Source organism: Lepidochelys olivacea (genome assembly GCF_965140295.1).
Source record: "Lepidochelys olivacea isolate rLepOli2 genome assembly, chromosome: 7".
Taxonomy (NCBI): domain Eukaryota; kingdom Metazoa; phylum Chordata; order Testudines; family Cheloniidae; genus Lepidochelys; species Lepidochelys olivacea.
In genome coordinates, this window is record NC_140417.1 from 78,206,404 (window position 1) to 78,278,492 (window position 72,089).

General features: G+C 44.6%; 1 protein-coding gene across 3 annotated transcripts; it reads left to right on the forward strand.

Annotated features, from left to right (window-relative positions):
• Positions 1–3,943: 3,943 nt before the first annotated feature.
• On the forward strand, positions 3,944–37,387 carry ZNF365 (zinc finger protein 365). Of its 3 annotated transcripts, XR_014712406.1 has the most exons (6): positions 3,944–4,002; positions 14,442–15,185; positions 27,293–27,473; positions 27,882–28,490; positions 31,449–31,486; positions 37,028–37,063. XR_014712406.1 is itself a non-coding variant. In XM_084633947.1 (5 exons), the coding sequence occupies exons 1-5, from the start codon at positions 3,980–3,982 to the stop codon at positions 37,266–37,268; spliced, it is 1,227 nt and encodes a 408-aa protein (XP_084490073.1). In that variant the 5' UTR covers positions 3,944–3,979; the 3' UTR covers positions 37,269–37,387. The 3 variants fall into 3 exon arrangements, 2 of the variants coding, with proteins under 2 accessions (XP_084490073.1, XP_084490074.1); XM_084633947.1 differs by lacking the exon at positions 27,882–28,490 and having other exon boundaries at positions 37,028–37,387; XM_084633948.1 differs by lacking the exons at positions 3,944–4,002; positions 27,882–28,490 and adding an exon at positions 13,308–13,385 and having other exon boundaries at positions 37,028–37,387.
• The last annotated feature ends 34,702 nt before the right edge of the window (positions 37,388–72,089 follow it).

Here is a 72,089-nt window from a genome sequence, read left to right on the forward strand (position 1 = left end):
TCTTTTGCTGTTGTTTAATTTAACATTAAGGTCAAACCCCAGGAAAAGGATAAGTTTCCACTCTATCCAAGATGTGTATATGCTCTGCTTAGTGCAAAGTGCTAATTATACTATTTTTGCCTCTGAGGAAGAACTATATTATTCACAGTTATTATAAAGCTGAGGTTTAATAGTGTGCACATTTTACCTGTGGTTGGGTTGTCAGCTATTTCTATAGTCCTTCTAACTGTTTCATGATCTGCTATATGAGCAGAGACAACATCCTATTTCATTTTTATTGTTTTCAGTTATAAATAATAGCAATAATAAATAGTATCTTACATTTTTATAGCCCATTTCATCCTGAAGAATAAAAAAGAACCAGTGTCGCACGCGTGTGCGTGAGTGAGAGAGACACACAAGTCTATCCATATTTGGTTGCATAGATTTTCTAGACTTTGAGTATAGTCATCATAATTATGTAAATAAAGTTATTTTAAAAACAAACTAGAATTCTAGAGCACTGTCCCAGCCACTATTTCAACCTGGGGGAAAAAAGCCATTTAACAAATTAAGAAATGTTTTAGGTTCTCCCCCCCCACCCTTGAATAACTATATAATATTTTTTAAGTTTAAAAAATGGGGGAATATTTCACACTCCTAAATATTTTTCCAAAACAGGTAATGTGTGTTCAACAAAACAATTAGTCACTTAATTTGGGGATGGATATGGGAGCAAAGAATATTTTGATGTGGGCAATTTGTTCTTGTTCTGTAGGTTCAAATTATATTGAGCTAACAGGCATCTGCCTGCAACAAAATATGAAAGAAAGACATCAGCATTTTCCTTTGGGTAAGCCACATTCTTTCAATTTTCAGTCTCAAATTTAGCCAGATGTGGCTAATCATACATGCCTTCAAGACTGTATCCAGCATATTGCATGGAAGAAGGAACCTGAGAATGTTTATTTTGCATGTGAAGAATCTTGCTGCACATGGGCTTGATTCTTCAAGATGATGAACTCCCTTGGCTTTCGTTGCACCATCACACCACATGTTTGTTTAGTAATGTCCGGTGATTGATGTCTTTTGTAACTGTCTGCAATAGTGCTTAGCACACAGTTTTTTGAAAAGGTCTTAGATGTTATTTGAAGTCTTCAGTATTTCATTTTAGTCCACCTAAATGAGAACATCTCCAATTCCTGAAACTTCTTTGTGCACAAAATCACTTGCCCATGCCAGTGACTTAAATTGCTGACATTTTTTTGGTACGAGTCTTATAAATAGTAAGTATGTGTCAAGGTTCCTTCCCCACTCTGAACTCTAGGGTATAGATGTGGGGACCTGCATGAAAACCTCCTAAGCTTACTTTTACCAGCTTAGGTTAAAACTTCCCCAAGGTACAAACTATTTTACCCTTTGCCCTTGGACTTCCACTGCCACCACCAAACATTTATCTGGGTTTATTTTTATTAGGAAAGCGTCGTTTGGAAACATCTTTCCCCCCCAAAATCCTCCCAACCCTTGCACCCCACTTCCTGGGGAAGGTTTGGTAAAAATCCTCACCAATTTGCATAGGTGACCACAGACCCAAACCCTTGGATCTTAAGAACAATGAAAAAGCATTCAGTTTTCTTACAAGAAGACTTTTAATAGAAGTAAAAAAGAATCACCTCTGTAAAATCAGGATGGTAGATACCTTACAGGGTAATTAGATTCAAAACATAGAGAATCCCTCTACGCAAAACCTTAAGTTACAAAAAAGACACACAGACAGGAATATTCATTCTATTCAGCACAGCTATTTTCTCAGCCATTTAAAGAAATCATAATCTAACACATACCTAGCTAGATTACTTACTAAGTTCTAAGACTCCATTCCTGTTCTGTCCCCAGCAAAAGCATCACACAGACACACACAGACCCTTTGTTTTTCTCCCTCCTCCCAGCTTTTGAAAGTATCTTGTCTTCTCATTGGTCATTTTGGTCAGGTGCCAGCGAGGTTACCTTTAGCTTCTTAACCCTTTACAGGTGAAAGGATTTTTCCTCTGGTCAGGAGGAATTTTAAAGGTGATTACCCTTCCCTTTATATTTATGACAGTATGAAATAAGATAATACCACCAGCTTGTTTTTACCAAAACATATCTAAGAATTCTAATGGGTAAAATTAATCAAAACCAATACATTAAAATGCATTTAAATTGCAGTGTTAACTTCATCACGCTTGTGTGTAATGTTGTACTATTTGGGCATTATTTTGAGGCAAAAGGCAAAGGTAACCAAAAGGCGCAGTCCTGCAATAAGTTCTGTGCGGGCATACCCTGTCACTCAGATAGGTCTCACTGCAGGATTGGGGCCAATCCAGCAGACATTATTCATGCAAGAAGTTCCACTGAATTTAGTGGGACTGTTTCCCTAAGGATTGCTCACATGGGAAAAGGTTACAGGGACAAGTCCTAGAAACAGCAATGTTTTAAATAGATAACTGGCTGAAATTTACTCCAGTACAGAAGGTCAACACAAGCTCTATGCAGCACTAAGATCAAAATAGGGCTTGCCTTAAATGACGTATAGTCCTCATGCTGTCCCTCTGCACTAAGGTGAATTTCACCCTAAGTGCCTATCAAATTGTTCTTATTCTTCGATACATTATGTCTCCATCATTAATATAAGCAATCTTTTATGGAAGAGGAAAAGAACTTCTAATTGGCTGTATTGCTGTGCTTTATTCTTTCTTGGCTTGACTTGTCACTTGGTTACAGCATGAGTATTGAACACTAATGTCAGTCCAGGCTCTAATACCTGAGAGCACCATGCACTTTCATCTCATGGATGTTTAGGAGCTAATAAGCACTCTATACTTTCCTTTTAAATCCACCCTTTTATTGCCTTCCTTTTCTTCATCCTATAGGAAGCCCATTGGTTTGACTGAGCCTTTTTGAAGATGTTATTGTAAAGAAATGGCCTTTCTCTAGTTAACTTGTAGTTTAAAAGGTTCATTAATGCCATTCATTTAGTGCACTTTTCACGTGCAGCAACTTTGATCTGCAAGCCTTTCTTCTGGTGGAGCAATGTCCTTCACACCAATCCTTCACACCAAATGCAAAATAGAAACTACAAATACCAACAACACAGAAGAGAAGGAAACAAGGAAGGAAATGTGGGGTGAGAGGGTCTGAAGGAGGGGAGATTTGGAAACATCTTACTCCTTATTTCCCCCAGGCAGCCAGTAAAACCACTATTATTTTAGATGGGTTTGAAGACACAGGGCTTGATTGTCTCCAGTGCCAGACTGCTGGTTGGCACAGGTAGTGGGCAGGGGGAAGTGCCTTATAGCTCCCTGAGTCCAAGGGCCATTCCTACTCAGAGCTATTTCCAGGCACCTCTGATGTACATCACTCATGCAGGGTCCTTAATGGACCTTATGTCAGTACAGCAGTGCTCTCTTATACTCTATCCCTGACATGCCCTCTCTCTTCCTCAACATGCCCTGAAACCAGGAAGATAAGGAACAGAAGCAGGGACTTGCTTTGGTGCAGATGTGCCAGTAGGGAATTCCCTTCCAGCAGTGGCTGCTGAGTGTCATATAAACCTGGTTGAGACTCTGGCCCTTTATATTGTCAAGAAGAGGCCTTCCCATGTTCCCTTATAGCCTGTCAAATACTCCCATCTTCTGCAATGACTTCTTCAAGAGCCACAAATTTCTGTGGGGTTGGTGTGGGGCACAAAGTGTGTTCACCATAGATCCTACCCTTGCTTACCCCCTCTTCCTTCCTGTCTGGACCTACAGACAGCCATGTACAGCATCCACAGAAGAGAGCAATGATGCTGTGGAGGCATCTGATTCCCACTTCCCTCTAAGAAGAGATTAACACAAAGAGGAGGATCTCCTCTGCATACAAATCAGATCTCAGGGAGGTGGGATTGGGGGGAACAAGGGAAACAGACTCAGACGGTTTACATCATGGTTAGTGGAGGCTGCGCACCACATTCCCTGATATGGAGGTGGACAGTCACCACAGGTTTGGGGGTTTTTTTTGAGCTGGGGGGGATGGCAGACTTGCTCTTTTTACATTATTCTATTGCATTTCTAATTTTAGAAACTTAGCTTCTGTGATTTAGATACTAACACGAACTAATTAGTTGCAGATGATAACTCTCAGTTCCTTTTTACACAGCCTTCTTCAAAATAAGAAAGCCAGATTTCTTTCACTAGGGAAATCAGTGTGATTTATTTAACATTTAGTTCCTGCATATGCAGAAGACATTTGGTATGAAACCTTTAAAGGGATGTGTTCCTCACCATCCAATCTCAATTAGAAAGGCGTACTATCAGAATGAAACTGCTCAAGATTCTGCTTTGATGGTGTGCTTTGTTCATTTCTTTCTCTTTTGCAGAAAATGTCTATATTTTAATAAGTCCCAATGAGAAAAATGCTTTGCTGTAGGGAGAAATCTTTCTTTAAGATATTGTGATATGCCTTATTGCTTTCTTTCATTCTCTTTTTTCCTTTTCTATGTGGGGCAGCTTTTTTTTTTTTCAAAAACAAGATCCTATTCTGTTAAGCAGATCTCCATCTCATTTTGAAAGAACTCTGGCAGCAATGGCCATTCTTTATGTGAATTATACTCCTCTGCTTTGCTCTTTCATCTTTTGGGGCACGTACTTTTAGCTAGTTGTACCACAGGTAACTGAACTGTTTGTAATTCAACTTGCTGGACCGATTTAAGCAAAAACTGTTCATTGCATACACTCTAGCCGTACTATTTTAGTTTAAGAACAGTTACAGGTTTGTCCTGCATCCATACTACAGCTATTCTAAACCTTTTCAAGTTACAATGCCCTCTAGGTATGTGTCTGTTACATACCAGGGTACAATTCAGACCAGTGGGGGGCTGCGTCACCTCTGCCCTGCAACCTTGGGTGCCTTACAATGCCTTGCTGAAGTAGCTCCCACCTGGGCCACTCACTGCCTTCCAGCATGCAGTGAGTGTTTGTGTGTAACTGCAGCCTGCCAGTTACACCCTGACCCTCACAAGCCTGGGTTATACTTAAGGGTGACCCCAACACACCTCCACTCCCAGATTTAACCCCAGAAATGTATGTCCTGTACTGCCCTCTCCTGGACAGTAGAAATATTTTAAATCCATTACTCCTTTAAGGGAATAATATACCATTTTATTATCTTAAATAGAGTTACCCAGACACTTCAACTTGAACACATTGGATTAGATAAAACAGTGAAACAAGCTTATTAACTACAAAGAGAAATTTTAAGTGAGTACAAGTAATGCGGCATAAAAGTCAGAAATGGTTACAAGAAAAATACACAATGCTTACTAGTGCCTAACTTAACAAACTATATTAAATTCAAGTAAAATTCCTCACCATATGCTTCCAACATGGTTACTAACCTAACTCTTCAGGGCCAAATTCCAATGGCTGTTTCCTTTTGTTTTCTCAGGTGCAGAGAATGCAATGGGCAGGGAGAGAGGGGGGTGTCTTGGGGTGTTTGCTCCTTTTTATAGTCTCCTCTTCCTCTTTGAAAAGGATTTCCAGCTGGGAACTAGGAGATGAAGAGTCTATGTGGAAGGAAGTTCCCTGCGGGAACTTGGCTTTTTTCACCTGTTTTGAGCATTCTTTGTTTTCCCTTCCTGCTTGATAACTCTATTTACTGCTTAAATGCAAATTAAGGCAAGCACACATTCCTTCCTTTATTTAGGACAGACCTGACTTCTGCCTGGGCAGGGCTTTGGGGTTTCAAACGTGTTAATATCATACAGGAAAATCATATAACTTCACAAGCAATGTTGCCACATATATTTTATCAGGACAATACTGACCAGCAAATTATGCATTTTAAAATGATACCTTACAAGGCATTCCTTGTGCAAAGTTTATTAAAATAGTGTGTAGGGTGTGAATACAGGAGTGCATTCTGTCACAATGTCCTACAGTTTCCAAAAGCAGTGTGTTCTGGTAGATTTCAATAGGCCATCAGTGCACTGGAAGACAGCAGTGGGAGGACAAGGTGAACTGTTTTGGCTTTTTCATGTCCACACTGGCACTGAAATGGTTTAGATTGAACCAGTCCCAGGCCTGTTAAATGCACTGTCTATTCGAAACAGTTCTCTAACTGGTTTAGTTCTACACACTTTTGTATGTGGATGAGAAGCACTTCAGAGAGTATCCTAAAGCAGTGGTTCTCAACCAGAGGTCTGGGGCCATCTTGGGGGCCACGAGCAGGTTTCAGGGGGTCCTCCTAGCAGGGTTAGTGTTAGACTCACTGGGACCCAGGGCAGAAAGTCAAAGCCCCACCACATGGGGCTGAAGCCTGGAGCCCTGAGCCCCACCACCCAGGGCTGAAGCCAAAGCCTGAGCAACTTAGCTTCACAGTTCCCCTTGTGGCACAGGGCCCTGGGCAATTGCCCTGCTTGTATCCCCGAATGCTGGCCCTGGCTTTTATATGCAGAAAATCAGTTGTTGTGGCACAGCTGGGCCGTGGCATTTTTATAGCATGGGGGGCGGGGCGCACAGCTCAGTGAGAAAAAAGTTGAGAACCTCTGCCCTAAAGCACTTCATAAAGTAGTTTATGTAAAGCTAATATAGCTTAGTAGATAAGTCACTAGACAAGCTGTTAGACAACCTGGGTTCAAGCCCTGGTTCTTCGTCCTAAGTGAGCTTGGGCAAGTCATTTTCTTCCCTGTGCCTCAGTTTCCCCATCTGTAAAATGGGAAGAATGCTACTAATCACCTCTGTAAAGCACTTTAAGCTCTAATTATGCAAAGAGCTAGGTATTATCATCTCCATTTTACAGGGGAAACTGAGGCACAAATAATTTAAGTAACTTGCTCAAGGTCAGGCAGAGAGTCAGTCACATAGTCTGGAATGGAATCCTGCTCTCCTAGTACTGTACTCGGTCCACTAGGCTACAGGTATTTGCACCATGCTTGCATGCTTAAGGTACTTGCACCCACTTTTTCCCTTAGATTGAGCACAGTGTAAAACAACAAAATTGCACCCTCCCTACTTTTACTTTTAATTCCTGAGCAAGATAGGGGGAAGTATCTCTTCAGCTTTTCTTGAGAAAGTTCTCTCCCAGGGATTTTCTGTGTCCTGGATGAAAGGTGTTCAATGGGAGGGATTTTTTCCACTTGACATATTTGACTATTTTGCCTCAGCACTAGTTCATTTGAGAAAAATCAAGAACCTCAAAATGCAAAGCCCAGTCATTATTGACACCTCTTTTCTCCTTTTTGTTCCTATTTTATCTCTTGTTAGTAATTCTACAGCCTTCTTTCAACATTCGAGCCATTAACATTGTGGCTTCTTGAAAATCATCCACTATGGGACACACTGCTCATAACATCTAGTAAGAAAATGGCTCATTCCTTTTCTTATTCAGAAAAGCATGAAACAATAATTGCTCGGAGGAGGAAAACTAGTCCCAGTCAGCTCCATAAAGGGACTACCTATGAGAGTAGTAATCACTTCTCAGAATCCACAGATGGGCTGGACACTGCTGATGTACTTGACCTGACAAAATGCTACAGCAGGGGTAGGCAACCTCTGGCACACGTGCCAAAGACGGCACACGAGCTGATTTTCAGTGATTTTCAGGTCCTGGCCACTGGTCCAGGGGACTCTGCATTTTAATTTAATTTTAAATGAAGCTTCTTAAACATTTTAAAAACCTTATTTACTTTACATACAACAATAGTTTAGTTATATATTATAGACTTATAGAAAGAGACCTTCTAAAAAACGTTAAAATGTATTACTGGCAAGCGAAACCTTAAATTAGAGTGAATAAAGGAAGACTCGGCACACCACTTCTGAAAGGTTGCCGACCCCTGTGCTACAGGATTCGTAGTATTCTTGCTATCTGCAGCCCCTTTGTTGCCTTGACAACAAAACTCATTTGAAATAGAAAGAGATTTCTTTTATTTTTAGTAAATTGGCTTTAAATGACCAAAACTCAGGTTTTTAATAATTAACTTAAATGCACAACTTATACCTGCCCTAAAAAACAGCCTGCACTTGGCTAAACAGCAACATGGAGCCAGTATGTACAATAATATTGTCTCATCTTCAATTCTTCAGATACAAGGCAACCTTTTCTTCAACTATTGTGGCAGAAAGATACTGGGAAAATTATTTATCCTTTCAAGTCGGTATATTTCATGTAACAAAATGCACAACAGTTCATTTTATTTATCTATAATACAGTGTCTATGCACACAAAGCTAGCATGGGGAACTGATCCTAGGTGCTACTGTAATACAAGTAATTAATAATTGCTAAAAATTCCACGGGTAAAACCCTTAAGTCTTCGCTGGGATTTTAGTTCATCAGTACTCAGGCAAATGCCCATTCCACACACTAAGGATGGACTCAATAATGAACTCAGGATTTGGCCCAGTATCAGTAACAGATAGGGATCAGTACTACAAATTAGCATGTGTATTTGTGACAGTGATTACTTCTCATTAACACTAGAAAGAAAAATACTGCACTTTCCTGTTCATAGTACAGGTGAAAAAAATACACCATTACTGACAAATACAAGCATACACCTATATGTAAATGATATGCAGTAAATACTTGGCCAGATTCTTAGTTCACTTACCCTGGTATTAATCAGGAATAACTACTGAATTCAGTGTAGCTACACTAGTATAAAACTGATTTGAGATCAGTGCTGGGTCCCTTGACCAGGATTTGAGCGTACAGTGAAAATCTATTGCTCAGTTTAAAAAAAAAAATCAATACTGTAGCATAATATTTTAAAAATCACAGCACTAAGTCTACCTGACTGTACCTAGAAAATAACTGGGGCCCTGAGTAGCACAGCGAAGGCCTTGGTAAAAATCTGAAAATTCTGTCATTCAGCCCCACCTTCTGGCCCCTTTTAAAAAAAAAAAAAACCCAGGAAGGGCAACATCCGTGAATGCAAGCTAAAGAGATCATAATGAATCTGAATCTACCACTAGGAAAATAAAATAAAAACAACAACAACAACAAAATTTCACCTTGCAGCTCAAAGACTGTGGCACTGTGAACTTGACAGGGGAAGTGACTATAAACAAAAGTGAAACTGACATGTCCAGACTGAAATAAATTTAAAAAGGAAACAAAAAACATAAACAGAGATAGGTATATTAGATTTGTAAAATTATTTGTTTCAGTAATGTGCAGTAAATGCTGAGCACCCTTAACTTCTAGTTCTCCCCCTCACATACATCTCCCTATGTGTTGGCACTCTAAACCATTGTGTGACTTTCACCTTTTTGGAAATCTTAAAGTGTTTGGAAAGATCCTGACTAAAACCTGTGCATACAAATAACCTGAAAAATACCCTCCCATCTCTTGGCAAGATTTCAAACATGACTCATATACTGTAGCTGTGTGAATTTGGGCTTTGCGTAATTTAGGTGTTAGTGCTAAATTCTGCCAATTTCAGATTTAAATTACAGTAGATTAAACTCAGATGAAGAGAATGAAGTATATTCTCTCTGCAAAAATGCACACAACTCCTACTTGCATATGAAGGGGAGGCTACTCGCCAATACTGTTAACTTTAGGAATAGAAAACTAAACAGATGCATTCTAAGGACATGATCCATCAAAACACTTTTGCACATACTTCACTCTAAGCATGTCAGTAGCCCCTGTGAAGTCAGGGAAGAGGAAAGGAATAGGAGGAGTTGGAGAGCTACAGGACCCTAGATCCAATCTTGCTGTTGCAGGTAAACTGGCAAGTGGCTCCTTGTAAGCCACTCATTTTCCCTTCCTAATTCCATGGTGGTCCCTGTTGTAGCCAACTTTAAGAGCAGCTCCTGTGTACACAGATGGAGGCTCGTGTAGCACCCTGACAGCCCAAGTTAAAGCCTGGTACACCTGTGACACTCAGTCCAGCCTCTGAGTGGCATAATTGAATGCTCCTGCCTCCCATTGTGGAGCAGCATGTGGGGGGGGGGGGAGGACAAATAACAGAGCAGTAAAGGGGAACACAAGAGAGAGTAAGGACAGTATCAGGTCACTAAAACTTCCAAAGTTAGCCTCCCACAAAAAAACAAAAAGATTAATGTTGTAATTCATAGCTTTGGAGCTTTTCCTGGTTCAACATTCTCTTGGCCCCTTCCTTTTGTCGGTAACACTTGGTCAGAGCAGAAGGTCAGATTGCCACTTTTTTGACAACATAATGGAGGACAAATAACTCCTACAAAAAGTTTCAGTCTGGCTAGTACACACACTTTAGGGATTAGAAGATGATGCTCTGAGTTTCAACAGGAATAACTTCCTCTGAGGTACTGTTCTGGTGAATCTTTAGCCTTAATCACCTCAAAGGCATTTATCAGTGTGCCCCTATTTTCCAATGTCTAGAGCTCTGTCAATATACTTCACTTATTAAAGAAATGTACTATATCAATGCTAAACATTTATCTCTCCCACATTAAAAAACAACCCATAAACACGTGACATGGGGTATCATTAAACTATTAAAACCCATACTCATCCTGAAAGAAACCTTTCCCGAATCCCCTCTTCTGGCCTCCAAACAACCCCCCAGTCTCACCAAGCTCATCATCAGAAGCAAGCTCCCCACAGACCAGGACCCACCAACTCAAAGCAGCACCAGACCCTGCAACAACAACAGATGTAAAACTAGTAGGCATAGCTCCACTACTACCAGGATCAGTGCCCCCACCACACACCTTTCAAGATCCATGGATCCTACACATGCCTATCACAACATGAAGATTTATGATTTACTACAACAAGCTGTAATTCACTAACCTCCATTTTGTGTCCTCTGACTGCAGAGCTGCTAACGGGACACTTCACCTTGACCAGTCTCTTAGAATATGTGTTAACTTCTTATGCTAAACAATCTGTTCCATCTTGTATTTAGCTGTGACAACCAGCTCTGTGTAAGCTCAAAATCTTGTCTCTTTCACCAACAGAAGTTGGTCCAATCAAAGATATCATCTCACCAACCCATAACATTTGACAATAATGGTCTCAAACACTACATTTTAGAACAGTGACACTTCACTATAATTCCAAGAGACTTATACTTCCTAGACAGCCTTAATATAGTCTCCCAAAATTTGCAAAAGTATGTTCAATGGTCAAGATTATAAATGATTAAAAATCTCATTTGCTAGTCAAGGGATCAATGTCTAATCTATTATTGTAGCTGAGGCCTGGCCCGACATGAGTAATTAACACATGGAAGGATGGCTCATTTTTTGGAAGATAAAATTAGGGATATAAATGAATCATCAGGTTGAAAACAGAATGTTTGTGCTAAATAAGATAAGTAAATACATCAGTAGGCTAAAAAGACAGAATGTCTGAGCCAACTAAGAGAAGAGGGAGAACACCCAGGGAACTATTTATTATGAGCTAGATAACAAGGGACATAATAAGTTAGGAATATAGAGATCAGGTAAAGAGGAAGTCGAAGTATGGGCAGCGCACGGACAGCACATGCTGCACAGGGATTGGTTCCTGTGAAGTAGCCAATCCAATCAATAAATTATATAATGTATAGGGAATGCAAGGAGATATGTAATGTATATAAAGGGAGAGGGTTTCTGTGTAACTTTGGAGATGTGATGTACCCTGCATTCATCTGCCCCATCTCCCCCGTGTTTGAATCTAATCAGCAGAACGCTGCTGTGTGCCGAATGATACCTGAGTGACGAAAGCTGGAACTGAGCTCTTGAGAAGCCAAATGGAAAGAGGTCTCAGAGGTCATCCCGCTGTCATCCATCTCAGAGGTCATTAGTGGTGCTGTGACTCAACCAGGATCCATGCATCTGGAACAGATAATGTGTAATTTATTATACGTGTAGCTTTTCGGTCAAGGTTCACAACCCAGAAGCTTAGCAATGACATTAGAAGTGTTCAAATTTGGCAAATACAGGGCACCGGAGGGGTGAGTTGAATCCAAAGGAGGCCCCTGTGGACTACCCACTGATGTATTTGGGGGATACTGGGACAGACTGGAAAAGGAACTCCAACAGATAATGCTGGGTAAGAAATGCAAAAAGGACAAGCAAAAGGCAATGTTGTTACAAGGCTTAATATTGGGAATTGGAGTTTGACTCAGCAAATAAAGGACTTAAAGATCATGGTCCACAAATCAGAAAAAGAAAAGAAAGAAAAGGGTGAAGGAGCTAAAGGAGATCTATAAAGGTACAAACAATACAATCACGTCCTTCAGTGGAATCTGTTAGGCTATGTCTGCACTACATCTTATGTCGGCATAAATTACGTTGCTCGGGAGTGAAGTAGTTACTGCCACTCACGGGGGCTGGAATAAAGCTGATGGGAGAGCTTTCTCCCTTCAGCTTAGAGCAGCTACATTAGAGAGCTTACAGTGGCACACTAAACTCTCTAGTGTAGCCAGGCCCCATGCCTGCAAATGGCAGCCAAACAAACAGGTGTCTACCTGCATGGATTGGGGCCTTAGTTACCTCTGTTACTTGCAACTTAGCCCTGGTCTACAGCTAAAAGTTAGACCGACTTAGCTACATTGCTCAGGACTGTGAAAACGGTCATGTCCTGTGCAATATAGTGAGGTGAGCCTACCCATTCTCCCACTGTAGACATAGCTAGGCCAATGGAAGAATTCTTCCCTCAAGCTAGCTACCACTTCTTGAGAAGGTGGATTTACTGTAGCAGTAGAAAAACCCCTTCTGGAGCAAGTGGCTACATTACACTTACTGCAGCTTGGCAGCTGGGTTGCTGGAGCGCTTGCAGCACAGACATACCCTTACTATAATTCAAAATACAAACTTGCAAACCCTACTACACTTACATCAGCTTACGCTGCCATCTAATCAACACGTCAGTGACAGTAAGATGTGTCGACAATGGCAAAAGTCCCGTCAACCGCAGCAGAACCAGGATTTTACCCAATATGTCCTACTGGCTCAGTATTGTTCTTGCCTTGCAAAATGCTTAGTTCCCTCCTCCGTATCATTACTTGTCATTAAATTGTTTGTGTCTGGTTTGCACTCGTTTGCTTCTATATTAAATGATCAGATGATGTGTTTAGACTTAGACGCTGATTTCTCTTGCTCTCTCTCCTTTCCCTCTCTCATCTTCTCTGTTTCCAGTTGCTTTATGCAGGCTGTTTTTCTGCTCCTTCTATGCTGGCCTGAAGTGGATTTTGCTTTGTGCTCTGCCTGAGCTCTCCGCTTTAGCCCAGCCCCCTCCTTCCTCCAGATGCTCCTCCCCGCTCACGGCTCAGCTCTATGTGTTGGTGTGAATGAATGAGAGAGGGGGGTGTGAATAAGTGTGACTGTGCTGGGCTCAGCGTGATTTACGGCTCTGCTGAAAACTGCTTTCCCCGCAGCTTCAGCACCAGCAGCAGCAGCAACAAGTCGGGTAAGTGCCTGCTCTCTGCACCACAGAGCCTGGAGGCGGGGGGGAGAAAGAGAAAAGATGTGCTTGCTGCAATCAGTGCATGTGTTTGTCAGTGCAGGGAGGAATGGGGTTTAGGGGTGTGCCTGAGGGAACTGGACTGAGCTCAGAGCCCTCGGAGAACTGGGTCTAGGGAATCCAGGGAGGCAGCATCAGGCACCGTACACACTGGGGGCGATGGGTCGCCTAACAAATACACACAGGCAGTAGAGAGAGGTTGGAGCTCTGCCTAATCTTCCCCAGCCCATGCAGAAATAGTGACCTTGTCTTATTTAATCCACTGTACCTTAAACATCTTTGTGCCCTCCACATGCACACTGCACAGCCCCCCTCTTTTGCACTCCTCTGCGTGTAAGTAGCCTCTCTTTGCCCCCTTCTGCTTGAAGTCCTCTTCTTGCATCCCTCTGCCACCCCCCTTCAGCTTTTCTGTGTGTAAGCTACCCAGCCCCCATTTGCTGAGTTCATGTCACCACCAGTACTTTCACCTATCTGCATGTATATATATGCACAGGTACAATTTTAGATTTGTCATATTAACGGAAACAGTTATCAGGTCTTATTGCTTACTAGTCAACATAATGAATATAAAAATCCTTGTTATTGGCCTTTATCTGTGAGTAAGGAATAATAATGAATATATGAAAAAGCATAGTAAGCTATTTAGTTTCTGAGCATGCTACACTACAGACTAACATTGTACAACAGGCTAGCTTTTCATATATATGTAGTCTGACTGTTAAGTGCTACAGGGTCAGTTGCTCTCACTATCATGATGTTTCCGTTTAAATGAGAGCCTAATGAGGGCTTTGAGGCCGCTAAAAACGTTACAAATTAATTTGTTGACTTTATTCTGCTGTGTGATGTGCTGCCATTCGAATGAGATGGTTGAATTTGCTTTCCCAGGAACCAGTTTGAAAAATCAGTCTGAAAGTTTGTTCTTACTTCTTGGTTTGTATTAGCAAAATATGAGCATCTTTTTGAACAAACCTGAAAATTAGTTGGTCCTTTCTTTCCTTCCAGGATTGAGAGAGTAATGCAACAGCACACTTTTGAAGAAAGCAGACACCCCTGGCAGGAGTCATTTGAAAATGTCAGCATCTGCATGCCATTTCGTTGCCCACGATGTGGTGACCACACTAGATTCAGAAGCCTTTCTTCTCTGAGGGCACATCTGGAGTATAATCATAGGTATGAAGAAAGAAGCCTTCTGACAAAATGCAACCTCTTTTCTTCCCTCAAAGATACAGACTTGCTCTCTTCCTCAGAGACCATGACTCAAGGAAAACTGGGGAACACCAGCAATGCAATAAAACAGAAACCATCCTACATAAATTTTTGTGACAGCTCACATGAGAACCCAAAGAACAGAAAATCACTGGAGATGGAAGCTGAAAGGCCTGTCTCTTTTGTGGCAAATTACGGGTCAGCAGACTTCACAGATGAGCAGATTTCTAAACCGTGGGTTCCAACAACAGACTCCAAAGCCTCTTTTGAGGCACATGTACGAGAAAAGTTTAATAGGATGGTAGAAGCTGTAGATAAAACAATAGAGAAGAGAATTGACAAGCTTACCAAAGAGCTGGCCCAAAAAACGGCTGAGCTGTTGGAAGTTCGGGCCGCTTTTGCGCAGCTGTCTCAGAAGAAACAGGAAGTTCAGAGGCGAGAGAGGGACCTGAACAGACAGGTGGACGTTGCAGTTGAGATGATTGCTCTACTGAAGCAACGTCTTACAGAGTCTGAGGAAGCACTTCACAGGAAAGAAGAGTAAGTGGAAGGGCAATAGAAGCACAGTGTCGATGGCTTTGTATGTGCTTGGAGAACATGTGCAGTATTAAAGTAGATTTATACACACGCACACACACGTTCTTGTAACATGAAACCCACAGTAAGATTTTGGTAGTAACTGCAATACAATAGATAATGCCAGTGTGGTGGAGGTTACTACTCTGGAAACAAACTGTAGAAGCAAAAGAATACCAGATACGCCGCCTTTATGCCCTCATGTTCAGTTAACAATAGTGCCCAAGATACCTTGGTCACCACTAAACAGTGCAATTGCAGCTTAGGCAGCACTACACCAAATGTTACCCTCTGTTATGCAAGTGTAATTCCTTTGACTTCAGTGGAGTGGCACAGACGTCACTGAGACTAAACTTTGACTTAATAAACAAATTGACATGCATGCTGCATACCATTTTTAAAAAGTGAGGTTTAATAACGGCCAGACTGTGGTGCCCTTATCACTCTGACTAGTAGCTTACTCTGAGCAGTCCTATCCTAGAGGAAGTTATTCTCAGCGTGAGTAAGGGTATCACGATCTGGCTGTAGCAGAGGACCAACGCCTGCCCTGTGTTTTATGGGTGCAGCATGAGGCAGCGGTAAAAGGAGTTTCTTCTCCCCTGTGGAGCAGCAAGGCATGGCTGCAAGCAAGTACTCAAGAGAGCATTTCTAGAAAAACCTGGGATGGGGTTTGGGGGATGGGAAGTAGATCTATAAAAACAGAATTTTATGTATCACTGGAACCACAAGCAGATTCCAGACTCATTTTGGCAAACCGTCCATCTAAAAAGATGTTCATGATGCACCCATTAAAAATGTAGCAATGTTTGTAACATTATTTATGGATGAACTACTTACAGTATTTAGCATTCTCAGAAACCCTTTCAGACAGTTTGCAACAACAACTTACTTTAGTTAAATGCATGTTCTTTAAAATGTGATGCTCCTAAACTGGTTCATTAGTTACCAAAAAGAACTATGAGGAACACTAGTAGATATGACAGTGATTTAAAACAGATCTAAGTTTCCAAAATAATAGATCTTCTACTGCAGCGTTTTTTCATGCGGGCCAGATCCAGCTCCCACTGAAGTCAAAGGGGGTATTGCCAGGGACTTCAGTGGGGCCAACATTTTGCATTCTTTCAATTACATGAGAAGTCTTATTAATGCCAGTCAGAGCAGTGGTCAGACAGGGAAAAAAATAAGTGCTGGTACTCTCCAAAGCTGTGCCCAGATGTGAGGTCAAAGTGAGATGCATTAAATAGATTATGCAAATCTTTGTAATAAGATCACACTTTCCCCTTTTGTGTGAGTGCTTCGATCAACAGACACACTTTAAATGACAACATGGTTAGGCCTCGGAGTTAACATCCCACTGTGCTCCATGGCAGCAGTTTACACCTCTTAGAAATATTCTTTTAGACTGCTGGCAGATTCAGGCCTGGTCTACACATAGATGTTGTGCTGGTATAACTATTTAGGTTAGAGGTTTGGTAGTTAATTCCCCCCCCCTCCCACATCCCTCCCAAGGTTTTGCACTCGCTTGAAGTACCATAGGCCTCAGAGCTGCGGAGGGCATGGCCTGACTAATTCTTAACAGTGGTCCTGTATTAACTCAGTACGAACTCAGTAGTGGCTGGTGCCGGAGCATCACTCAACTGTGTGGTCGCAGTGCCACTGAAATTTGACTCAGACAAGTCTCAGGGAGTGGGATTGCAACCTGGCACACAGGGTTGCAACAGCACTGAACTTTAGCCCGGCAGCCCCCTGTCCAGAGAGAGGAGCAGCCAGACAAATGGTGTTGTGACCTGTCACACTGGGAGTCTGTTCCTGTATGGCACAGCGCATGGGAGTCCACCAAGAATTTAAAAAGAAAAGGAGTACTTGTGGCACCTTAGAGACTAACCAATTTATTAGAGCATAAGCTTTCGTGAGCTACAGCTCACTTCATCGGATGCATACATTCCACTGTATGCATCCGATGAAGTGAGCTGTAGCTCACAAAAGCTTATGCTCTAATAAATTGGTTAGTCTCTAAGGTGCCACAAGTACTCCTTTTCTTTTTACGGATACAGACTAACACGGCTGCTACTCTGAAACCCACCAAGAATTGACTCCTGAAAGCACCTGCTCATGCATTGTGTGAGTAAGAGTGAGGGGAGGCTCCTCACCCTAGGAAACCTAGGGGCCCTGCAGCAGGTGAGGGGAAAGCAGGAACCAGAATACTGTCCTTGTGGGAAGAGGCAGTAGGGTTGCCAACTTTGGTTGGATGTATTCCTGGAGGTTTCATCACATGACAATCTTTAATTAAAGATTAATCTTTAATTCCTGGAGACTCCAGGAGAATCCAAATGTTACCCTCCGTTATGCAAGTGTAATTCCTTTGACTTCAATGGAGTGGCACAGATGTCACTGAGACTAAACTTTGACTTAATAAACAAATTGACATGCATGCTGCATACCATTTTTAAAAAGTGAGGTTTAATAAGGGTTAGCAAACCTAAGGGGCAGGGACTGGAATTTACTCTTCCCCACCCCACCCCCAGAAATATTTAAATTGGTGCCACTACCTTACTGGAATAACCATACCAGTATAAAGCATCCTTGTACTGCTATAACTGTGTCTAGACTAGGGGGGCTGGGACTGCTTTAACTATACTGATATAGTTAAAGTGGCACAACTGGTGTGTGTATATGAGCCCTCAGGCAGACAACTGAACTTGAGCACCCACTGGGACATCACTCAAAGAAGAAGGGCCAGAGATTTCTGTTTCTATTTTGTAAAAGAGTGTTTAATATTCTAGAACACTAGATACAGTCACCAAAGATAACTCAGGTCACTGAGCCACCTCAGTCTGACCCATGACTGAGACCACACAGATGAGTAAAGGTTGTGGAGTGAGTGGAGCCCTTGAGCAAATTTCAGAGTTAATTGGAAAATGTGGACAGAAAGGAAATACTCAATGTTTGATGAAGGAGAGCAAGAGTCAGCATGAATACCATGAGCTTCAGAATACCACGGAAACCTGCACAAAGGGAATACATTTTAAGCTTCCAATTAGATCACTGAAGCTAAGAGCAATTATGAGTTCAAGAGGGCCTCTAGAGGCTTGTTTCTGGAAAATAAGGGGATTTATTGGTATGGTGGGGAAAACAAACAAGCAAAAGGGGTTTGATTTTAATAAACCTAAACAGAGTAAGCACGCAAGGCCAGGGGACGTTTGTGCATCCCTAAATTTTAGTATGTGAGAAACATTTAAAAGATTAGAGACCTGGGCCTAAGTAGTTCTCTCTGCCTTGATCATTGTTATGACTAAGGACAATAAGTAGACAGCAGGAACTCTCCCTTTACAGAAAAACACAGTGCTGATTTTAATCCAAAATCCAGAATTTCTACTGGCATTTTCTTTTTGTTTTGTCTATTTGGTCTTTTTATGTTCTCTGGCTTTAATACAAGAACAAGACATAAGGGCACTTATTAAGGACCAAACTTTCAGTACTTAGACAAAACTTCCATTGGTTTCCCTCTGTCACCCACCTTCCATATTGTTAGTTTCTTACTCTCAAAGTGGAGTCATTATGCTGGAATAAAAGTCACCTTAATTCTAGAAGACTGTGTCCACATAGGGAGCTATTGTGGAACAGTTTATTCCACAATAGCTATGCTAATCAACTTCCACATGAAGAGTAGGCCTTGGAGCCAAATTGTGACTTGTTTTTCCATGGCAGTTCACAGAGCTGTTCCCTTATGCCCCTAAGTAGCAAACTGACACAGCTGTGGTCAGTGGCTCTCTGGAGCACATATCCTATTCCTTCTGTGCATCTCTTGGGATGCCCGTAGGGGAAAGGGAAGGAGCAGAGCCATGGCTACATCCACTTGCACAGAGAACAGAAAGGGGATTCAGAATACTGGAGGTCGTCAACTCAAGCCATTTGTGTCAAGTTTTACAGAAACTTGAAAGAGGAGTTGGGCTCTCCTTTGAAAATCAGTGGGAATTGGGTATCTACCTTTCCTTGGAACCTTTGAAAAATCTCCTTCAGTTAGTTAATGCTTATCATTGGTATGCATTTAGGGTCACTTAGGATGTGGAAACTATTGAGGCATTGCCTTGCTATCTACAGCAAAGAAAATTTTTGCCCCTATCCTCTTAAACCGATTACTTCCCCTTGTTGAGGAAATATTGGCCGAATCTCAGTGTGGTTTTAGACCATCCCACGGGACAGCTGACATGATCTTTGTTGCATGCAAAATCCAGGAAAAATTTTGGGAGCAAAATCAGGACCTGTACATGGCTTTCCTTGATTTGACAAAGGCCTTTGACTCTGTCAGTCACAAAGCCCTATGGAAGGTGCTGGCCAGATCTGTCTTCCCTCCAAAATTTATTAAGGTCCTAAGGCTTCTCCATGATCAGATGACTGCCACAGTTTTCTGCAATGGCCTTGAGATGGAACCTTTGTCAGAAAAATGGGGTTAAGCAAGGATGCGTTGTGGCCCCAGCCCTGTTTTCCATCTACTGAACAGTCATTTTGGTCCTTGTTAAAGTTCATCACCTCCCCAATGGAGTTGACATTCAATATAGAATGGAAAGGCGGCTCTTTAATCTTTGACGTCTCTTCTCAAGGTCTAAAGTCTTCAGGGTGTCTATTACTGATATTCAGTATGCTGATGATTGTGTCATCCTCGGGCACACTGAGAATGACCATACTGGATTTTCTTGCACAAGCTTACCAAAGCCTAGGACTCTCACTCAATATTGAGAAGACTAAAGTGCTCTATCAACCTGCTTCAAGATTAAACTCGATAAGTTTATGGAGGAGATGGTATGATGGGATAACATGATTTTGGTAATTAATTGATCTTTAAATATTCATGGTAAATAGGCATAATGGCTTGTGATGGGAAGTTAGATGGGGTGGAATCTGAGTTACTACAGAAAATTATTTCCTGGGTATCTGGCTGGTGAATCTTGCCATATGCTCAGGGTTTAGCTGATCACCATATATGGGGTCGGGAAGGAATTTTCCTCCAAGGCAGATTGGAAGAGGCCCTGGAGGTTTTTTGCCTTCCCCTGTAGCATGGGCACGGGTCACTTGCTGGAGGATTCTCTGCTCCTTGAAGTCTTTAAACCACAATTTGAGGACTTCAATAGCTCAGACATAGGTGAGAGGTTTTTCGCAGGAGTGGGTGGTTGAGATTCTGTGGCCTGCGTTGTGCAGGAGGTTGGACTAGATGATCATAATGGTCCCTTCTGACCTTAGTATCTATGAATCTATGCTTCAGGCCTTGCACATGACCCACCACAAATCACCATCAACAGTCAGACTTTGGAGACAGTTGAGCACTTTTGCTACCTCAGTAGCAAACTTTCTCAAAATGTAAAACTCAACAGTGAGATCCAACACAGGATCCAGTGCTCAAGCGTTTCCTTTGAGAAATTGTTCTGACACGTTTTCATGGACCATGACCTATGGCAGGATACCAAGATCCAGGTCTATAAGACAATCGTTGTTCCTACACTCCTCTATGGATGTGAAACCTGGGTGACCTATCAACAGCACCTCAAGAGTCTGGAGAGGTACCACAAACGATGCCTCTGGAAGATCCTTCGCATCAAGTGGTAAGATCCCTGCACTAACGCCAGCATCCTTGCTGAAGCCAATGTCACCAGCATTGAAGCAATGATCCTCGTGCACCAACTACGCTGGGCTGGACATTATATGCAGATGCCAGGTTTTTAGCTCCCTCTACTCTCAGCTCATGCATTGTCAGAGATCCTGTGGTGGTCAGAGGAAATGCTACAAAAACACACTGAAAATGCATCTTAAGAAAACTGATGTGGACATCACAAGCTGGGAAGAGCGAGCTACTAACCAACCCCAATGGTGCCATATCCTCCACCAGGCAGTGGCCCAGTTCCAGGAGAAGCGCCTTGCCCTTGAAGCTGAAAAGAGAGAGAGGAGGAAAGCAAAAGAAATAACTTTCTCCCAGCAGGCTGCTGGCCTACCACAAAATGTCTGTATCTCCACGGGCAGATTTGCAGTTCCAGGGTCGGACTCTTGAGTCATCTCAGGACCCATATGGAAATCCGTGGTAGAAATCATCCTCGAATCAAGGGATCGCCAATCGATCATTTAGGGTCACAGAAGAGGTTTTTTTGTGAATGGGTGACACACCTTAGGGCCAAATTCAGACCCATCTGACTCATCCTAGTGAGTCAATGGAACTACTCATGGAAATAACTACTCATCAATGGGAATATGAGGTTCACAATCGGACAGAGACCAGCGCAACTCATGCTTTTTTTAAAGTACACAGTGGAATGTGCTTCTGATTATTTTCAGCAAAGACAAAGACAGTCTTTGCATTGCCTGTAAGTACAGTAATTGGTAGAGCCAACCAGCCTTAAGGTGATAATACTTACTGGGCTGATTAAATTCTATCAAGACAGCAACCTTAATTTCTAACCAGACCTCAATATTTATGTGGTACATTATCAACCAAAGAACTAAAAAATAAAGCTTGCTGTATGATAAATTAGCAACATTCCATGTCTTAAAACAACTTTAAGGGGGGGGAGGTTTGGACAAAGTTGTTCAAAACTGTAATTATTTTAAGGGTTATTATTTAGGGATTTGATCCCAAATCTTAGTAACTATCTTAGTATTTTTGTCCATTGAAAAAGTTTGCTGGAGGAGAGGATAAATAAATAAATCCACAGAGATTCTGAGCTCCACTGAATAAAGCCATCACTGCTTGGAAAGTGTCCAAGCAGGGCTCAGGATTTTATGGCCTACATATTTTAAGGCATTATTTTAAGTGATAGCAGATAAATGAGGTATTTTTGAAGAAACAAAGGGTAGGAATCTTCAGGCTGAATGACTATGGAAAGGAGAGCCAACAGATTACATTTGGGGAAGGTGAGGAAGAAGATAATGTTGAAAATGGAGGGGTTCAGGTGGGTTTAATAACCCTAGAGAGCCTGTTTAGAAATATTAGAGGAGTACACAGGGTGCAGCATAGCTAGCATGACCTAAAGGAGTTCTTTTGAAGGCACAGTGCCCCAGCTTTGAGGCAGCCCTTATCAAATGTTTTCTACTTAGCCTCTTCAGCAGACTAAGGGTGATTTTGTGATAACACTGGTCCCAACTGTCTTGCCTTGGTATATTGTGTGTATTCTCCATTCCCTCCCTCTAAACAGAGGGCCCCAAAATGGGGAGGATGACACTGACTTCATTAGGAGCAGCATCTGACCATACCATAGTGAGTGTCAGTTTTTCTGTGAAGCAAAGGAGTGAAAAATAGCAAAATGGGGAAATTCAGCATAGGTAATATTAACAAAATCCAAATTAGCTAGCATAGGCAAGGTGTGAAAGGGAAATAAAGAGAAAAAATAAAGAGCACATAGCTATTAATAATATATATATTAAAAATAGATCTGAAGCAAGAAGGTCATATATAAGCCTGTGAGTAAGACCATGCAAACTGCCTAGAGCGAAGGAGGCAATTAAGAAGACAATGTAGCTGTGGTGAAGTTAAATGAGTTTGTTGAATTAGTCCTCTCTAGTATGGATGATGAGGGAAAAAATTCCCCAGTGAACAACTTCTAGGTAATCAAGGCATAGCAATGGCAGAGAGAAAGATGTCTCCAAGGAAGAGGGTTGGAACAACTGAAGAAACTTAATAGCAGTAAATCCTCAGGGCTTGATGTTGTTCTTAAAGGAAGTAAAAAATATAATAATTATAAGATAGCAGAGCTACTAACAAGTATGTCATGCACCTTAACAGAACAGGAGCTGTGCCTGAGGATCAGAGGGTTGCTACTGTGGTGCCTATCTTTAAAAAGAGAGTAAAACTCACCCTGGGAGTTATAGAGTGGGGAGGCTCACTTCTGTAGGGAGAAAATTAGTTGATAGTAAAATCATTAAAGGCACATTAATAAACTGCATGGATGAATCTACACTAAAAATCACAGGATTTACCATCCTCAATCAGACCATTTGCCCATCTAGGTTGGTGTCCTGCCTTTGACAGTGATCTCAATCTTCCAAAGAAAATCAATCCCTTACATAATATATCTGGCCAACTATGGATGTGGAGGAAGGGGAAATTACTTCCTGCCCTCTGCAGGCGATCCAGTCACACCCTAGAAAAGGAGATTAGGTATCCTTTTAATGATCTTTCCTGATATCATTAGTATTCATGAAATTATCCAGCCCATTTTACAGCAACTGCCAATTATTCAACACTTGATGAGCTGTCACAGTGAATCCCATCAGGATGACTATGTACTTCAGCAAGTAGTAGCTTCTCATTGCTCTACATTGGCTGGTTCAGTAGCTGATGCTCCTGCTGCTTCTGGGGGGAAGGGAAACCAACTATCTGCCCCTCTCCCCTGCCAAGAGTAATGGATTGGTACTCACAAAAAAATCCAGGGCAGTCCACCTATACCCTACTGAGGGCTCAAGGCATGACCCAATCAATTTAGGCCCCCTCAGCCTTTCCCTTCTGAGGACACAGGGTGTAAGGCACCTATCCTTACTTATGGGGCTCTGGAAGAAACCGGGTCAATTTAAGTACCTGCCCTTTCCCTCGGGGCTCAGGGCTTTACAGGTCTGCAGGACCTTTTCCTAGTGAGGGAGCCTTACACAGCTGTGCTCTAAACATCTATTTATTAGCAACACTCAGAATACATATACCAACCAAATCTCTTATGCTCACCACTCCCAATATACAGACAAAATTCACCTGATGGCCAGTCAGGATCCTCTCCTCTGGGGTTCCAGCAATGCCTCTGCACATTACAGTTGTGCAGAGGGGTCAGAGTTCTAGCAGCTTGATGTTAAATTCCAATCCGGAGATGGTTCCCAAAGAGCATTTTTTTTTATTACATCATACAGGTAAAACTAGCTACCTCCTTTAACTTTACTAAACCTATCACATTATTCAGTACCCCTAGGTAACAAAATTTAACCAATCACACACTGGCACCTACATTTTCTCCTCCCTCCTCAAGTCTTTTTATATTTTATCTCTCATGCCCAAATTGTAACTTATGACCTTCTTTGTTTGTGCAGATGGGCAGCATAAATTCACTGGTCAGAGCTTATCTTATCTATTTTACCAACTCTTGGGGTCTTTCTGTTTCCTCCCTGAACTTCCCAGACTTGGGTGTCTCTACTTTACAACCGTTGGTGTTATAACTCTTGTTAGGGGCATTCCTGAGTTGGGGGCACCTTAGCAGCAGTGGAGCATTTTTCCCCCTTACTTTTAGTGGTGAAATCCCGGAGTTTCACCCAAAGCTGGTTTAGTACGGGGTGAGTTAAATCGCAGGCCTACAGTATAACAAACTGCATGTTTCCATGTCTTTGAGTTTCCTGTCTCCTACTAAACAGTAGGGCATGTAGGAAATGAAAAGGCAATTTGTTTGTTAATGCAAATTCATTATTATTTTCTGTAAAGTTTGTTGCAAAACCTTGTGTTGTGTAATCTATGCAATAACGTGGGCAGATATATTCATCTGATCATTTCTGGAGAAGTAACACTAAGACAGATTTTTTTTTTTGTAAACAAAGTAAAAAATTTCCTCAGTCTGACACATACAGGGCCTTTTGATTTGCTGTCCAGGTAAGTAAGATTCCAAAGGCCTCTATTTGCTCTCGCACCAGTATAAATCCCGAATAACTTCATGGAAGTCAAAGGAGTTACAATGATGTAAGTGAGTTAGTGAGAGGCGAGTCAAGTGCTAAAATTCATCTTGGTTTTAGTGTTAGCATTATCCTAAACTCTGCTCTGTGCCTTTTACCTGATTATAGAAAACCTCATGTTATTCTGGAGCAAGCTGTAGTGACAGAAACCATACATAGCCATAAAGCTGGCATTACCCAGTAGACAGTTTCAAAAATAAGTTCCCATTATCTCATTCTTGCTTGTCACTAGCAAAATCTGGAGTATGTGTAAGTAAATATCCTAAAAGGAGCTGGGATGAAAGACAAAGCCTTTGTGTATGCCTTGAAACAACCATTCCTGGAGCACCTTCCACTTCTACTCCTGCTAGTTCAGAGAGCTTTTTAGTGCATTATGGCATAGGCACCGACTTCCCCTCTGTTCGGTGGATGCTCGACGCCCCCCACCCAAGCCTCCCAGTCCCACCTCTTCCCACCCCTGCACCGCCCTCACCCCACACCACCCCTTCCCTAAAGACCTCGCCCCTTTTCCGCCTCCTCCTCTGAGCATGCCCTGTCCCTGCTCCTCCCCCTCCCTCCGGGAAAGTCCTAAGTGCAGCCAAATAGCTGTTAGGCGGCAGGGGATGGGGGGGAGGAAGCGGAGGAGCGGGAACTCAGCGTGCTTGGGAGTGGGGGAGGAGGCAGCGAGGTGGGGGCAGGGGGAGTTTGGCTGCCTGTGGGTGCAGAGCACCTCTAATTTTTCCCCATGGGTGCTCCAGCCCTGGAGCACCCTCGGAGTCGGCGCCTATGCATTCCGGTATTGTTTACAGCAAAATCCAGAGGTAAATCAAATTCTGCATGTAAAGATTCCATAGTCATTTGCTTGTGCCTGACACTGCTCATGAGACAGATTCAGTTCATGGTTTGCTGGGCAGAAAAACTGTAAGGAAGCTATTATCTACAATTATGTGGAATTAAAACAGTTTTTTAGATAAACTTAAATACGAAGAGAAACTTCTGTGTGCTGATGAAGAAACAGGGCTTTAGAAAGTCATCACCAGTATAATGTTTTTCTTTTTAGCCACTGTTTATAGTGTTCTCATCTCAGACTACATTTTTCTCTGGTCAATTTTGTCCTTTTTTATTTACCAAATACTGATTTGCCCCCCTCCCATATTCTGTGTTTTGAAGTAAGTTAAAACATTTGCATACCAGTAACCTCAGTTTATCTAGCACTTTGTGATTAGGGGCAAATCTGACATGCTCAGAATTGCACTTAACCAACTCACTCTTCACCCTGCCCCTTTCCTTACCATAGCAGCATAGAGGGATTATGCCTCAGGCTATCTTACTTAGCCTTGCTCACACTTTGTCTGGAGCACAACGGTCTTTTTCTGCCCTAATGTGCCCTTTGTAAGGATCAAGGCCAAAATGCAATTTAATGGGCATGCCAACAGTGGCTCTGTTGAATAATGAAGGGCTGATGTTTTAAAATAAAGCTATTTGGGAATCATAAAATTGTTCTATTTCATTTAATTAACAGGATAGGTGAGAAATTTTAGGTTTCTTTTCATTTCATGTCATATTTCAGGGTTAAGTGTCGAACTGGTGTGTATATAAACAGGGAAAAGGGCACCACATTTGCAATTGAACATTAAGGAAGTGTCAATCTTGGAATGTACTAAATGTTGCTTTTACAAAATATCTCCAGCCACCACAGTTGGTGATGAAGGTTATTTCTAAGATTATATGGGAGATCCTCATCTACCATTTGTTGGCCTTTCATATTGCTCATTATGAGTGCAAGTCTCTTCCCTGGATGCAATAAACATATGAGTGTTTTTAGTGCTGTTGGCAAGGAGTTTACGAGATGAACTTGTCAAGAGCTTCTGAGGTGGAATTTCCATTTAAGGAAGGAAATTGCCTGAATCACATTTTGCTAAATCTATCCCATATTTGCATGTTTTTATTTTAAGACACAGCTCTGAGCAGGGGACATTCTGTGCGCCATCCTGGCCCGGAAGGAGCTCCAGGAGGCCACTGTGTTTTAGTAAGTTCTTGGGAAGCACAGCAGCTGTGCCACCCCTTAAGGAGTGCACGGGGGTATGTGGCATAGCAGGGCAGCCTTCCTACCCATTGTGGGGTGGCCTGCACCTTCAGGACTGCTAGCAGGAAAACAAGGAATTTCTTGGAGAGTCTTTCCTAATCGTATAGATATTCCAAGTCTGTCTATTTTCCTTATTTCCAATCATAACCAGAAAAAAGATAAATATGGCAGTAAACACAAAGGCATTGGTAGGAGATTTCTACAATACAGGTGAGAATCCCCTTTCCACTGCTGTTTCTTAGCAACAATTACAACAACAAAAAAGCCAGGACTCTTTCCAGTACTTCGATGTTGCTGTATTTCAAACACTTTTGTCTTACAGAGAGGTTGTTACTTTTAACCACTTCCTGGAAGAGGCAGCTGAGAAAGAGGTCCATGGGAAAGCCAGGCTCCAACACTTCATTGAGAATCTATTGCAGCGGGTTGATCTGGCAGAAAGACAACTAGAATATTATCAAAATCAGCAGATAATGTGCAATTACAATGATGTAAATGAACATATGGTAAGCACACAAGACTGTCATCTAATGTAAATGTTCTCAAACTGTGGGTCAGGACGCCAAAGTAGGTCACAACCCTGTTTTAATGGGGTCACCAGGGCTGGTGTTAGACTTGTGGGACCTGGAGCCAAAGCTCAAACGTCACCGCTTGCGGCCGAAATCAAACCAAAGGCTTCACCCCTGGGCAGCGGTGGGGCTCAGGTTACAGCATAATCTCCCCCCCACACCGCCGCCGCTGCCCAAAATGTATTTTTGGGCAAATTTACTATTTGTGGAAAAAAGTCACTTATCTCTACCTAGCAGTGAAAAACTCACCTATGACTTGGGCTGATGTATCCATAAATGTAGCTGTGCTGTGCATATATGTATGGAGAGAATTAAGAATTTCACTTTTTTTTTTTTTTTTTTAAGATTTCAATGCCATGCAGTGGTGTGGCTGGGGGAGCAACACATACAGAAGCTCAGTTGATCCGAACCCCATTCTTTCCCTACCACTCAGCCAGACTGCATTTTCTTTTCAGTAAATGATGGCAATCTTAGAGAAGAGTGGAAAAGGACTGCAGTAGCCAAAGATGGGAAGGAGAAAGTGAGGAATAATGAAGTGTCCATCTGCCTTTTTGCTAAAAGGTCTTGTCTTTGGGACAAATAGCCGATATATTTTTTTCCATTAATAACCACTACTATTACTTTGAGTCAGTAATTTCCCTCTAATATATTACATTTGTGTGGCAAACTTCATCCACAAGAATTCCAAAGGCCTTTTGACACTTAAATGGATACAGAGTACAAACTGTACCTAGAATAGACTTCATCCATCGTGGAAATGCAGTCACGTTAGGTGAAAAAAGCAACTACTGGTTGACTGCACACAGTGCTTAACAGCAGTTTAAGGGTAGAAAGCAAAGGTCACCTTAACTTGACATAGTAAATACTGAAATAACATAATAGAGTAGAAATTTGGTATGGAAATCAAGGCTGATATCTCAAAAAGTGCTGTGAGATCTTTCAAGAGGACTATGGGTAAGAACCTTTGTTTTAAATTGCATCTGAAAGAGTACTCCCAATAGCAGAGTGCCTTTTAACAGCATACTGAGCCATTGTCTCATGGGGGGAGCACTGCCTTCTGAATCAGCTGCACTACCAAACGCTGACCATCCTGACCTTCCTGAGCTCACAAAGTTACCACAGAAACCAACATGGTGTGACTACAGGCATGCTCAGCCTAATAGGCTGAAAAGACAATGGAAATCAGATCAGAACTCCAAGAGAAAAATTTACAAAAAATACAGGGGTAGGGGAAGGATTTACTGGACCAATAATTATTTTTAAATGCTGAATTTGGGAGACAAATTTATTTCAGGATCAAACTTTCAGCTGTGGGCACTAGTTTTTTGTGAATATATTAGACAATTAGAAATCTAAACACCCACTACAAATGTGCTAATAGTTGTACAGGAGACACAAAATTTATTGTGTAAGTTTACAAGTTGTGTCAACAGTAAATGCCTTCAAAGTCATTTGTCCTCTTGATTCTAAGAGCATTATTTTCTTTTTGAAACCTGTCCAAAAGTTGTTACTATCTGATGGCTTTTGGCCGTAGCTGGTGTCCTAAGTGAAATGATTATTTGGTGTCTTAGTCCACTTCTCAGTGAAGAACAGTGATTAGTGACAGGTTTCAGAGGGGTAGCCGTGTTAGTCTGTATCAGTAAAAACAACGAGGAGTCCTTGTGACACCTTAGAGGCTAACAATTTTATTTGGGCATAAGCTTTTGTGGGATGTAACCCACTGCATCAGATGCATGGAGTGAAAAATACAGTAAGCAGGTATAAATATAGAGCATATGAAAAGATGGGAGTTGTCTTACCAAGTTGTGGGTCAGTGCTAATTGGGCCACATCCATCCTAACTGAATTGGCCTCTTCTCAACAGTTGACAGGAAGGGGTGAATATCAACAGAGGGAAAATTAGACCCTACTACAGAATAGACACCTTGGGGAGTTCCAGCCTGGCTGTCTGGAGCACACCTGAGGTGGCTCTTACTGTGCCAGAGGCTGACAGGCCTTAGTTGGTCCTGGGATTGGGGGTGGGGAGAGAAAAAGGGGTATAAAGCTACCGTTATGCCCCTGCCCCCTCAAGTGAATGCTAGCTGAGAATCAAGCTTAGAGATTTTTAGTTGTTTTTGTAGAATAAATATGATTTGGCAAAATTAAAGGTTGTGAGGGAAAATGTATTTAATCCAGTTTAATGGGGAATGATGTCTTATTAATTATCTTGAACACAATAATTACTTCTCATTGTATCTACACTGTATAATCAAATGTGAAGTACCTACAGTCAGCCCTTGCTATTCTTCTTTAGCAATTTACTTTGATTATAGTCACAAAAAAAAATTGTAAATACCTGCTGGTAAATGAACTAACAATGCATACATAATTACAAGATTTAAGATTATTTATTAAGTTGGAAGAGTTGTTAGTAGGAAAAGAAACTTAAAGAAAAAATTCTTTGTTTAAAATGTTCCTAGTCGTGAAAGAAGGGAAAGGTGGAAATATGATTCTGCATACTGAATATACAGAATTGTTTTTGTAACTAGAATAGTTTAAAAATATTCCATTATTGCACTTCAATCATTTAAAATTTGGCTTTAAATTTTAAATGAGTTAAAAATATGAGCAACTGGACTAAAAATATACAGCTGGAAGATAATTTCATAGCCTTTGATTGCATGGCCTCAAAATGAGAAAACAACAGTGGCTTAACTGGAGAGATAAGATGGGTGAGGTAATATCTTTTATTGAACCAACTTCTGTTGGTGAGAGAGAAGCTTTCAAGCCACATGGAGCTCTGCTTCAGGTTTGCAAATTACACCTATCGTTGCAGTGTACACATAACTAAATATGTGAGCAGATCAGAACTCACCAGATGACCCAAAATACGGGCTTTGCATTTAAAAAGAAATCCCTTTATCTGTTTTCAAACAAACTGTTGCTAAGCTATGACAAACCTCTTCAAAGTCTCTGGGATCTGAATTACTACTTATTTTCTTCCACTACAAATACTGGGCTACATGCTAACAATATTTAGAATTTAGTGCGTAGGGGTTCGGAAGCACTGCAAGTTTGCACCTGTTGAATTTCATAACTTTGAGGAAGACAAAACGAAGCTTTCTTCTATCCCCTCAACCCCTAGAACAGGCAGTGAGTTCTACCTCTTAAACATACTGATGTCCTGAAATCTGTGTAGATCTAGGGGTGCCCCAACTGAGATTAAAGTTAAAACACATGTGTAGATCTTTGCAGGATCAGGGCCTTAGATACACATTGGTTTTTGTAGATATAAAATGATTTAAATGACAGAAGACCACTGTACATAGGCGGCATATGAGTTTTTCGTTTGGGAAGGCTACACTCAGGAGCGCCAGAAGCTCCCTAGAAGTGGGGGAGCCCCCACGGGTGCCCTGACAGTGTCCCCTGCTTCCCCGCTCTGCCCTCTTCCTGAGGCCCCATCCCTGCTGCTCACTCCTCTCTGCCCCCCCCACCACCTGTCAATCGCCCTTAAGTCAGGAAATAAGTGGGAAGGCTTTTGTATGTCATTTCATTTTGCTATTATCTTCATTTATCTATATGACCTCCCATTTTTTTCCTGCCTTCCGGCCGAGTGACAAACTGGAGGGGGCGAAAAGGAGCGAGCAGCAGGCAGGGCCTCAGGAGAAGAGGAGGAGCCGGGGAGGGAAGGGGTGGAGCAGCACAGAGCAGCACCCCTCCACACACTGCTGCCACTTCTAGGGAGCTCCTAAGGCAAAAAGGTGGCAGGCAGGCATGCCTCCAAGGGGAGGTGATCCACCTCCATCATTTGCCCCTACATGGCCAATCTTTTTTATTTTAGGGAGACTTAGCCTCCCCAAGCCTCTTATATGTGCCACTCACGCCACTGTGATATTTGCTCATAATATGAACATTTTTCTGTTTTTTTTTCCAGTTTACAGACCTCTCATCAAATAAGAAACCCAGATGCCTGTATGTATGTCATTTCATTTTTCTATCATTTAAACATGCTTACATTTTTGCGTATGCTGTATAACCCTGATCCTAAGTCCATTACATGGGACTTCCATGGGCTTTGGAGCAGGTCCTATATTTGATGATATATATGCATTTTGCATAATAAAGGAAAAACAGGTGTTTTGCTAAATTAAAAATAAAATATAATTTTATTCAAGAAAAAATAGAATCCTTTTGTGCCAATACATTACTGCTTCCTGTTTGACCGTATGAGGTTTTTGCAAAGTTTGAATCTACTAAATGAACACATACTAAGTTTCAGATACAAATGTCTTTAACATTCTGTCATGGCCATTCTTGAATACCATATGTGGGAGATTTATACTTGCCATTGTCAGATTTTTTAAAGGGGACACAACTTAAAAATACCATATTATAAACAAACAAATGTCCTGACCTACAGTATGACTAAAACAGCTTCAATTTTTAAAATCAAATTTAAAAATGCAACTTGTCACTTTGTTTATTTTTTAATTTCTTAGCTTGGACAATGGAAATTATTGGAATCAGTTTCACTTTTGCTGATAGGGTAGGAATTATTAATAACAGTGCAGGAGTTGGTGATTTTTGTGTTTGTTTTTTTACAATTTATTCCATTAGAAATTTTTTTTAAAAAATCATGAAACATTTCTTTACTAACCCAGTAGAAACAAGCTTTTTTCCAAAAACTTAAACTTTGGCCTATACTTGAGCTGACAGTGTCTCTAAATTTCAGACCCCTATCACTGTTTATATGAATGGAAGGAGTGGGAGAGTGTGTGAAATGAAACATGATGTGACAAATTCACCTAAGTGGGTATAACTCCACTAGAGACAATGGAGTTGCACCCACTTATGTCGACATTGTAGAAATAAGATATATCAGGCCAAGTTCAATCAAACGTATGTATTGAAATCAGATGTGGGTAAGTGACATGGACATGGATAATTGCGGGGGTTGGTAACAGCGTATACAAGCCACCGGTTTAAAGCAGCACAGTTTAGTAGAATCCAGTAGTTGATACCATCTGCTGGGATTTCAGTGGCCTATATGAAATAACTTGCAGGTCTCCATCCAGCCACTGGTAAACAGTTGTCCTTACGAAAAACACCATTAGAACGGGCACTAATTAGCACCCCAGCAATCTCAGCAGATACACCAAGGACTGAATCAGCAGATGGACTGAAATTACCTGCTGCTTTATAGAGATAGTTACCACAAACAGAGCTGAGGCAGTATGGGGAAGCTTCTGTTGCTGCTATGCCTGTTCTGTGGATGAAGAGATAACGTCAGTTTCCATAACTGTCAAGCCAGCTGGTTTTGAGATCACATTACAAATTAAGTTAAAGGTTAAAGAGTTAAGCAAGCATTATATGCATCAGCTGATTTCACATATTGTACCTCTATAGTTTACTTTCCGTAACACAAATATATTGGCAATTTGATGAAGCTTCAACTTAAAGAGAATTTTCCTACAGTATTTTTATTTTTAAAAAGTAGCATTGTGGGTCACTGGTTGTTCAAGCAAGAGAACCAGGTTTGAGTCCCACCAACACTCTGGGAGGAGAATCCTCAGTTGGTATAAGCAGTTATAGACCCACTGGGCCTATAACACTTCACATCAGTGTCCTACCGCCTTATGTCAGAATGTACTAATAATTAGAGGTGAAACAGAGGATAGGACAATTGTCAGAGCCAACTGTCAAAAGGTGTCAAATGCATCTATTCTGTAATAACTCAGTAACTCTCACTGTACACTATCTCATCATCTAGCAACATAGACTAGTTCATAACCGGTTCGTGTGATCTTTTACCATTATGATCTGTTTTAATAATATAATAAGTATTTTTAAATACAATGAGGTTTTTTAAAGTTAATTTGCCTTCCACATGCACTGATGTTTATAACTATGAGGACTGTAAATCATTTGAGTCTGTAACGGTGTAGCACCCACTTCTCATGAGAGTCCCTTCTGGTCCAATGTGTCTGCAGTCATTAGCCAGTCCTGGCCCTGGTTTTGAGGCATGCCCCCAAGACTTCCTCACTGGAGGCACTGGTTTTACCTTCTCTGGTCTCTTCTGTCCCCAGCTTTCCAGATGGGCCTCTTAACAGTTCAGATACCCTTCCGGGGATTTATCACTGTCCAATTGTAGGCCACTGCCCCAATGGTCTGGGGCAGGGGGACCCAGGCTCACCCACTATATCTGATCCCAGCCACATGTCCTTTTAATGAAACTTCCTTCAGTTCCCTAGGCCACTTCCCCATGGTCTCAGCTTTCCCCAATGTTTCACCCTTAGCTCAGGATTTTTCTGCATTGAGGTCCAGCAGTCAGCCAAGTGTGCTTTCTTACTCCCTTCCCCAATCCCTGCCCACACTGAGCTGTCCATGGTACTACAGTTTCTTTTGGACAGCCAGCAGCACCATGTACACTCCTCTGGTTCCTGCAAGGAACTGACTGTTGTGTGCACTGCAGCTCCTTTTTATATGGCCCCCCTGGGCCCTGATAGGCTGCTCTCTGCAGCCTCCCCCCTGATTGGCTGCTTTCTGCGCAGTCTCTCCAGGCAGTTTGGAGGACTTTGTTCAATTGCTCCTTTCCTGGGAGGAGTGTGGCAGGACCCTGAGACCTCCAGCAGAGGGCCTCTGGGCCTAATCCACCCCATCACAGTGACATATTAATTTTGGTTGCAATTTTCAAAGTAGCCTAAGAGAATTAAGCACCCAAATGCTCTGTGACCAGCACCACCACTAACTCCAGCAGCAAAGCCCAAGCTGGTGTCGGTTGACATTAAGGGAACTATGCTAATTTACACCAGCTGAGGATCTGTCCCTGCTCTCCTCATTGGTTCTTCAGCTTCTCCTGAATGTCTCCCCTTTGCCTGCCAAAATCTGATAGCAACTTAACTTGCTGGGGGCAGCCACCTCTCATGTCCGTGCTGCTTGAGATTAAGGTTGGGGGGGGGATCTACATACCAAAAACTCTTTACCTTTCAGCACCTCTCCTTTGAGGTTATGGGGTTCTTTGTGTGGTTATCTTCATGAAATTACCTCTAAAGTAGTAATCTTAACAAAAACAAGAGTTAAGTTAAAGGAGAGAAAATGGAATTAAAAAAAACCTGTTTGCTAATTTATCTAAATTTGCACTTCTTATCACTTAAAGTAGCTAATGCAGTGTTGTTGTAGCCATGTCGGTCCCAGAATATTAGAGAGACAAGGTGAATGAAGTAATATATTTTATTGAACCAACTTCTGCTGGTGAAAGAGTCACGCTTTTGAGCCATACAGAGCTCTTCTTCAGGACTGGAAAAATGTATTCCTAGTGTCACAGCAAAATGCAGGGTGGAACAGATTGTTTAGCATAAGTAGTTAGCACATACTGTGGTCCTCCATGATCCCTTACGATATGTACTAACTACTAATGCCCTTTTCCACCTTGTATTTTGCTGTGAAGCTGGGAGTACCTTTCTCAGACCTGAAGCAGAGCTCCGTGTGGCTCAAAATCTTGCCTCTCTCACCAACAGAAGTTGGTCCAATAAAAGGCATTACCTTACCCACCTGGTCTCTTTAAACTAGCTAAGGCATTTTCAGTGTAGTTACAGAGGAAGCAGAAAAATAAATTGTTTTCAAGATGTAAACTATCTCCTCCCTTTGACTATTTTTGTCATCTTTCCTTGCTGATTAGATACTCTCCACTGTGAACAGAAATTTCTCTCTTATCAAGCCCTCCAGCTGGATCTGTTTGTATCCCAGACATATCACCTTAGATCCAAGCCTAGTTCCCTGCTTTCTAAATCAGGTTTCTTCAGCTACCTACACTCACAGTGGGGATTGGGTCACTGCTTTCTCCAGTAAATGGTCTATTAAAGGTACAAAGGCATTTGCTGATGCTTAATAGCAACCCAGAATAGCTTTCTAACAGGCAGATTGGCATTTTCCTCAATTCCAAGCCCCTCTTTTCTGTTGTTATAAACTGTGAATTAGAGACATAGGTCCGGTCTGTGTCACATTGCTATTTAATTTCTATGAGGTTTGGACACCTAACTCCCTTTAAAAATATCACCCTTGATTTATTTTATTTTGAAGAACATTACTGAGTACAGTAATAATGTGACTGAAATTATACATTGGGATAGGTCTATAATCTGCCTCCTCCTTGAGAACAAATGAATCAGCTTCACGATGTTATATTTGACAAATACAAACCGCCGTGTCTTTCAACATCAACCAGTTAATTGGTCCAACATACAGTTCCATGAATGCAATGTCTTAAAGCAACAGCCACAGTGACATCTGTAACAATTTTCTGTTCCTATGGACAAGATTTCACACTGGGCTACATTTGAAGGAAAAGATTATAGAAAATTTATTTGCCAGTAGTTTTCTGTACTCTTCCTGCTATTACTGAATCGTTTAAGTTGGACCCAAACCTCCAGTCATTCGCTGAGCAGAACTCTCACATTGAACAAAGTATTAGGCCATGCTACAGTGTCAAAATGTTTATTACTAGAGTTCTAAAATTGAAGTTCAAAAATAAAGACTATAGCCTGCAACATGGAACTCTGATTAAGTTGGCAATGCAGCTTGGAATTCTATGAATATGGGGTTTGAATTGCATGCATTTGACCAATTGCACCTTCTTCTAGAAAGGTCTATCAAATGTGCAGTACAGTTTAACATTCTGAAGTAGCTCTGGTCAAGTCAATTTACTTCAATAAAGTCACATTAGGCATGAACTAGGACAAACAAAAGAAGTGGAGGTTGGCTTGTTTTTAGGCTTAAATTCTTATTCTCTTCCCCACACCAATTACTTATTATTACTATTGATCCACACACCCCAAAAATTCAGAAATAAGGTTAACTCAACAAGCATGATTTAAAAACTAAAACTTCCTCAACTACTCAGCCAACCAGAGGCTTCAGACTTGAATTTGCAATACTGACTGTCAGCTTGTTTACAAATAAAAGGCAGATATCTGCCCACGGGGATCTGCCAGCACCACAGCAACCAAAGATCCAGCTGAGTTCCCACCACTGAGAAGTCACCAGAGTCCCACTCCCCTCTCTCCACTGCCACTATGGTATATGTCAATATTATTATTTAAAAATCAGGGTGAAATTCATCCATTGCAGAGGGCTAGCATGAGTCCTGTGCACCACTTAAGTCCTTTAAATCCCTTTAAGATGTCAAATTAGGGCATGTATGCCTTGTGCTAGCCAGCAGCACATGGACAAATTTCACTCTAAATGAACATGTACTAAAAGTGCATCCCAGGATACACATAGAGTGTTCCAGTAAGAAATAAATGCAAATGTCTATATTTCCTTGGAGTAAAGGGAAACTACTACATGCTCGTCTCAACTCTTACATAACGCTCTCCAAAGCAAAAGAACAATTTACAGTTATTCTAAAAATGCTATTTTACCGTGCAATACCCCCGGTAGCCGCAAGTGTTCAGCACCTTTAAAAATCAGACCATTTGCCACCTTTGCAAAATCTGACTTTTTTTTAAATTTCAGAAGCCGAGGAAATCAGCATGGTTCATATAATATACCTGATGCAAAACCGCATTCCCTTCAAAAAGGTACAATGTTCCTAAAGAAAAACAAGGATGACAAGAACAGCATCCAGCCAGTTACATTCTTCTATGAGCCTGTCGACTGCTCAAGAGAGCTATGGAGGCCACAGAAAAGAGGTGAACCAGTGAGTGCTGCCCGTAAGGTGAATTCAAAATCCAAGCAGGGTAAAAAGGGCAAATAGCTACAGTAACAGATTATATCATATAACAACACACAGGAGCTACTGGCACAAGGCTTCAACAAAACAGATATTGAATCATGTCTATTAGCTAAGCATTGTACATTTCCTATTCATTTGTTATGCCATAAAATATTAAATATAAATATATAATATATACAGTATGAAAGAATATTTTTATTATTTAGGAATTTTGTTTCTCTTTTGGGGTCTATAAGCGAAGTAACATTTATTTATGTCAGTTTACATTTGATTTTTCTATTTATTTAATGCTAGAGCCTATTGAAAATGATCCCAGTATCTTGCTGTATACTATTGTGGCCATATGTTTTATAACCAGAGATTTTAGTGGCACCATGTGGTTTACTAATCTAATTTCCATCTATGTCGTTGCGTCAGTTCAGAAGAATCCATTTAATTGGCATCCTGATACTCAGTCTTTGCGCTTAATTGGTGTGATTGCCAGGAAACATGTTCAATGACTAAACACTACATATACCAGGTTTCAGAGTAGCAGCCGTGTTAGTCTGTATTCGCAAAAAGAAAAGGAGTACTTGTGGCACCTTAGAGACTAACAAATTTATTTGAGCATAAGCTTTCGTGAGCTACACGAAAGCTTATGCTCAAATAAATTGGTTAGTCTCTAAGGTGCCACAAGTACTCCTTTTCTTTTTACATATACCAGCACACTTAGTTGTGAGAAGTGCATTTTAATGTAATCCTACAGTGCTGTCTTCAAAGCTGTTCATAGCAGCAGATTGGTATTTGCAATCCTGAATTTTCTCTATGCAGCCTTGCATGTTCATTTCATGCTCCTTCCCTGCTTTACTATGGCTGCTAAACAAATTGATTTTACCTAGGGCCAAATTCCAAGCTGGTGTAAATTGACACAGCTCAATTAACTTCAGTGTTTGCTTTGAAAATGCTATATGCTTTGTATTTTCAGTACTGTTACAACTCCTGCCATTGTTGATCAGCAGGAATTGAACTGGGGAGCTCAGGCCTACAATCAGAAGCTACTTTGTCCATGTCTACACTGCAGTTAGACACCTGCAGCTGGTCCATGGCAGCTGACTTGGGCTCACGCCAGGGCTCAGGCTGAGGGGCTGTTTAATTGCAATGTAAATGTTTGGACTCAGGCTACAGCCCGAGCTCTGGGACTCTCCCACTTCATAGGGTCTTAGAGCTCAGACTTCAGCCCAAGCCTAAACGTCTACACCTCAATTAAACAGCTCCTTAGCCCGAGCCAGGGTCAGCTGGCACAGACCAGCCTCCGGTGTCTAACTGCAGAGTAGACATACCCTTTGATTAACTCCATTACCAACTAGCAGTAGTAGTTTCTTTCCCTCCATGGATCAGCAGCTAGAGGGAAAGATAAGGTACACTATGTGCCAGCGTGTTCCACTGTATTATGTGTTTTAGGCAATTAATGAATATTTACCAGCACAGTGTGTTACATGATCCTCTCTTAATTGGGATGATAATTCAGGTCCCAATCCTGCAAATTTTCATCTGTATGAATACTCCTTTCACACACTAATACTTCCATTGATTTCAAATAAACACATATGAGTAAGGATGTTAGAAAGGATTGCAGGATTGGAACCTTAACTGGAATGTCTCTACTTCCACTGGTTTGTGCCAATTAAAAGGATTCTACTTGATCATCGTGTTCTTCAGAATTAATTGTGTGTGTATATTTTTGGTAGCATTAATCCTTATGACAAGTTTATAAATATTAGCATCCTGTTGAGATTACTGGCAAGAATTGTTTTCTCGAGAAGAAAATAAATAGCTGAGTCAAGTCTCTGTTTAATTTATTTTTTAAACACTCTTAACAGATGCAAATTGTCTTTGTGGAAGCTGTTTTTTAAAGTACATATATAAAGATGTGCAGAAAATGTTACTTGTTTTTTATAATTATGACTGTAAGCCTAACAGTGAGAAGAAGCATAAGAAAACATATCACCATGACTATTGCTGCAATAAACTCTAGATTTGCAATATATTTGATATAGAAGACTAATATGCTAAACTGCAGGAAACAACAAATGTCACACATTTTTCATTGTATGTAATTCCCAGAATGTATCATAGTGAAGAATGAAACGATGGAGTTCTCACTTTTATTTAAGATAATGTAAATGGAACTATCACGTGCGTGTTTAAACTTTCACAACACTGTTTCAACTGAAAGTCACAGTGTAAAAAAATTCAGGTATTTAAATTGTTGACATTTTAATATTTGTTTAGATATCTCATTGTCAAATTTATCATTTTGTCATGTTATATGTCATGTGCTGGTAAAAAAAAATTGTTAATTGTATTGCATGCTGATTTTTGTCCAGTAGTATCTGATGAGAACCATCTTGTGCAATCCATGCAGCCAAAAATTCTTTTAAACTTTTCTACTGCTTCCCACGTTATCAGCTTTCTTTGAAAAAAATTGCAGATCTCTTTATGAAGCTAATAAAGGGGGATGTTTAGAAAGGACTTAAGTAAAACCCATTAGCCCGTTTCTTTATTTAGTCAAGAGTAAAAGTCATTTTTTTATTTTTCAATACCTTGTCTACTTTTTTTGGATGATAAGTCACCAAAGTTAAGCACAACTATTCGTATGTCATGCATGAGAGGCTTATTTTATTATTTGTCGTCACTTGAAATCTTTACTATAAGTTGCGCTTTTAAAAAAAGAAAGTTGCATGTTCTTTAACTTTCTAAATCCTAAACTGGTAAAGACACCATTTGCTGACTCAATGCCAAACCAGTCAGTTGCAAAGAAATTGAAATATTCTGTAAGCCCCAGAAAAAAATTTTTAGAATATAAAAATTCTAATAACAAAGATGTATTTCTCAGTTATTGTGTTTATGAACTATGTAATAGTACAGTGCATGTTTGTGCAATGATGGCAGATAGGGGCACGAATACAAAAGAAAAATATCCGCCCCCACTCCCCCCCATGGCACTCTTCATTAGTTAGTTGCTTGTTACATAATGTGAGACAAGGTGGATAAGGTAGTATCTTTTATTGGACCAGCTCTGTGGGTGAAAGAGAGAAGCTTTTGAGAACAACTCTGAAGAAGAGCTCTGTGGAGCTCAAAAGCTTTTCTCTTTCACCAACAGAAGTTGGTCCAATAAAAGCTATTCCCTCATTTGCCTTGTCTCGCTCATATCCTGGGACCAGCACAGGTACACCACCACATTATATTAAGTGGCAGTTTACATAACTGTAAGTTTATTGGGCCCCAATCCTGCAAAGATGTACAAATGAATTTGAAACAAATGTCATGAAAATAAAATGCCTTTTTCTGAAAAGATTTAATTGCTTTTTGAGGAAGAAAACTTCCGTAGAAACAAAAGCTGTGGGAAGAAGTGGTATTAAGACATTGTAAAAGAAGATGAAAAACCTCGAAAGGATATCTTTGAGTCTGAATATTATTAATTAGTTACTCCGTAGGCCAAAATGGCTCCTGCATGGAAATACCTTGCAATTCTGTAAACATGTTTTTAAGTGAATATCTGATCTTCAGCTGAACATAATTGCTCCACCAACACTACAAAGTATCAATCATGTCCATTATTTTATGGCACAGATAATATTAATATTTAAAATAGCGGGAAAAAATCTATATATGTGTTAGGGGGCTTATTCCTTCACCCACTTACTTCCCTGGTCCTTCTCGCATGAACAGAGAGCAACAATACCCGAAGTCCAAAGGTACAAACAATTCGATGTTTACTGGGGTGAACTTCCAGCAAGTATGATTCCAGTTTCCTTCCTGAGTGTCCCCCTTCCCAGCTCTGACACCGTAGAGGCTTACCTGTGTCCCTGTTCCCATTTCTCCCTTTAGCAAAACATGATTCCAATTTCCCCACCCCCATTCCCTGTTCCCATTTCCCTCCCACACATCCACCCCTCCATTTCCTGATTGACTGCAGACTATATAGTAAAACTTGAATTCTGCTTAGCTATATCTTAACCAATAATTTTACTGCAATTTAACTAACCCATCCTAACATACTGTAACATGATTATGTAACCAATTATATCCCACCACCTTAATTAGTTTACACCCAGCAAAAATTAATTATACAGCAGACAGGAACAATCACAGAACCAGACAGAGATTATACAGACAAACAATAGCAAAGTGAAAAGGAGTACTTGTGGCACCTTAGAGACTAACCGATTTATTTGAGCATGAGCTTTCGTGATGCATCCGATGAAGTGAGCTGTAGCTCACGAAAGCTCATGCTCAAATAAATTGGTTAGTCTCTAAGGTGCCACAAGTACTCCTTTTCTTTTTGCGAATACAGACTAACAGGGCTGTTACTCTGAAACCTGTCAATAGCAAAGTGGGAACTATAATGACAAAACAATATAGAAGTGAAGATTTCACATCCCAGCTATTGATAAGTGAGTTCTTGCCAGACAGGATGCTATCAAACTAAGTCTCCTTTTACATTTTCTAGGCACTTCCCTTTCTCTGGAGGAGACAGGCATTATCAGGACAGGATTGTATTCTTAACAGCCCTAAAGCACCTTATTTCAATGTGACTAGGTTGGAATGTGAGGATGTGACCGGTCGCTTCCCAGCTTATGGCTGCCTCTGTTGCATAGGCAAAGGCCTTAGCCTAAGCACAGGGCCTCAGACTGTCACAGTAAGAGAAGGACCTTACACTGGCAGACAGTGATTTTGATTCTTTCTTTTATACCTCTATAACTAGCCAAGTGATAAGAATACACCTAAATTCTTAGAGTATAGGCCTTTACAGACAGGCCTGAATATCTATATCCTAACACTATGCAGTACATTTAATGTAACATTTTTTGTTTAGGTGCGGTTTTTTGCCTATTCTACATTTTGGAATGTAAAAATGTTCATTTAAAATTACAAAGCTTTTTCTTTTTAAAATTAAAATAGAAATACAAATATCTGAAGCCAAGAACTATTAGGCTGGTATCTTCAAAGGGGCGTAAGCAAGTTAGGAAGCTGAATCCAATGGAAAGTGAATAAGAGGTGGGTGCCTAGTTCCTTTTCCATTGCTTTGAAAATTGCAGCTTCAAGTCCTACATCTTCTACCCCTTTACAATGATTCAATGGATGTTGAAATCTCAAAACAGCGTCCACTCATTTAGACCTTATGAGTCAGCTTTTATCTTAAAACAAAATGTTCTAACAGCCTTGTAAAATTTCAGTGCTGGAAAATAGGAGACTCTAATGGAAATCCTGACAGACCCTTAATTACAGTAGCACAGAGAAGTACCACTGCCATTCTGATGTGCTCCTGCCAGTTGAAGAAATAGCCTGTTTTTAAAGCACTTGAAGGCATTTGATCCCTCATTATCTCAACAATACAGGGAATTTCAGGCTATTTGAGGCACTCTAAATAAGGTCTTTTGTTTCCAGAAGAGTTACTGGAAATATTCAAATATTCATATTCAAGGGAATGGGCACCAATAACAACATCAACTATGTCTACCAAATTACCACTTCTGCTGTTCCTAATAATGCACTACAATGGTAGTCAACTCCTTGAGCGAAATCCTGTCCCTTTATTCTGCATCACCAAATGGTTACTGCGGTTTCTTCTTGCATCATCCTACTGTTGATTATTTCCAGAGATCCTGTCTGAAGTGTTTGGAGTAGACTATTTTAGTGTTTTGTGTACAAGCAGTAGTTCACTTTATTCCAGAAGTGATTTTACTGGATAAAACGTTCAATAGACTCTTATAAATAGAACCTGGTGTTGTGAACAAAATGTCCATTCTCATTTCATTGCTAATGCCACATTCTATTTAGCTTCAATGTTTTGCAATTTGGTTCTTCCCTCTGGGATGTGAGATATAAACAAACAATGACCTTGAAATGCATTTGGTGGTTTGGCAAACTAATTTTATCTTTCTTGAAGCAGGCATAGTTTCAACATTGGCTTAAATGCTGTATAAAATAATTAGTAAAGACAGATACTTGATATTGTTTCAATGAAACTAGAATGTAAAGGTAGAAAGGGCTGTATAGAATTGACAAATGGAAATCAATACTCAACTTGTGTGAGGAGTAACTTTCAAAAAAGCAAATATAAACGCAATAAAAGCAAATAGGCCCACAAACAAATTCCAGACTATTTTGGTACTTTTGTTGATGAATTAAGTTCTCATTTTAAGCAGCAACGGCAGCAGAAACTTCAGGTGTTTATTTATGATGCATATTCCCAAAAGCAGTGCATTACAATTTCACTGCATGCTACGTGTTTTTAGCCCTCTCTGATGCTACATGTTGCCTGGGTCCCAAAATGTAACTCTAATTGGTAGCCAACCTGTCATGCTAATACCCTAAATCACTGTTTGAAAAGACAGCAGGGAGGCTAAGAATTAATTTCACAAAAGTAGATTTTAGGTCCAAATTTTTAAGGAAGTCCTCTGAGTTCCACACAACCATTTACAGGAGTCAAATGGGCAATTTTGTTTTTAGAATGTTGCCATAGTCTTCAATGGGCTTTGGCTCAGGCCAATAAATAGCTTTTAAAATCATATATTCTGGATTTGCTCTGTTATAGCTTCTCACACATAGCAGAACTGTTCTGAGTGGCATGTAACCTGGCTAATCTGTGGTACCTCCACTCATTTATGGTCAAGTTTTTCCTCACCGTGAGGACTTTTCATGTTGCTTTGCAGACAGTACTTAGTGATTCACAGTTTCAGAGCAAGATCCTGAAGGAATAAATGCAAGGTCTTCTCCGCTTCAGGCTACAAGCTGTAAACTGGAGCTATGTCCATCCTGACTAGCCAAGGCAAAGAGAGAGACGTGATGTCTGTTTTGGAGGAGACTGTCAATGCTTCTAGTGTTGTATGCAGTCTTATTGGAGCCATCTTGGTCCCAGGATATTAGAGAGACATGGTGGGGGAGGTAATAGCTTTTATTAGTCCAACTTCTGTTGGTGAGAGAGACAAGCTTTCAAGCTAGACCAAGCTCTTCTTCAGATCTGGGAAAGGTATTCAGAGTGTCACAGTTACATACAAGATGGAACAGATTGTTTTGAATAGATACCACATATTCTAAGGGGCCATTGAAGGTGGATTGGCCTGTTAACACCTCTGCAGACATAGGAAAAAAAGGGGGGAGAGAAGGAGCAATGTGATGCTCAGAGTACCTTTCCCAGACCTGATAAAGAGCTCTGTATAGCTTGAAAGCTTGTCTCTCATCAACAGAAATTGGTCCAATAAAGGATGTTACCTCACGCACCTTGCCTCTCTAATGCTTCCAACAACAGCTAAATAAATAAATGTCTACATACTGTTTTAGGGCCAAATCCTTCCCTCAGATATAGTAGTGCAATTCATATCGACTTCAGTGGGCACTGCACATGGGTCAGGGCTGGCTCTAGGATTTTTGCTGCCCCAAGCAAAAAAAGTTTGGGCCGCCCCTGCTTTTTTTTCATGCCACCCTGCCCCAACTCCGCCCCTTCCCAACCCCTTCCCCAAATCCCCAGCCCCTCCTCCTCCCCCGGGCGTGCCGCATTTCCCCTCCCCCCCATTGCTTCCTGCGGCTCCCCCCAGCAACCCTCCGCCCTAACTCACCTCCGCTCCGCCTGCTCCCCTGAACACGCCGCCGCTCCGCTTCTCCCCCCTCCCTCTCAGGCGAGGGAGAGGCAGCGCATTCAGGCAGAGCAGGCGCAGCAGAGGTGAGCGAGGGGGGGAGCGCAGGAAGTAACGGGGGGGGGACATAGAGGAACCGCTCCCCGCCCCAGCTCACCTCCACTCCACCACCGCCGCCTCCCCCGATTGCGCCACCGCTCGGCTTCTCCTCCCTCCCTCCCCGGCTTGTCGCGCCAAACAGCTGTTTCGAGCGCGGCAAGCCTGGGAGGGAGCGGGGAGAAGCGGAGCGGCGGCGGCGCGCTCAGGGGAGCAGGCGGAGGCGGAGCGGAGGCGGGCTGGGTGGCGGGGGCATATTTCTAGGGGCGACATGGCCGGCGCCGGAATGCCGCCCCTAGAAGTGTGCCACCCCAAGCACCTACTTGTTTTGCTGGGGCCTAGAGCCAGCCCTGACATGGGTACATGAAACCAGAATTTAGCCCTTTGGGTCTGCACTTTCAGGAGAGATATCTCCCAGATGAAACCAATTTATTTATGTAAATTTATCAAGAATTTATGCAAACCTGTAGGCAATGCTACATATTTAATAAAACATATACAGATAAACCAATGGATTCATTTCCTTAAAATGCCCCAACCCCCAAAAGTTCTCCTCCTCTCAATACGTACAAAACCTTTCCCTCTTACTGCAAACAAATTTCTTCTTCCTCAGCCTGCTAATGCCATATACTACATTATTCAGATAAAGTTACAAATAGTCTTCCTTAACTGACCTCCAACAATTTTAGAGACTTTTGCCTAAACACAGCTACTCTGAAAACTTCCCCATCACCTTCTGATTTAAGATACACAAAGTAAATAGAATTCTACATATTACATTGGAAATATAAAATATTGGCATTTCACTATCTTTTATGGGCTTCTAACAATCGTAACATACAGCTTATCAAAATAAGAGCCTTGACAGTATTTAAAGAGGAGAAATACAATCAGATTGAACTCATATGAAATGCTCTCTCTGAGAAGTTACCATTAGTAAATAACTTGGAAATTCTGAAAATTAAAAAAAGCAAGTCTGAGGTACAACAGTATATTATATAATATTACAGGTGAGTGCAGTAATTTAAAAAAGAAAAGTGAAGACAAACCATTCAAAATCATGGTAAACACTTTGTAGACTAGATCCAAAACCCAGTGAAGCTTTTGAGAGGCTTGCCTTTGACTTCAATGAGCCTTGGATCAGGCCAGGAATGAATGAATACATGTCTAGTCAGTAGGGACTGTGAATAACCCACAAGTGCAACTTATCCAACTAAGCAGCTAAAAAGCTTCTTTAGCAGTCAAAAAGATTGATTTTTCCCTCTTCTATACATATAGTTATTATGTGTGGGTCCTTAAGACAGTCTCTAGAGTTTCATGTCAAGAAGATATGTGAGGCTATTTCAATTCAGATTTAGTTTGTACATGATCCACATATACTAGTGGATTCATATTCTTAGAAATCGGATTATAACATTAAGGCCATGATTCTACAGACATGAGCTCCCATGAGACTGCTCACATGATTAAAGCTAAGTGTATGTATAAGTGAAGGTACAGGATCGGGGCCTTACTGTAAGAAATAAATTGCTACCTCATTATTTTATATCATTAGGAGAAAAAGAAATGGTCACTCTTGCCACTGTTGTCCTTCAAAATATATTGTAGATGTTCATTACACTAGGTGTGCGTGTGCCTCATCCACCAGTGATGGAGAGTTTTCCCTAGTGGTACCTATAGGACAGCATTACCCGAGGGATTAGGGAAGGAGTGTGGGTCACGTACTGGATATATGCAATACATCTTGAAGTACAACAGTTACAAGAGGTAAGTCTTTCTTCTTCAAGTGCTTGCATATGTCCATTACACTCGGTGATTGCCAAGCAGTTTCCAATGGAGGTGGGGAGCCTCATTGGAAAAGGGGCTCCAGGACTGCCTTCCCCATACTCATATCATTCACTTGCTGCGGTAGAAATTGCATAATGAAGACCATGTTGCTGCTCTGCAGATGTGCACAATAGGGACATTTTCCATAAATGCCCTGGAGGCTGAGCGTCCTCTGACTGACTGCGCAGACAGTTCTTCAGGAGGCATGATGCCTTTGATCTTGTAGCATGTGATAATACAGCTGGTGATTCACTTGGACAGTTTGTTGCCCTGTTACAGGATGCCCTCTCATTCATTCTGTGCAGATGAATAGCTGTGAAGAGACCTGAAAGGTCTCTGTTTTATCCAGATAAAAGGCCAGTTCTTGGTGAATATCCAAAATGTGGAGCTTTTGTTCATCTTCAGGAGCATGTGGCTTTGGACACAATGCTGATAAATATATTGATTTGTTGAGGTGAAAAATCAGATACTACTTTGGAGAGAAACTTGGGTGTGGGCTTTCCTGTACCTTGCCTTGTAAAAAACACAATGTATGGCGGATCTGTTTACAGGGCACATAACTCTCCTACTTTCCTCACTGAGGTGATGGCTGTTAGAAAGGGTACCTTTGCTGAGAGGTGTAATAATGAACAGGTGGCTTTCATTTTGAAAGGCGGACACATAAGGACTGATAACACTGAGGCTTGTTCTACACTAACAACTTATGTCGGTATAACTATGTTATTGAAGGATATAGAAAATCCACACTTCCGAGCAACACAGTTAGGCATGCCTGACTCCTAGTGTAGACAGACCCATGGTCAATGGCAGGGCTTCTCCCATTGACATAGCATCTCTTCGAAGGGAGGTAGAGTCCCTGTACTGATGGGAGAAGCCCTCCCATTGTCATAGGTAGCATCTACACTGAATCACTTCAGTGGCACCGCTGCAGCATTTTAAGTGTAGACAAGCCCTAAATTTAAATCCTACTGTGGAGTAGAGGATCTGATAGAAAGATTGTTCCCACCTAAGCCTTTTAGGAACCTAGTAGTCACAGGATTAGAGAATACAGCCCCACCTGTAATATGGGGATAAAATGCTCAGATTGCAGCCAGGAGCATTTTAATGGAGCTGACTGCCAAAAAAACCTGACTCAGTAGTCCAAAATCTTTTGAATTATGGATTGTGTAGGAGACACATTGTGGCTAGCCATCCAGACAGAGAAACACTTCCACTTACAAAGGAAAACAGCAATGGGTGGCCTGCATGAAGATGTACCTAAAATGCTCCTCAATTTGCATCTTAGTTCTCATCTTGAAGCCCCAGAAAATCAGACTGCCTGTCCCTGATGTGACCCTCACCCAAGCCCTTGAGACAGTGAGATTGAGGGCTGCTCTCGGGCAACAGCTTGTGATACTGGAGCAGGGTTTGAAGCCGGGTGACCTTGGCATAAACTCCTCTGGTACAAGGCAGAGCCCACTGACTACTAACCAGACATGCCAAACCAGTGAAAAAAAGGCAGAAATTGGCCTTGTTTTTGGCTTAATTGGCTTGTGAGTTGCTTGTTGGCTAGTTTTTGGTTTGTTGCTTGTTGTAGCTTGTTTTTCTTTTTCTTTAAAAAATCGGCTCCTGGCAAGGGCAGGGGGCAAAGGGGGGGGAAGAGAGTTGGGGGTACACAGTGGGCCCACCGCAGTCCCAGACTGCATGCCAGAGGGATCTAGTCACATAGAGTGTTAGGGTACTTAGGAATTGGCTTGTTTTGAAATGGGATTAGCTTGATTTTTGGTTTATTGGAAAAGTTGCCAAAATTTACCATGTGAAAGTAGCAACTGTGTTATTAACAGCAGAACAAATAGTAGAAGCAAGACAGAAAAGAAAGAAGAGAGGGGTCCAAGGAACCCCAAAACAATAGTACCATTAACTACTAACTATAGTGGCCTGTTCACAGAAGGAACATGCTGACAACACACTATGACCACCTTCATAAGAAGGAACTGAAAGATGGACAGGGAGACTTTGCCCATTTGTATCCTCAGCTCTGAGCACCAGGCATGTCAGAGCACAGCTGTGGCCACCTCTACGAGAACCGCAACTCTCCGGCACCAGTGCACGAGACGCACACATGCCCAGTGTAACAACCATATGCACCCATTCAAAGAACTACTGTCATTCCCTTTTTTCAGACTTTACAGGTTATAACACAGACATTATGCTTTTAACACCAGATGTCTATTTCATATCTAAAAAGGAATTAAGAGCTAATAGTCTTTTCAACAAATTATCAGTTCACATTCTGCTAGCCCAAAGCCTGGGAAATGAATTCCTTGTCTGAATTTGCAAAAAGAAAAGGAGGACTTGTGGCACCTTAGAGACTAACAAATTTATTTGAGCATCAGCTTTCGTGAGCTACAGCTTGATTCTCTCCAGCTGCAGTGCATCTCACTGAGAGAGACAGCTATTTATGTGGGCTGGGGGGGGGTTAAGTTGTAGTGCCTCTAATATATTGACTTTATATCATCTGCACAGTGTGTCAAGTCCATCTTCTGTAATTAATTTTGCTCATGTCTATTTGTAAATAGAATAATACTCTACCTAAAAGGTAGATGATGTGCATTTGTTTGATGGCATTGACACATCTTCAATGCATCAGTTAGGTGCTAGAAAATGAAAGTAACCTTGACTGACCTTTTACTCTCTGGAATTATTTTCACAGGAATAATATAAATGTGGTTATTTCTCTTCTTTTAAGTTATGTCAGGAGTTATGGCCCTTCACTTCTTAAGGTACATGCAAAAATCCTGAACTGCATCAGTGTTGTGATTATTTTGGGGGAGGAAAGGATGAAGTTAAGGTAATTCAAACATTAAATATGTATATTCACCTGGGGAGATATCCCAGGGAAGTTAGAGAGAGGAGTATTCAGTTTTTCATCACACTCTACATTTCAGGATTAAGATTTGATAACTACTTGATCCCAGAATACTGCATACAAATGGAAAAATGGATTTTAAAAATAAAGTTAAATAAGCTAGTCATTGTAATGTATACAAAATATACATTTCCATCCAAAAATCAATTAAAACTGCAGAATATACATCTGAAATCATCTTTAAAGACTTTTCCAAACTGCACAAAAACAAATAGGAAAAATTGGCATGTTGTATCATAGACCAGCATTGCCCAACGTCTGTAGTTCATATGCTGAAACCCTATCAGAACAGTAAAATATTCTGCATGTGTATTGCAATTCACAAAATTCCAGATTTAGGATTTTAGGGTGAAATCAATCAATTTCACATCTCAGATTCCTCTCCCCATCAATCATCCTTGAGCATATAATTGAATGTGGTACAAATCTTGTGGTTTTACCATGTTACTCAATGTCATTTTAGCGGAATTATTTTCTTAAAAGGAACATGAATCAGTTACTGGCTTTGCTTGCACTCTGTACACCCTAGAATGTTTAAGCTACATTGTCACGTGTCCACTTACTTGCAAAATGCACCCATAGGAAAGTGGGAACAGAGATCTGTGTGAAGTGGAGGAGAATGTACTGAGTGCAAACTAAAGCCTCCATATTGTGACAAGTACAGTTTATACTTTAAAGGAATCAAATTCATTTCCATAAACACAACTCTTGTACAACTGCTCCTGCTGCAATCTAAGTAATTTAGGCACACATTTTAAAGGTATTTAGGCATCTAAAGATGCAGATAGCACCTACTGTGGTCTTTCAAAAGTGCCTGTGCACTAGGTGCCTATCTTTAGATGCCTAAATACCTTTAAAAATCTGGATCTGAGAAGTCTAAATCACATTGACTAAGACACTTTTGAAAATGGGACGCCTAAATCACTTAGGTGCTTTTAAAAATTGTATCCACTAACAAGTAATGAAATTACAATCAGAGGGGAAAATACAGAGCTGTAAGTATTTATGACATGGAGACCACACTGAGAGCTAAACAAAGTTTTGTTGTAGATTTTTTTAAGAAGGCACCCAGAAACTACCAAATGGTTTCACTCAAGTAAGGGCAACATGAAGAAATGGTCACACTGAAAAAAAATAAATCTAGATCCAAACATCACCAGACTTTCATGAGTTTTGGATATGGATCTGAACTCCATGGCCGGCATTTATTCCTATGATAGTTCAGACCAAAACCTCAGTGTCACACTATCCTAAATTTGGATCCAACCTCATTTTCACAGTCGGTTCCTATAATGAACACCATTAACATCTGGATGTTTATAAAATTGTGGTGTTCATCTTTATCAGGTGTCACCAGCTCCTGGTGTGGTCTTTCGAGGGGGTCTCTGCTGCTCCTGACTGGCCCTCTTTAGTTTGCCCCCCATTGAGGCAGTTCTTGCACTCTCACCTCTAATTAAGTCTAGCAGTCTGCTTCAGTCTCTTTGACTGTGTTCATGGAGACAGCCTGGCTTTGAGGATGTCACCCTTTTGCTGCCCCAGGCCTTTCTGCCCCCATTTCCCTTTCTGTTCTCTCCCTGTTATAGCAGGCTTTGTTTCCTCTGCTGACTAAAGCTGTAGATTCCTGCCTCCATGATTGGCAGCTCTGGCAGCTGCATGGGGGTGTGGTCAAGACGCTTGCCTGTAAACAGGAGAAGCACTCCTCCCGTTCTGTCTATGCTCAGCTTGGGGTTTGTCGACCCCATTATACCAGAGTATTTACAGTACTTCTTATACATACCTATCATGAGTACAATGCTTATTGGTGGTTGCTTGGGACTCTGTTTGTGCTAGTGCTCTCACAGTTGAAAATTTTAAGGGGGGAAAACACCTAATGTAGGACACACAACCAAACAGTCTCTCTCCTCATGTTTTCTGGTGTATTTCCTAGCAATTAAATGCTCTAGATTCTTCAGGTATTTTCAAAACATCCCTGTTGCTAACACATGACAAGTACAAATGCCCTAGTTTATAATCCTTGAGTCCATAAGATCATCTTGTTTTGAAAAGTGAACTAATCATTGAAAATCTTCCCAAACTGAGGTTATGTTAACCTAGTTCTGGGCACTTTATCTCTAATTGAAGCATGAACATGGATAATAAATATGCGCCTCTTTTGATCTCCCTATGTTGTAGATATACACAAATGACCTCAAAACATTTGAAATTGACAATGTTGATGTAGGTGAAGATGGCAAAATAGCAGAATCCATATATTAACATTCTCCATGCTTATAGCCATACAAATTATGTCCAAATTAATCTCATTTTTAGTCTCCAGGGGGGTCTGTTCTAAAAGAAACCAATTGGCATTTTTAGTCTGTTCCATGCATGTTAACAAGAGGAAGAGAATATAACATCTATATTGTTACTGATACAGTTCTGAAGCTTTCTATTTTTTCATCTGTCCTGCAGGAATGGAATTAGTTGTTTTTAGGTTTATATTTTAAAAATTACAGGAACTCAATGAAATTCAATGGAACGCACAATGTTTAGCAGGGAATCTGCCAAAAGACAGGTGGAACTTTCAGCTTCCAGGACTCTATCTCATGGAAATACAATGAAAAGGCAAAAACAGCAAATACCAGATTAGCATAGTATATATTCATATAGAAGGAAATAACACAGCATCCCCTATATTGTAGTCTATGAACATAATGATGTGTCAATTTTATTAAAGATCCCAGTGACCATTCAGGGGCAAAGACAAGAATTGTACAGAAAGGAAGAGAATAGAAATCCACTCCCAAAATATCATATTTCTGTGTATGGACCCTATGCCTTTCTGATTCAGGATTGGTCCTTAAAAGAAAAAAAAATCCAAAGGTTTCTATACATGTGTGCATATTATCCAACTATTTACTTTCCTAGGAGTTAAATAAGAGTTACCGCGCAGCCTGACTGAAATGAGATGTATATATGGAAATTAATTTGTCACATGCTTTGCTGACGAGGGAGAGAGGGGAGTTATTCCTCAAAGTGTGTTTGAGCTATAGCCCATAAAAGCCATATAAAAAAATGGTTTACTAGATTCCCACTTGTTTTAGGATCAGGCTTGTGACCTTTTTATATAAGCAGAGAAAAGCCCAAGCCATAACATTTAAATTTTTGTTAGAAATTTCGATGTGTTTCTGTAATGGGCTAGAGGAGTGGATTACATCTGAAGTTGGGTTTTGGTTCAAGACCATCTTTCTCTCAATCTGTTTATCACATGCAGCATATGTACAAGAATAAAACCAGCCCTGGTAAACTTAAGTTTAATCAATGCATATGCTTCATATCTAATAGATAACAGGCCTGATTCTGATCTCATTTAAACTAGTGTAAAATAGAAGTTGCTCCACTGAAACAAATAAAGCTACATTATTGTAAAAGCCAGTGTGAGTTCAGAATCAGGCCTGAGAAATGGTAACCAAATGTAAAGATTTTATCTACTATTGACCTGATCTGAACATTTGTGTTATTAAAAATCTATATATAAAAATAGAGGTTCGCAAATTTATGTAGCTTGACTCCTTTTGCCACTAGGTGGTGATAGCTGATAATGAACTGATACAGAATTTAGAAAATCATTCTATCAATCTTCATTTAAGAGTACTTTTGAATTTTTGCTCTACTCTGATATTTTTTATGCCTTTTATTTTATTTTGTTTAAAAGGGAGTAAAAAATATGTTCCATTGTCGTCAGCTGCCCTACATAACATCTAACTTCTGTTTCAGCTGAAAAACATTTGAAGTTATCAAAATTAATTCCAGGATTTCTCTGATTACTTGAATAACTAGAAATGGCATTCAACCAGAAGGAGAATTAGAAGCTAAATAGAGGAGAGAGAGTAATAATGGCATTATTACTGTTGATCATTCATGGCAGCAGGATGTTAGTAATAAAATCCAATAGCAGTAGTTTAGTCAACCTCAGACTCACAAATTAAATGGAAATGTTCAATATTTCTTTTCTTGATATAATGCCGGATCTTGCAAACACTAATGGGCATAGTCTATAAGTAACAAAGAGATGTTGCAAGATGAGGCCTATATATCATTAGTAACTTGCTGTTATCACCATAACACCCCATGGTAAGAGCACTGCAGATGGAATGGGCCAGATCCTCCTTCCCTCCACTCAGACAATTTCCTTTGTGCTTTCTCAACTGGTGCACAATCCCCATACTCAGCTAGCATAAATGAGAACAGCACCTTGGCTGCTCTTAACTCATGCCAGTGCCAGGAAGAGCACAGCTCTACCCTCCACTCACTCTCCTGGGGGCCCAATAGCTACTGCTCTTCCGATTAAATAAATTGGGGGATTTGGGTCCGCCCTAATCCTAATAAAAGGCTGTTGTTAACACTATAGCAATTATATCTACCTGGAAAAGAATGGCAATTTTCTCTTACAAAATTATTCATTTTTTTAAAAAATGAAAAAGGTCTAATTCCCTGTGGAAGGCTTAAAGACCTAACTGCAAATGGCATTTTACTTTTCCTGTTTACCTAGTGACATCTTAACTCTCCATCATGATAGTCACATCTGCCTCTTTTAAACAATTATTGTGGATGGTTTGTAAAGATAATTTTAAAATACAGATTGCAAAAGAGAAGTGCCTTCCCTACAGGGACTCCTTAAGGCTGCAGTCCTGCAAGGGTTCCCCATAAGTGGCAGGGGGCTGATACCAGAGAGAGATTGGAATGACAGTGAGAGGTGGTGGGAGGAGGCTGGGGTATATGGAGGAGGGGGATGGAAGAGAAACAGCAGTAGTAGGCTCTGATTTGCACCAGCAATTATGAGAAAGGGAGAAGCAGCACTCAGTGCCCTGAAGCAGGGTCAGAAGGCAGTGGGGGTATAATCTCCCCTCCCTTCTCTCCACCGTCTATGCTGAGTCATCATCAGAGATGGCTCTGCACTGTGTGTGGGAAGGGAGCAGTACCTCATAACTTTTCAGTTTCACCTAGTTATTTGGCAGCTACGGAATATCAGAATTTTGACCACAATTTGACTGAATACCCGTATTAGAAGCCAAATATCTATCCAGCCCTAATCATCGCTGTGAAATTTGGGCAAGCGCTTCTGGAGACACTTCTCGCAAATATGAGTGAAGTAAATGAGCTTTGCTGAGAGCCCAGGGACTTGTCCCTCTGGGGAAATGCTGTTGGTTTGCTCCCCTCATACTACTGTGTTCTCTTTGATTATGCTACTCCCAACTCCCCTCACCCTAACCGTGTTCCTCCAGCTGTAATCCCCCATTCCCCAGTTTGCATCTCTCCAATTCCCTTTGTAGAAAATGCAGAACGGATAGTGTTATGACTACGCCCATCTGGGTAAGTTATAAATATTAAAGATTGGAGGAAGAACCATGTGTGTATTAGTTACAAGACTGCTTGTGACTGATGTCTATGTACTGTATCCATTTAATACCTACCAAGCCTGAAAAAGAGCTGCTTACCCCCAGGTAAAACACATTGCTAAGATATAAGGTTACAAATATATATCAGTTGCTGCCCTTATTAGAATGTTGCAGTTTTCAGGGAAGGGGAGAAATAAAAAGAAAGCATGGAATGGTCTAGAAAACAAAATGTTTAAAACGTCCTAAAAATTCCTGTTGGCCTAGGTTTGAGTTGCTTCTGCTCTTTCCCATAGGAAACCAAAACCCATGCTTGTTCTCATTTTTAAGGGTACATTCATCTAGTCTGGGAGCAGCACTGTCTGACTAAGATGACCAATCACTTAGGGTAATAAATAATAATGAACAGCAAATACATCTGCAGTGTTTGATGCACTGAGTGCAATCCATAGGTTGACTTTTTTTGCATGAAACATTAGTTAACTAACGAAGTAAAGAGCAAATTAGTATAAATCAAAGTAATCAAATAAATTTCTTGCTGTGAATAGCTGGTTCAGTTATAAACCTGGCATAAAATCTTACCTATAAAATTTCAGGCAGATTGGTCTCAGTTTGGTCAAGCTTGGGCGAAAAGAAGAGAAAGTCATGTCAAAATGGGCCTTATATTGAAGGCTTCTTTCAAACTTAACTAAAAAAAATAAAAAAAAATTAGTTTTTTATTCTTAAACTGGTAGAATAAAAATTACTAAAATCTTTCTTAGACACCCTGTGTAGATTGTTTGTACTTTGGTTTCCCATTGAAGTAAGGTATGTTGACATTCACAACTTGAGCCTGTCCTTTGAGCACTGCACTATGAGTGTGGAGAGTACTTCTCACTTTGCTGGGAAACCTTTAAATAGCAAAGAGCAGCAACTCAGTGCTTCACAAAGAGCTACTTGAAGGCCTTGTTCCCCATGACAACAGCACTGCTTACGTATGGACAGCATGGTGCAGAATTAAACAGAAAAACAGTTTATGCTAGAAAGGTGAGCATTTCAAAGACTAAAGAACAAAGAATCCCACATATGAATTACATCTTAATTAGCCCGGACGTCTACTAAATCACTGAAACTAGGGGCCAAATTCTATTTTGAGAACTGACTCAGATAACTATGCCATGTTGTGAATGTCTGTTAAGCACAGGTAGGTTGTCCCAGTGTTTCAGAAGATGTGATTGTTCATGGAAAAATTACACATTATATTCTTGGGACCTTGCAAATCCAATGGAAGAAGAATCCAGATGCACATCACAAGATGGCCACAACTCAAACAAGCATGTGAACTAGTCCCAAGCCAACTCTAACCCAAGTCAGCAAAGAAGACCCAACCCCAAACCTCACCCTTGCCCAGAATCCAAACTCCGCCACCCTTCAACTACAGCCCGACAAAGACTTTGACTTGGTCCAAACCCTAACCCTATCCTGTGAATTGGCACTGACCCTAACCTAAGCATGAAAGCATTGGTTAGCCCCAGCATTAAGCCTAGTCTGGGCCTACAAACAGATGCCAACCCAAACACTAGCCAAGCCTACAAATTGATACTGATACCAAACCTAGCCCAGGTTCACAAGCCTAGGGTGTAACTGCAACCAACTCTTACCAGAGCCTATAAATTGGTGCCAACCCTAATTCTAGCTTGGTTCTATGAACTGGACCCAACAAAACCTTTGCACTTTCAAATCATCCCTAACACTAATATCTATGAATTTACTCCAACCTCAACCTTAGCTAGGGCCCATTCCACAAACCTGTCCTAGACCTATACCAAGGCCAAGCCCTCAAACTTGCCCTAATACTTCTCCTACCACAATCCATGAAATGACACCAAATCTGCTCCTACCCTGAAATCACAAGCCAGCTGCAAAACTGAATTTTTTAAATAAATGCCATTATTAGTAGGAGTCTCAGCAGCTGAAATACGAAAAACAGCATGAGCTACCACAGCTTTATGGCAAAGAAAGAATTATCTATAGTTTTCCAAAGATTAGGTTGGCTTCCAAATTTTTGTATAGGTGTTCACGCAAAGCATTAATCATTTTACATCCCCTTGTATCCAGCTTCAGAAAAAAACACAGATGTTTTGTTAGAGGTGCTTAAGCTAACCTGCATGTGTACTAGGTTTTATTTGTGTGGAAGAGAAAGATGTTCACATTTTGCTTAAAAGGAGAGAAAATTTAGATTTATAAGGAGAGAGAGAGAGAGGATGGCATTTGAGCAACTGTCTTATGCAGAAGCATAACCTTTTGCCAGATTGTAGCTTTATACTGTATGAAAGTTATTCTATAATAATTGCCAAAGATTCATTCATATGTAATACTTATCAGTTAAGGATGTTAAAGCACTTTACAAACATTAATTAGTTAAGCCTCACTCCACTTCTGCAAAGTACTGTAGATAAGTATTATGTCCAACTTACAGATGGATGCATTGATCCACAGAAGAGTTCATTCAAAATTACATAATGAGTCAGTGGCAGAAGGGGAAAGAGAATATAGCACTCATTCTTAACTGCCTGCTCCAACCATTATAAACCACCCTGGGTGTGTGGGGGACCATCTTTACAACTGCCTTCTGTTTTAAATGCAAGCCACTCACTAACTCTATAGACATCTATGAGATTCATTTACTGACCTTTGTGAATATTTGCAACTTTAAAAACATATTAATTCCAGTAATTCACCACTGAAGTAGATTTAGCCTCTTTAGCAAAAGCAACAAACATGGAGATATGGTGCCTGATTCTCTTCTCAATGACACTGGTATAAATCAGAAGTAATGCCACTGAGGTCATTAAAGTTACAACGGTGTAAAGGAAGGTATGTTGAAGGAGAATTGGGCCCCTATAGTTTAACTTGCACATCTTTACAGGGATGTGTGTATTCCGGAACTAGTGAAAACTTTTAAATGACAGTAAAGATTTTCGCTAGAAATGTCACATTACATTTCTGCGATCTTAGCTGCTGTGCATAATTGTAATTAAGACACATTCAGATTTCTTTAATAGTTATCCAAAGGGTGGTTTGCAATCTGTAAAATAATATGCCCTAACAAGAGATCCTCTAAAATCTCTTATGCTGTAATAGGAAAAAAGGCTTTTAGGTTTTGCTGGTTTTTAAAGGACAGAAGTCTATGGTATATAATTTCTGATGATTGATGGTTCAACCATTATCCAGCCAGTGCACTGAGGCAATAGAGTTTTTACACACACACACACACAGTGTATATAGGCTGTGACAGACCCAGACCAGTGGGGTGCAGGAGTCTGGTCCTATTGGGATCCAGAAAGTGGGCAGGCAGGCTTTGCCTAAGAGGGGAATCCACAAGACCTGGAAACCAAATGATTATGGGGGACAACTAATGAAATAACAGGGACAGGAGTGCAGTCAAAGGGTCAGACGAAGGGAACCAGACGGGGACACCAAGCAGAGAACCTCAGACAGTGCCCACTGCTCCTCAAAGGCGTCAAGGGAGTCAGTGGACGCGGCTCAGAGGAACTCTGCCCGGATACGTGAATGGACGGAGGATCGGAAATAGGCCCCACAGTCACAGAAGACTCCATCGGCCAACCTTCTCACGCTGGTTTTATAGATGGCCATTTTAGCCAGGCCAGGAGGAGGTTGACCAGGAGGTCCCGTGACTTTGTGGGGCCACGGATAGAGAGTGCATAAATAAAAAGGTGAGGGGAAAAGTGCAACCAAAATCTTAACAAAATGTCTAATAGGAGCCAGAATAGGGGCTGCAGCCTGGCACACTCTAAGTAAATGTGCACCAGGGTTTTCCTCATGCCACAAAAGGGGCAGGTGTCCGGGATAGGGGTAAACCATGCCAAGTACATACCCGGGCTCACAGCCCCGTGAAGGAGCCACCAACTTATATCCCCAGTGGGCCTCGGGACCAGGGTGGAGTATAGGCTGGCCCACCAAGGTTCCTAACCCTCTAGAGGTGGCAGGAGGTCCCGCCACTTTGTGTCAGGGTGGGACGCGAGGGTGAGGACGTGAAGGGTGTAGAGCATGAGCGTGTATAAATGTTTCCTTGGTACGGTGTGGAAGTGAACCAGCTGCAGATTGTGCAGCCAGCTCATGGTGAAGGGGCGGAGGCGGAGGAGTGTCAGTTGGGTCCATGGGGCAGGGGCCTTGTCATAAAAATAAAGGGAAGGGTAACCACCTTTCTGTATACAGTGCTATAAAATCCCTCCTGACCAGAGGCAAAACCCTTTCACCTGTAAAGGGTTAAGAAGCTAAGATAACCTCACTGGCACCTGGCCAAAATGACCAATGAGGAGGCAAGATACTTTCAAAGCTGGAGGGGGGGAAAACAAAGGGTACATCTGTCTGTGTGATGCTTTTGCTGGGAACAGATCAGTAATGCAATCTCAGAACTTCTGTTAGTAAGTAATCTAGCTAGAAATGCGTTAGATTTCCTTTTGTTTAATGGCTGGTAAAATAAGCTGTGCTGGATAGAAAGTATATTCCTGGTTTTGTGTCTTTTTGTAACTTAAGGTTTGCCTAGAGGGATTCTCTATGTTTTGAATCTGATTACCCTGTAAGGTATTTACCATCCTGATTTTACAGACGTGATTCTTTTACCTTTTCTTTAATGAAAATTCTTCTTTAAGAACTGGATTGATTTTTCATTGTTCTTAAGTTCCAAGGGTTTGGGTCTGTGTTCACCTGTACAAATTGGTGAGGATTTTTATCTAGCCTTCCCAGGAAAGGGGGTGTAGGGCTGTGGGGGATATTTTGGGGGAAGACGTCTCCAAGTGGGCTCTTTCCCTGTTCTTTGTTTAACACGCTTGGACGTGGCAGCATAGGGTTCAAGGACAAGGCAAAGTTTGTACCTTGGGGAAGTTTTTAAACCTAAGCTGGTAAGAATAAGCTTAGGGGGTCTTTCATGCAGGTATCCACATCTGTACCCTAGAGTTCAGAGTGGGGAAGGAACTTTGACAGGCCCAATGAAAAGGTCCTGAAGGCCTGGGGTGGAGGGTGGGCGGGGTGTGCCCTCTCACAGGATCCGGTCGAGGTAAACCCGAGCAGCAGGCGGCAAAGTGGCCCTCACCTCCTGAAGTATGCGCGGGGGAGTATGAGACCTGGAGAGCCACATGCGCTGAGCAAGTGTCAGGGGATCCAGCCAGTCTCCCCGGTTGTAGTCCAGGAGGTCTCCGACTCTTGTGACTTCTGCCAGGACCTACCTCTGGCACACCGAGTGGGACTCTGCCACCTGCACACGGAGCTGGGGGTTGTGTAGCAGGGGTTCCGCGAGGAGATCTGCCCCCACGGTCGCTGCGGCAGACCTGGTCGCCGCGAACAGTTTCCAGGTCCAGAGGAGGTCCTGGTAGAAGACCGGCAGCCTGGAGAGGTCTCGTGGAGGACCTCTTGGATGGAGATAAAGGAGCTGCCAGTCATATTGGAGCCCTCGGAAGCGGCGCAGGAAGGTGTGTGCCAGTATGCTCCATGCCGGACTACCTGCACCATAAAGGAGCCTCTGCAAGGCTTGGAGGTGGAAGACGTGGACCTGAGTGTGTAGACACTTCAGGCCCTGCCCTCCCTCCTCCAGGGGTAGATGGAGAACTCCTACAGAGACCCAGTGCAGTCCTGACCAGAAGAACTCCAGAATCAGTGTCCGGAGGTAGGCCAGGAAACCCAGGGCCAGGACCAAGGTGTTGAGCCAGTACCAGAGCATGGACAGGACTAGTTGATTAAGCACCAGTGCTCTCCCTTGAAGGGAGAGACACTGGAGTAATCCTGTCCATTTCCGGAGCTGCTCTGTCACCCTGCCCTCTAAACCATGCCAGTTCTCTGGCAGAGACGGATGCGTGGCAGAAAGGTAAATGCTGAGATAGAGCAGCGGACCCATGCTCCACCGGATGGCCTGAAGCTCACCTGCCACCTGTCCCCGACCACCAGGCCAGAGCTCTTGACCCAGTTGACCCGGGCGGAGGAGGCTGCTGAACAGATGGCCTGGCAAGCCTCCACCTGCACCAAGTCACCTGGGTCCTGGACCATGAGGAGCACATTGTTGGTGTACGCTGACAGGACCAGCCGCAGCTCTGGCTCTTGCAGCACCAACCCCATCAACTTCCTACAGAGGAGACAGAGGAAGGGCTTGATTGCCAGAGCAAACAGCTGGCCCGAGAGGGGGCACCCCTGCCATACTCCTTGCCCGAAGCTGACTGGCTCGGTCAGGGTCCTGTTGAGCTTGACCAGACACTCTGCGGAGGCTTACAGCTCCTGGAGAAAACCCATAAACTGGGGTCTGAAGCCAAACGCTCGCAGAGTGCTCAGGAGATACTCATGGTCCACCCTGTCAAATGCCTTCTCCTGATCCAGGGACAGGAGGTGACCAACAGACCATCCCTACACCCGAGCTCCAAGAGGTCCCAGACCAGATACAGGTTGTCAAAGATGGTGTGACCCAGAACGATGTAGGTCTGGTCTAGGTGGACCACGTCCGCCAACATGGACCCTAGCTGCAGCAGGATGGCTTTCACTACGACTTTGTAGTCAGTGCTGAGGAGCGAGACGGGACTCCAATTTTGTAAATCGTGGAGGTCCCCCTTCTTCGGCAATAAGGCGAGAATGGCTCACCTGCATGAAAGAGGAGGACCCCGTTCTGCAAGGACTTGGCCCAGACGGTGACTAGGTCTGGGACGAGGACGTCCCAGAACACGCGGTAGAACTCCATGGTCAGCCTGTCCATGCCCGGAGATTTATTGGTGGGCATGCAGCAAAGGGCTTCCAAGAACTTGGCCAGCGTGAGAGGCAGCTCAAGCCGGTCTCGGTCACCTGTGCTGACCATCGGGAGTTCGTCCCAGAGCACTCTGCAAGCATTAGGATTAGTCAGATCCAGGGAGAAAAGGCCTGCATAGAAGGCCCTGGCCCTCCCGCACATCTCTGCCGGATCCGTGAGGGGGGTGCTGTCCTCTGCCAGAAGGCAGGTGATGTGTTTCTTAGCCCCGCTCCTTTTCTCCAGGGTGTAGAAGAAGCGGGAGACACAATCCATCTCCCGAAGGAGACAGATGTGGGATTGAAAAAAGGCGCCCCGGACCTGATTGTCTTCGAGTGTCCAGAGCTACTCCTGCTTCTCCCGGCATGCTCCGCAGAGGGATGGATCCTTGGGGCTGACGGCCAGATGCCTCTCCAGCTCTAAGACCTCCCGTTCCAACTGCTCTATCGCCGCATTCCTCCGTCGGCTGGTGCCCCGGGTGTAGTCACTGCAGAAGAGCCAGGCACGCACCCTCCCCAGGTCCCACCACCGCCGCGCCGAGGGAAAGGCACGCCACTGCCCTTGTCAGGCCATCCAGAACTCCCAGAAGGACGCCACGAAGCCCACATCCTCCAACAAGCTGTTGAAATGCCAATAGGCCGGCCCCGGCCTCTGCACCCAGAGAGAGGCTGTCACGGTGGCTAAATGCTGATCAGAGAATGGCGCCAGCCGGATGCTGGAGGAGTGGGCGTGTGAAAGGTGAAAATGTGATAAATAGATGCGGTCCAACTGGGAGTGGTGCGACCGATGGGCCTCCACCCAGACAAAGGTGAACGTTGAGATGTCGTCCAGGTGGTGGTCGCACCAGACGTCCACCAGGGAGTGATTGACTTTCTGCCGGAGGACGTCCATGGCAGCTCGGTCCCCAAGCAGTCCTGCTTCTCGAGGGTGTTGTTAAAGTCCCCGCCCAGGACCAGGCACTCGCGAGGATCCAAGGTGCCGAGGAAGGCTGATAGAAACGCAGCTGCTCCAGGCCTGATGTCGGGGCATAGACGTTGATGAGATTGACCATGAGCCCCTCCATGCAGACCCGGAGGTGCAGCAGGCAACCCGGCACAGCCTCGGCAACCCCCAGCACCTCAGGCCATAGGTCAGGGGAAAACAGGGTCATCACTCCAGCCGTACGAACTGTGAGATGGCTAAAGTAGACCCTGTCCCCCCATTCCAGCCGCCAGCTGTCTTTGGCAGCCAGATCAGTATGGGTCTCCTGCAGGAAAACCACAGAGTACCCCCCCTCCCGGAGGAAGGAGAGCACCTGGCTCCTGTGGAGACCCATCCTACAGCTCCGGGTGTTCAACGTTGTGAAGATAATAGGTGCCATGAGGAGGGCTGGGGGGGATCCTCGCCGGCAGGGTCGCTCATGGCCCCCATTGGGCCGCGCAACAAACCGTGACCTACCCTGTAGGTGAATAAGGAGTCACAGAAGAGGCGGACCCACTGGTAGACCACAGCGGCCTGCTTCCCAGTCCTTCTACCCTCCCCCATGAGGGCCCTCATGGCCTGGAGGATTTGATGAAAATCCCCCCCCCATCACTGGAGAGCGAGCTGCACCTTATTACCGGAGCCACGGACATCTTCAAGGAACTCCCGCAGCTCTTCTCGTAGTGTATGGGGGCCAGGGTCACATGGCTATCCTCCAGAGGGGCCTCTGACACAGCCCCATGGCCCACCAAGACAGGCAGACAAGGGGCAGACCCCCGGCATGGCACCTGATGGGCCGACACCACGCAGCTCGCCACAAACCCCAGCTCAGTAGGGGGCGGTGGAGGGAAGATAGCAGCTCCTAGTGGGTCGGGACAGGGAAATACAAAGGCCACTTCTTGGGGGCTATCCTCTGGGAAAGAGGAGGTGATGGCCCCAGGGGCGGCAATGGCATCATGGGAGGTGGAGGGGATAAGGACAGGGTTGGCATCAGGGACAGGGCAGGGGTCAAGGACAGGGTTGGGAGAGGCAGGATCCTGGGCCCCAGTAGCTGGGCCACTGGAAGGTGGCCCCTCTCGGTTGGGCTCAGGGGTCTGGGGGGTGAGAAGGGGGCCCTTTGTGATGCCGAGCTCAGGATCTATGGTGGGTGTGACAGCCACGGCATCAGGAGGTGTACGATCTTCGGTGGGATCCCCACCTGGGAAGGAGGTCGGTTGCGCTGCACCAACGAGGGATACCCCTGGTGACTCGGGTCCCGGCCGCAAGGCACTTGCCATTGCCTCAGTAGGCTTGGCAGCCGTCAGCGGGGTGCCACCTGTGGCCGGGCAGATGGAAGAATCCAGGGGACCCTCAGAGGTGGGAGCAGAAGCAGCGGTTAGGGGGAAGGAGCATGGGGAAAAGGGGGTCAGGGTGAGGTCGCCCAGATTGAGGCCCGCTGGTCGTCCTCCCCCGGGTGACCGGGTTCAGACCCAGGGCCTCGATATCCTCATAAATGGAGGGGAGATCACCTTCCACTACCCTGGGGTTCTCCCTGCCAGCGCCCGAAGCAACGCTTGCCTCGGGGCTCACAGGGGCTTCAGATGTTAACGGGGTGGGAGGGGCTCCATCGGAGCCCTCCATGGAAAGGGACTCCAGTGGAGGGGGGGTGCTTCTCTCCGGTGCTACCACGTCTTCCCCAGCCGGCACCGGTGGATGGAATACACCCGTGGGCAAAGCAGAAGGCTCGGCATCAGTGCCCCCCTTCTTGGTCTTCCAGGGGGGCCTCTGCATTGGTGGGAAGGAGCAGAGCTCGAGCCTTCCACTTGCCCCGCTTCCCCTGTACTAGGGCCCAACCCTCCATGGCATCATCTGGGGGCTAGCTAGCAGGGGTTGGGTCGGGGGGGCAGGGGCGATGGCTCAGGGAGGTAACAGTGGGGCAGCAAGAGGGAGGGAAGATTCCCCCAGGGGCAGGCCCTCTCCCATGCCCGGCAGTATCCCTGCCGCACCCTCCTCCACAGGCCCTGCCAGATTGCAGGCAGCAGAGGTGGGGCTCTCCCGCTCGTCTGGGAGTACTGGGGGAGGTGTTCCTCGGGCCCAAGCGGGAGCAGTGGTGGGCTGGGAAGGAGGAGGGGCGGCTGTGGGCGCCAGGCAGCCAGGGGAACCAGCGATGACGGGGCCAGAGCCCTGCCAGGGCTTGGGGGTCCCAGACGCTCCTCCTTGCCGGGCCAAAGGGCAGTCCCTCTGGACGTGCCCTGTCGCCCGGCAGAGGTAGCACCGGGCCTCCCCCGTGGAATAATGCACCCAGTAGCGGGCCCCCTGGTAGGGGACTAGGAAGGACCCCTCGAGCGCCTCTCAGTCATGTGCTGCCAGCGGCAGTTGAAGCTGCACCTGCCGGTGGAACGAGAGGATGTGACAGAGGGCGGGGTCTTTGCAGCCCAATGGAAGAGGGCTGACAACGGAAATGGGTTTCCCCAGGGTAGAGAGGGTGGGTAACAGGGCAGTATTGGGAAGGAAGGGAGGAACAGAGGTCAGAACCACGTGGACGCCCAGGTCCTCTAGCGGCTCCAGGGGGATGAACATGCCCCCCCCCCACTACCAGGCCCTTCTCCACCGTCTCCTGGGTGGAGGCCTCCAATGCTAGGAAGAACATGACCTTTCTGTACATTTTGGGGGCCACCACGATGGCCGTGGGCCCCACCACCCTCACCAATGCCCACACGTAGGTCTCCCCGTGGGGCGAGGCAGGCACCAGGAGGCAACAGATGCCGCACTTCCTGGTCAAGGTGGGGAAGGGGCCCCGGCCGCTATAGGTGGTAGCAGAGGCAGTAGTCAGAGGAGGTGATGTAGCGGCAGGTGGGGGGGCTGTTGCCACCTGGGCATATGCCCTGGGGGCGGGTCACCCACAGAGCTGGTGGAGGGAGCAGCGGGGAGGGACGCCGTGGCCGGTGGTGGGGCCGCGGCAGTGGGGGCAGCCCCTACCATGGAGGGCCTGGTCTTTTTTGGCAGGGCCCTTTCCCTTCTTCTTGCCCTGGCCCTTCCTGCTGGCTGGGGGGGCTCCCCCAGAATCAGAGGGGGTGAGGGACATGGCAGAAGCAGAGGTCACCCCATTGCCAGTGCCCCAGCAGGGGCGGTAGCAGATGGTTCAGCAGTAGCGGTTGAGGTAGAGGCTAGGGGGAGTGACAGGGAGGCAGGTGGAGGAGGGGTGGTGGGGGCTGCCCGAGGAGTCCTACCCGCCTCCTCCCCTGCCATAATAAGGGTGGAGGGGACAAACACCAGAGGAAGGGGAGAGAAGGGGAACAGGTGGACCATTCCTCCCCACTAGGCTGCAGGCAGGGGAAGAGGGTACCAGAAAGGGAGGGTTGGATAGGGAGGAGAGGGGCTATCAAGGACATGGTTGGGGGCGGGTCTGTCACCAACTCAGGATAGGATTCCAGCTCCTCTAGCTTCACTAGAGGAGTGGGGGATATAACAGCATGGGGGGAGGGGTGCGGTGAACAGAGGCAAACTCAAACAGGGGAGGGGCACAAGCGCAAGGGAGGGGGTATGGGCACACAGAGTGAGGGGCTAATCAGGGCAGGGAGGACCACAGAGGAAGGGGAACAACCAGGTTGGAAGTAGTACAAGGAGACTCAGGGGCTAGCTTCAGAGGCTGGGGCGCGGAAAACAGAGCAGCAGAGGGAAACGGGCAGACAAGGCAGACAAACAAACTGAAGCTAGTGAGGGCGGCTGGGGCAAAGGGGAGGGCAAAAGGCTGTAAGGGGCAAATGGGGCAGGTAGCAAGGAGCAAAGCTGGGGAGAGTTAGTCCAAAGGAGGGGCAGGGGAGAAATGTGCTCTTGCAAAAGTCAGTTTGGGCTGGCTGCTGCTTCAAGCCCAAAAGGTGGTGAAAGGGCGTGGCAAGCCAGGTGAGCAGCTCAGTCCCAGAGGCAGAAGCTTGAGGCAGATGGTAAGTGTCCACTGGGGGTGGTGGCGGGGGCAGCGATGGTGGCAGTGGGGGGGGGCATACAGATGGACCGGGGGGCAGGCTCCACACCACACCCAGTGTCCCCACAAACACAGTCAAAACCCCCACTACAAGAGCACAGTTCAAAAGTTACTCAGTCTTTGAGGGCCCCACTCCACAATGACCTATAGAGTCTTTGTGCACTCCCCCAGCAGCAGATGGTCCTCTTTTTCTCCTTCTTGGGGTTCCAGCAGCTCCAGCAGGCAGTCTGGTGGTCCAGGCAGGCAGAAAGGACCTCTCTCAGGTGATGGTGGTGTCCACAGCAGCAATGGCCAGGGCCCCTCACTCCCCTCCTCTGGGGAGTGGGCCAGCAGGCCTCTCCGCAAGGGTTTGTAGCTGGAGCAGCAGCAACCAAGGGGGTAGGGGTGGTCCAGCAGCTAGCCAGCAACCAGGTAGCAGAGAAGGAGGGGGTGGTGTCTAGCCTAGCCAGGGGAGAAGCTGGAGTAGCAGCAGTGAGAGCCCAGGGCCCAACAGCAGCAGTCTCCCACCTCCCTCCAGACTAGTGGGGTACAGGAGTCTGGTCCTATTGGGATCCAGTGAGTGGGCGGGCGGAGCTCGTCCACTACGAAAGGATCCCCCCCACAGCCTAAGGGGGAGATCCACAGGGCCTGGAGAGCCAAATGATTACGGGGGAAAACTCATGAAAAACAGGGACGGGAGTGCGGTCAAAGGGTCAAACGAAGGGAACCGGACAGGGACACTGAGCAGAGAACCCCGGACAGCGCCCACCGCTCCTCAAAGGCATCAAGGGAGTCAGTGGACGCCGCCCAGAGGAACTCCGCCCGGAGGCGTGAACGGACAGAGGATCGGAAATAGGCCCTGCAGCCGCAGGAGACTCCATCGGCCAACCTCCTCACCCTGGTTTTATAGATGGCCGCTTTAGCCAGGGCCAGGAGGAGGTTGACCAGGAGGTCCCGCGACTTAGTGGGGCCACGGACAGGGAGTGCATAGATAAGAAGGTGAGGAGAGAAGTGCAACCAGAACCGTAACAAAATATTGGTGAGGAGCCAGAATAGGGGCTGCAACCTGGTGCACTCCAGATAGACGTGCGCCAGGGTTTCCCTCACGCCGCAAAAGGGGCAGGTGTCCAGGATTGGGGTGAACCTCGCCAAGTACACGCCCGTGCTCACGGCCCCGTGAAGGAGCTGCCAACTGATATCCCCGGCGGGCCTCGGGACTAAGGTGGAATAGAGGCTGGCCCACTGGGGCTCCTCACCCTCTAGAGGTGGCAGGAGGTCCCGCCACTTTGTGTCAGGGCGGGACGCAAGGGTGAGGACATGAAGGGTGTGGAGCACGAGCGTGTAGAGATGTCGTTTTGGCGCGGTCTGGAACCGGACCGGCTGCAGCTCGCGCAGCCGGCTCACGGTGAAGGGGCGGGGGGGTCGGTCGGGTCCACGGGGCAGGGGCCCAATGAAAAGGTCCGGAGGGCCTGGGGTGGAGGGTGGGCGGGGCGCGCCCTCTCGCAGGACCCGGTCGAGGTAAACCCGAGCAGCGGGCGGCAAAGCGGCCCTCACCTCCTGAAGTACGCGCAGGGCAGTACGAGGTCTGGAGAGCCCCATGCGCTGAGCGAGCGTCAGGGGATCCAGCCAGTCTCCCCAGTCGTAGTCCAGGAGGTCTCCGACTCTGGTGACTTCCGCCAGGACCAACCTCTGGCGCACCGAGGGGGACTCCGCTGCCTGCACACGGAGCTGGGGGTTGTGTAGCAGGGGCTCTGCGAGGAGGTCTTCCCCCACGGAGGCCGCCACGGACCTGGTCGCTGCAAACAGTTTCCAGGTCCGGAGAAGGTCCTGGTAGAAGACCGGCAGCCCAGAGAGGTCTCGCAGAAGACCCCTCGGGTGGAGATAAAGGAGCTGCCGGTCATATCGGAGCCCTCGGAGGCGGTGCAGGAAGGCATGCGCCAATGCGCTCCATGCCGGACTACCTGCACCATAAAGGAGCCTCTGCAGGGCTTGGAGGCGGAAGACGTGGACCTGAGTGCGGAGACACTTCAGGCCCTGCCCTCCCTCCTCCAGGGGCAGATGGAGAACCCCTGCAGAGACCCAGTGCAGTCCTGACCAGAAGAACTCCAGAAACAATTTCTGGAGGTTGGCCAGGAAATCCGGGGCCGGAACCAGGGCATTGAGCCGGTACCAGAGCATGGACAGGACCAGTTGGTTGAGCACCAGTGCCCGCCCTCGAAAGGACAGACACCGGAGCAGTCCTGTCCATCTCCGGAGCCGCTCTACCACCCTGCCCTCTAAACCGTGCCAGTTCTCCGGCGGAGACGGATGCGTGGCAGAAAGGTAAACGCCGAGATAGAGCAGCGGATCCGCGCTCCACCGGATGGCTTGAAGCGCGGGTGGGAGGGAGCTCGCCTGCCGCCAGTCTCCTACCACCAAGCCAGAGCTCTTGACCCAGTTGACCCGGGCGGAGGAGGCTGCCGAGTACACAGCCTGGCAAGCCTCCACCCGTGCCAAGTCGCCCAGGTCCTGGACCACGAGGAGTACATCGTCGGTGTATGCCGACAGGACCAGCCGCAGCTCCGGCTCCCTTAGCGCCAACCCCGTCAACCTCCTGCGGAGGAGACAGAGGAAGGGCTCGATCGCCAGAGCGTACAGCTGGCCCGAGAGGGGGCACCCCTGCCGTACTCCCCGCCCGAAGCTGACCGGTTCGGTCAGGGTCCAGTTGAGCCTGACCAGACACTCCGCGGAGGCGTACAGCACCTGGAGAAAGCCCACAAACTGGGGACCCAAGCCAAACGCTCGCAGAGTGCCTAGGAGATACCCGTGATCCACCCTGTCGAACGCCTTCTCCTGATCCAGGGACAGGAGGGCAAACGACAGACCGTCCCTACACCCGAGTTCCAAAAGGTCCCAGACCAGATAGAGGTTGTCGAAGATGGTGCGGCCCGGGACGGTGTAGGTCTGGTCTGGGTGGATCACGTCTGCCAGCACGGACCCTAGCTGCAGCGAGATGGCTTTCGCTACGACCTTGTAGTCCGTGCTGAGGAGCGAGACGGGACGCCAGTTTCGTAAATCGCGGAGGTCCCCCTTCTTTGGCAATAAGGCGAGCACGGCTCGCCTGCACGAAAGAGGGAGGACCCCGCCCTGCAAAGACTCGGCCCAGACGGTGACTAAGTCTGGGTCGATGACGTCCCAGAACGCGCGGTAGAACTCCATGGTCAGCCCGTCCATGCCCGGAGATTTATTGGTGGGCATGCGGCGGAGGGCTTCCGAGAACTCGGCCAGAGTGGGAGGCAGCTCTAACCGGTCTCGGTCGCCCATGCTGACCGTCGGGAGTTCGTCCCAGAGCACTCTGCAAGCCTTAGGATCGGTCGGACCCGGGGAGAAAAGGTCTGCGTAGAAGGCCCTGGCCCTCCCGCACATCTCCACCGGATCCGTGAGGGGGGTGCTGTCCTCTGCGAGGAGGCAAGTGATGCGCTTCTTGGCCCCCCTCTTTTTCTCCAGGGCGTAGAAGAAGCGGGAGCCGCAATCCATCTCCCGAAGGAGGCGGATGCGGGATTGAACAAAAGCTCCCCAGGCCCGATGGTCCTCGAGGGCCCGGAGCTCCTCCCGCTTCTCCCGGCACGCTCCGCAGAGGGATGGATCCTCAGGGCTGGCGGCCAGACGCCTCTCCAGCTCTAAGACCTCCCGTTCCAACTGCCCCATCGTCGCATCCCTCCGTCGGCTGACGCCCCGGGTGTAGTCACTGCAGAAGAGCCAGGCACGCACCCTCCCCAGGTCCCACCACCGCCGTGCCGAGGGAAAGGAACGCCGCTGCTTCGCCAGGCCAACCAGAACTCCCGGAAGGATGCCACGAAGCCCACGTCCTCCAGCAAGCTGTTATTAAAATGCCAATAGGCCGACCCCGGCCTCTCCGCACAGAGAGAGACCGTCACGGTGGCCAGGTGATGATCGGAAAATGGGGCCAGCTGGATGCTGGAGGAGTGGGCCTGTGAGAGATGGAAGCGTGATAAATAGATGCGGTCCAACCGGGAGTGGCGCGACCGATGGGCCTCCACCCAGACAAAGGTGAACGTCGAGGTGTCGTCCGCGTGGTGGTCGTACCAGACGTCCACCAGGGAGTGATGGTTGACTATCTCCCGGAGGACGTCCGCGGCGGCTGGGCACTGCTCGGTCCCCGAGCGGTCCCGCTCCTCGAGGGTTGTATTGAAGTCCCCGCCCAGGACCAGGCACTCGTGAGGATCCAAAGTGCCGAGGAAGGCGGACGCCTGCTGAAAGAAGTGTAGCCGCTCCGGGCCCGATGTCGGGGCATAGATGTTGACGAGATTGACCACAAGCCCCTCCAAACGGACCCGGAGGTGCGGCAGGCGGCCCAGCACAGCCTCGGTGACCCCCAGCACCTCGGGCCGTAGGTCAGGTGAGAACAGGGTCGCCATTCCAGCCGTACGAACTGTGAGGTGGCTAAAGTAGACCCTGTCCCCCCATTCCAGCCGCCAGCTAGCTTCAGCGGCCGGATCCGTATGGGTCTCCTGCAGGAAGATCACAGAGTACCCCCGCTCCCGAAGGAAGGAGAGCACCTGGCACCTGCGGAGACACATCCTACAGCCTCGGGTGTTTAATGTGAGGATGGTAAGAGGTTCCATGAGGAGGGCTGGGGGGGATCCTCCCCGGCAGGGACGCTCGCGGTTCCCAATGGGCCGCGCAACAATCCGTGACCTACCCCGTAGGTAATTAGGGAGTCACGGAAGAGACGGACCCGCTGGTAAGTCGTGGCAGCCTGCTTCCCGGTCCTTTTACCCTCCCCCATGAGGGCCCTTGCGGCCCGGAGGATGAGATGGAAATCCCCCCATCGCTGCAGGGTGAGCTGCACCTTGTTACGGGAGCCCCGGACGCCCTCAAGGAACTCCCGCAGCTCCTCCCGCAGCGCATGGGGGGCCGGGGCCACTAGCCCCCGGCTGTCCTCCGGAGGGACTGCTGACACAGCCCCGTGGCCCACCGAAATGGGCAGACAAGGGGCAGACCCCCGACGTGGCGCCTGTTGGGCTGGCGCCACGCAGCCCCCCTCAGCCCCTGGCTTGAGTGGGGGGGGCGGAGGGAAGGTAGCAGCCCCTAGCGAGTCAGGACTGGGGAAAACAGGAGCCGCTCCCTGGGGGCTACCCTCTTGGAGCGAGGGAACGACGGCCCCAGGGGCGGCAGTGACAGCACGGGAAGTGGGTGAAGCAGGGGCGGGGTTGACATTAGGGGCAGGGCAGGGATCCTGAGGAAGGGCAAGGCAGGGGTTGGGTGCAGAGCCAGAGAGAGGGGCAAAGGTAGGATCCTGGGCCCCGGGAGCCAAGCCGGTGGAAAATGGCCCCTTTCGATCAGGCTCTGGG

What these genes read in the sequence shown, in the direction of transcription:
- ZNF365 (XM_084633947.1), top strand. Translation starts at nt 3,980, where the DNA reads ATGGAGGTGGACAGTCACCACAG. An exon ending in ATGATGTAAATGAACATATG is followed by an intron (nt 27,474 to 31,448) that starts GTAAGCACACAA and finishes TTTTTTTTCCAG; the next exon opens with TTTACAGACCTCTCATCAAA. An exon ending in AATAAGAAACCCAGATGCCT is followed by an intron (nt 31,487 to 37,027) that starts GTATGTATGTCA and finishes TTTAAATTTCAG; the next exon opens with AAGCCGAGGAAATCAGCATG.